The following is a 72,089-nucleotide window of genomic DNA, read 5'->3' as shown; positions in this document are numbered from 1 at the left end:
GATGTTGTTGGGGGGTGGGAGTCAGTTTAGTTTTTGACACCTGGTGTTTGTGGTTCCATATGATGCTGAAATGGATAGATCCAGTTGGCAGTTGTGTGTGTCTTCCTGGAGCTTAGGAGTGTTGCCTAGGCCCCTAAGATGATTTTGAGCAAAAGCTGTGGGGAGAAGTACCAAGGACAATATTTACCTCCCTCTAGATTTTGTCAGGGGGTAGAAAACCTTGGAAAGGAAACTTGATAGCTTGACTCAGGGTTTACCTGGAAGCAGATTGAGATGAGGGCCCTAGGAGTGCAAGTGGGCTCATCAGAGTCTCGGCTCCCTCCCCAGCCTCATATTATATTTAATAGAGTTTTAGACGAGTCCCTTACCTCTGGGTGCAAGAGGCACTGTCCAGTCTTTGCTGTCTATAAACCCAGCACAGTCTTTGACTGAGGTGATGTTTGAGATACTTTCTTAATATTGTACCAGGGCATGGATACTGATGAACATCACTGCGTCAGGAGCTTAGCTCAGCTGCAAGAAACTTGAATAGAACCCGTGGTCATTCCCTAGTTAACCCCTTCCAGGCAGACCCAGCCGAGATTCTGCCTGTGCCTGTGCCTGTGTCTGCGGCTGAGTCATGGGGCCTTTTGATGCTGAGAAAAGGTTTGATGTGGGAAGGGATCTGTACTCCAGCTCTGCTTCAAGCCAGGGCTTGGAATGTGACAGTGGTGTCTATTACAATCAGTTCATAACTTTTAATGGGAACACAAAAGCTGTATGCAGCAGCGTCCCCCTTCCTTTTCTGAGCTGCCAGGTTGAGGCTTTATAGGTAAGAGATCTGTAAACGTGTGTGTGTTTGTGTGTGTGTGTGTGAGAGAGAGAGAGTGTAGGAAGGAGGCAGGGTAGGGATGGGGGTGGGCATGGGAGAAGGGCAAGGGTTTATAAAGAAAATGAAAAGAATCAAAAGGATGAGAGAGAGACAGAGAAAGAGCTAGGAGACAGTAAATCCTATCTAAGCGCACAATGATAATTTACTTTAGGAAAGGGCAGCGGGCGTCAGCTGGTATCTAACATTGTCTCACTATGAAAGGAGTAACCTTTCTAGAGAGCAACGGATTCACCCAGGGAAGAGGAAGAAGAGGTATTGCTCCCTGCAGTGCCGGATAGAATGTGGCTTTTATTAAAATAAGAAAGGTCGAAGGAAGACAGGTGTTGAGAGCAGGCAGAGTTCTAGTGAAATCGTTCACGGTGCCCTGAAGCAGAGGCCTTACCTATTGGCTGCTGGCTCCTTCTGGAACCACCAGGAGTGGGAACAGGCTGCCCAGCACTCTAAGCCGCCTGCCCTCCCACTTTCAGCCTATTCAGGATGGAGAACCAGCCTACTACATGTTTAGTCAGAAATATGCAGGGCCAGCCCGGTGGCGCAGCAGTTAAGTTCGCATGTTCTGCTTCAGTGGCCTGGGGTTCGCTGGTTGGGATCCCGGGTGTGGACCTATGCACCGTTTGTTAAGCCATGCTGTGGCAGGTGTCCCACATATAAAGTAGAGGAAGATGGGCACGGATATTAGCTCAGGGCCAGTCGCCCTCAGAAAAAAGAGGAAGATTGATGGCAGATGTTAGCTCGGGCCTAATCTTCCTCAAAAAAAAAAAAAAAAAAAATATGCAGCACAAATTCTATGTGGTCTCTATGTGAGGGAGCTTAGGTAAATTACAAGTACTCAGCTTAGATAATGAATTTGCCTTGAGCGTGAATCCTCCTAGATATCGGTGTCTCTACAGAACTTGTTCATTTGGATACGTCCTGTGCACTGGTCTTATCAGTGGGCAGGGGACGTCAGTTCTCAGTATAGTGTGCTAAGGGGATTCAGCTCATGGTTCTCCTTTGTAAGCTGCTAAAATTCACTACTTGGATTTCCTTTCTAGACAAGAAAGGCTGTAGAGTGGGAGAGCAGCTCTCCAATTCCTTGCTGTTTCATGAAAACAAGCCAGGTCTGCTAAGGATTTTAGTGTTGCCTAATACAGGTTGAATTACGTTCCCCCAAATTCATATATTGAAGTTCAACCCCACAGTACTTGAGAATATGACCTTATTTGGAAATGGGGTCGTTGCAGATATCATTAGTTAAGACGCAGTCGTACTGGAGTAGGGCATTCCCTTAATAAAACGTAACCTTTTATAAAGTCCTTAATCAAAATGTTTGGAAACAGACACCCGGTAGGGAGAATGCCGGGTAATGGTGGCTGTTTAGAAGCCAAGGAGAGAGCCTAGACAACCCTTCCCTTGGTCCTCAGAAGGAACCAACCCTGCTGACCCCTTCTTTTTGGACTTCTAGCTTCCAGAATTGTGAGACAGTCCATTTCTGTTGAAGCCACCCAGTTTGTAGGACTTTGTTACGGTGGGCCCAGCGAACGAGTATGCTGATTGTGGTGGTAACTAATCAGAGATAACAAATGTGGATGTTGCAAAAGTAATTAAGTTTCTAGAATCTGAAAAAACCTCTACCGTCAACCTGGTGAGGTCCAGGTTGCTTTCTGAGTGTTTCTTGGCCTTTGCCTTCAATTAGAACTTTATCCAGAATAGTCTAGTGCATTCCATTTCAAATTACTCAGGGTCATTATAATTAATAAATAGAGTGTTTTATTTGTCCACGTTATTTATTTTCTCCACCCCTGCCATGTTTCCTTGAGCAGAGTTCAGGCTTTGGTTTTGGCCTTGTACCTTGGATTGACTAGTGGAGTGTGCGTGGGTGCAACATGTGCATGCCCAACAGAAGCTTTAATACCAAAGATTTGTATGATACCACTAATATTATTTGACTAGACTCTATTTCTACAATCTTAAAGTGGCCGGAATTAGAAATTAAAAAAGCTTTGGCTGATTTTTTTTATTAAAAAAGTGAAATCTCAGGCACACCAATAATTCCTTTAAAAACCTTTTAGTACTATCACAATGAAAATATCATTTTCTTGGAGGTGGCGACTGCGGGATGCCCTGGACTTAAATCTGAGCTCTACCTCATTAACTTGATATAGTGAGAATTAGTCAGAAAAAGGCTGATTGTCTTATGGCGAACTAAATGTGTACTCATTAATTAGCCTTAGAACATGATTATCTGGGACTGCTAAGGCTTAGCTCATCCTTACTCATGTTGACAATAGTTAACTATTTCTATGTACTATTACTAGATATAAAAATGCCGCCTATAAAGATAAGTAAAAAGTAAAAAATTTATTGCATAAAATTTAATAAAATTTTAATTTTTTGCCTGGCAGTTCACAGAAAAGAAGTGAAATTCAAAGACGTGGTTTGACTTAGGGGCTTATATACCATTTTTAACAAAGGAAAGTGGGTTTGGGCTTTAAGGGATGGTAAATCCAGGGGAAGTGGCTAGGAAATACATGGGGGAAGCTAATGGAAGACGGGGATTATTTTAGTGAGATTTGTTTATACTGACTCATCTTCATCTCCAGAGATAAAGAGTTGCTCTCCTCTTCATGGTTCAGGAGAGAGGGATACCTTCATGAGGGAAATACATGCTCTGCTTTTAGGCAGATAAAGAAGGAGAAAGAGCCCTTCTTGCATCCATTGATTCTCAATTGCCTTCAGCTCAAAATAAGCCTTACGCCAACGTGGCATATCTTGGGGTACCATATCCTGATCCTCTTCACAGTGTTTATCCATGACTCTATGACTGTTATTACTTCATGAACATTTATCTTCCACTTGGTCCCACAGGTACCTTAAGAAGAACTTCTCTTAAACTGAAGCCATCTTTTCTCCCACCTTTACCAGACAAAATTCTCTCCTCTTATAGTGTCTATTTGTGAATAGCATCATCATCCACCCTATATTAGCTAGGAATAGGACTGAATAACAGAAAACTCCAAATAACAGTGGGTTAAAATAGACATTGGGCTCTCACAGAAAAGAAATTCAGAGCTAGGCCAATCAAGGCTGGTATGGTGGCTTCCTAGCTGTCACATCCAGGCTACTTCTATCTTTCTGCCCCAACATTGTAGAACATGGTCTCTGTCATCAGGATCACCTCATGGTCCAAGACAGCTGCTAGAGATCCTGCAATTGTGTGGGATTCTAGGCAGCAGGAAGGAGGAAATGAGGAAAGTCAGCTAAAGCTGAATGTGATACTGAGATATATGAACATTAATGGAATATATTGCCACCCTGGATAAAACTGAAGCTCTGTTACCAAGCAAGAAGGGTAAAATGGTAATATGTAGCCAACCAGCTACTTCTGCAACCACTACTCATCTACACCCTTCCACTGCCAAAGCCAGGAGCCCGAGGTCATCCTTAGTTCCTCTTTCTGATTCTTCACACGCAATCCATCTTCATCTTTTGTAGATTCGTCTTTCTTCATTTTCACTTCCCTTAATTCATAATTTCCTCATTTTTAAGCTGCTGCTGATATTGATGATAACAATAATTAATATTTATTGAACTCTCACCAAGTATCACTATGCAAAATGCTTTATGTGCATTTTCTCATTTTATCCTTGCAACAACTCTATTTGATGGGTACTATCCTTATATCAATATGCCAGATTATAAAACAAAGGCTTAGGAGGTTAAGAAACTTGCTTAAAGACCCACAGTTAGCAAGTGGCAGAGCTCGAACCAATCCTAGGTCTTTCTCCCTCTCAGTTACTGCCTCCTACCCCGTCATCTAGAAAGCCCACTGTAGCATAGGCAGGAGTTGGCTTGGCCTGGGCCTCGGGGGCATCAGAGAATCCAATCCCTCGACCATATTCACTTTCAGGTCTGGCTCCCTCCAGGCCCTTTCCCACAGGGAGTGATCACTGAGTAGTCTCTCATAAGCAAGTCTGACTCTGCTTCTTCCCTGATTAACACCTTTAATGGTTTTCCATGTCTTTCAAAATAAATCAGTCCTTAGCTGTCACGTCATCTCAGCCCACCATCCCTTGATGGTTCCCTATAAATAGGCTATGCTTAAACTATACTGAATGTTGAATTTCCTGACAAGCAGTATCTTCTCTCTGGGCTTCAGCATACGCTATTCCCTCTGCCTGGACCACTTTCCCCATTCTCCCACCCACCCACTTCAACAGGACTCAATTCATACATCACCTCTTCCAAGAAATACTCCCTGACTTTCTCCTTCACTCAGTTTAGGCTAATTTCCCTCCCTCTGAGCCCTTTGGCAGCCTGTATAGACTTCTACACTAAGGGGCGGTAAGCACACTATTTTGTAATTGTCTATTTCTCTGTCTGCTCTCCCCAGTAGTCTCCAAGCTCCTTGAGGAAATGGGCCATGTCTTAATTGTCTTTGCATCTTTAGGACCTAACAGAGTGCCGAGCTTTTAGTAAATGTTTGTTGAATTACTGAATGCCTGTCCAGAATAAAGTAGATTCTAAGTAAATATCTATTTCTCTATGATTAAATCATATTTACACCAACATTTGTAAAATTTCAAAAAACGTAGTAAAGAATCGACACAACGTCTTTGTCATAAAGTAAATACAACACTAAGGTCTCTGGTGCACTTGAGTGGGAAGAGATGGTCTTACCTGGCATGGAAGGGGAATGGATCTTGAAGTTGGATGGAATTGTGTTTTAATTCTAGCTCTGACACTTAATAAGTCTTATAACCTTGGGAAAATTGTTTAACCTCTTTGAATTTTGGAATCCTTACCAGTAAAAATAGAGTTAATAATGGCCACCTTTCAGATTGTTGTAGAGAGTGAGTAAGATAAAATCTAACCTGAGAGGTCTGGTTTAATGCTTGCCACATAGAAGAACATCAACAAAGAATCCTATGCTTGATTCTTCCTCCCCACTCTCTCTCTTTCTGTCTCTTTGCTTGGTTCCACTTTTCTTGCCCCTTTTGCATCCCAGACAGACATCATGTTAATGAAATAAACAACTCTGGATATAAAGATAGGAGTTTGAATCTCAGCCCTGCTACTGACTGTGTTTGTTATTTTCAAAAATTGTATAAGCTGTTTTTATTGTATTCCTGGGGTTACATTTCTTTGTTCCACTCTCAGCCCCTACCACAGTGCTACGCACAGAGTTTATTCAGTAACGTGTATTCAGGAAATATAAGTTGGGTCCCTATGGTTTCTAGTTAAAGAGCTGCTGCTGGAAGAAGGATTCCATGATGGGGAGGGCGGATGAGTTCCGGGATGAGGCTGCAGCTGCTGACCTGGCCGATCAGGACTGGCTTGGAGCCATCTGCTTGGCCAGCACTTGATTGGTTGGACATAGAAAGGAATGAAAACCAATCAAGAAAGATGACCTTTCGTGGAATTAAGCAATTTGCAAGCAGCTGCAGAGATCCTGGGACCCCAGTAAGAGCAGGCAGATTTGCCTGGCTTTTATGTTGGACTCACATCAAACTCGTTAATGTCAATAAGAAAGAAATTGAGCTTGTCTTTGTTGTGAGCCTAATGAAGCCTTTGCTGGTTGCACTAAATTTCTCCCTTTGATTTCCGTCTCTTTCCCTTTTTCTGTTTCATTTTATTTAATGCCCTTCTGGGCAATGGCTCTTTCACTCTTTATTTTCAAACAAGGGAGGGGAGATAGAGAAGAGGAAGAAAAGTTTAAAAACCCTAAGAAAAACTTTAAAGGGAGTGTTTAGCTTTTCTCTATGGTGATGTGCTTAGGTGTTCCCAAATCCACATCTGGGAAAACTCTGCCCTAGACTGATGGGTGGTGAGGAGAAGGTGGGGTACCATTATGTGGCAGGTTAGCATTCACGCCAAGGGAGACCTGATTCCCTCCCTCTCCGCTGAACCACTTCCCAGTGTGAAATATCTCATTTGGAAAGATTGCTAAATGAGGCCTCTAACTCACTTCTAAGTGGTAAGCTAAGCTGTAGATAACACAAAACCCATCTCAAACTGACTTAAGCAAAAGGGAGCCTTTATTAGCTCATCTACCTGAAAATCCCAGGGAAAGCTGGCTTGAGGTAATGTCATCAGGTATCAGTTCCTCTCCATCTCTTGGCTCTATCATCAGCTTCATCTGCAGACTTCATGTGGTAGTTTTTATCCACTTCCACGGTGATGCTCAGATTATTTTCAACTCCTGATCTGTACCTGTTATCAATTTATTGCCTGCTTTGCGGAAACAAATATGCGCCCTTTTACTATTTTTCTGTTGTCCGCTGATACAGCGTTAGGCTTTGTCAGCAGAGGAAATTGAACACGTCCCAGGAGGAAGGGGTTTCTTGCCTGGCTCTGATGTGACCTTTCTTCAGGCTTCTGAGCACAGGCAGCTTCTCGGGTACAGGGCTTCTGCAGTCCAGAGTAGTCAGCTGCACCCAGAGGTCAACAGCTGTCCCCAGGACCACCTCCTGCTACGATCAAGTCCTTTCACAGCAGCGTGCTTACAGCTGCAACCTGCAGTGCTTCCAGCCTCTCCAGGGCCCTGCTCTGCAGTGCACAGCAGCCAGTAGCCCCCAGCAGCATTCGCTAGCACCCTCCTTCATGCAGTTTTGTAGTCTGAGTGTTTCTAGTGAGACACTTCCCCATGTACAGCTTTCCCCAGCACCCTAGATGGTGAATTTCTGACAAACTCTAGAGGATGGATTTCTAGCAAGTTGCACTGGCATGGCACCACAATGGCTTCTCTGTCATCCAGTGAGTCACAACCCTGCCGTCTCCAACAAGGTCTGGACCCTAACCCTGGAGGAGGGTAAGACTGTTCCTTGGGTACTCTGTCTCAGTGCTAGGGGCACGGCTACTCCTTATGTCTGCTACTCCTATATTCTTTAGAGTTCTCTTTCCTTCACACTAACCAATGCCACATTACTCCAATACCCTGTCATAACCAATCATTCGTTATATTCAGTTTTCCTGCTCAAGTTATTGTGTGGTTTCTTTCTCCTGATTGGACCCTGGTTGATATACAGTCATCCCTCCGTATCTGCTGGGGATCGGTGCCAAGACCCCTGTGGATACCAAAATCTGTGGATACTCAAGTCCTCATATAAAATGGAATAGTATTTACTTTTGACCCACACACATCCTTCTGTATGCTTTAAATCATCTCTAGATTACTCATAATACCTAATACAATGTAAATGCTATGTAAATAGTTGTTATATGATATTGTTTAGGGAATAATGACAAGAAAAAAAAGTCCGTATGTGTTCAGTATAGATGCAACCATATAGGCCTTTTGGTCCAAGGTTGGTTGAATTTTTGGATTTGGAAACTGCCCATATGGAGGGCTGACTGTACCACCTTCCCAAACGACAGTGCAAAAAACATCTTTATACATGTGCCCTTATGGACTTGAAGTTTTATTTGGGTATATATACCCAAAACTTGACTTGCTAGATCATAGGGTAAATATTTAACTTAACTAAATACTTCCTGACTGCTCTTTCAAATAACTACACGTGCCTATACCTCCACTAACAGGGCACATTGGTACTTGCGTCTCACCTGACCACCAACTTTTGACCACTCAGCTGACAAATTCTTGTCCAATGATGTCAGAGTGGTACTTTATTTTTCTGAATTCCATTTCTTTGATTACTAATGTCTCTTCAAACACTTATTGGGCCCTCAGAGTTTCCTCTTCTGTGAACTACCTTTTCATATCTTTTGCTCATTTCTTTTCTTTTTTTTTTTTTTGATTAGCCCTGAGCTAACATGTGCTGCCAATCCTCCTTTTTTTGCTGAGGAAGACTGGCCCTGAGCTAACATCCATGCCCATCTTCCTCTACTTTATATGTGGGATGCCTACCACAGCATGGGTTGCCAAGCGATGCCATGTCCGCACCCAGGATCCGAACCAGTGAACCCTGGGCTGCCGAAGCAGAATGTGCAAACTTAACCGCTGTGCCACCAGGCTGGCCCCTTTTTGCTCATTTCTTTTATTGGTGTTTATAATTTTTTTTGTTGAATTGTAGAAGTTGTTTGTGTATTCTAGAAAACATTCCCTTGTCAGTTTTAGACATTGCAAATATCTTCTCCCAATCTTCCTCCTGTCTGCAAACTTTGCCCCTGATGTACTTTATTGAAAATAAACCCTCTTTTTTGGCGTCATAAAAAGAAGTTTCATTTAAATGTTTTTCACTCTCCAAAACATTCTGCCACATATCTTCCTCTGACATACGTTTACTTTCATAGTTTGGTTTTATTTTATTTATTTTTAATTTTTTTTTTAAAGATTGGCACCTGAGCTAGCATCTGTTGCCAATCTTCTTTTTCTTCCTCTTCTTCTTCTCCCCAAAGCCCTCTGGTACATAGCTGTGTATTCTAGTTGTGAGTGCCTCTGGTTGTGCTATGTGGGACGCCACCTCAGCATGGCCTGATGAGCAGCGCCAAGTCTGTTTCCAGGATCCGAACCAGTGAAACCCTGGGTCGCTGAAGCAGAGTGTGCCAACTTAACTCCTCGGCCCTGGGCCTGGCCCCTGGCTTTAAATACTTAAAATACACTTTTGATTATGGTATTAGAAGTGATCCATATTTTTTCTTCTATTTATCAAGCCCAAAAAAATATATTTTAAAGGAAAGAAGAATGTGATCGTCAGCCTTTGTGAGGGACCAAAAAGCAGTGCATGGCAAAGTTTAAAGTAAAAATGAATCGTCAAGACTAATATACATAAAAGGAGACAATGTATCACAAAATCTATTCCATATCAGTATGGTAATTACTAGAATGCTGATTATGATTATGATAATTATTGGAATATTAGAATAAAGCATTAAGCCTGGAGACCTCATGGTGATTGTCTAACTGTGGCTTTGAATGGCATTATTCTGCTTAAAGAAATTTCATCTTTCCACTCATTACTCAGTTTTTGTGGATAATTGTTCGGTTTGGTTTGGTTGCCTTGAATTCATTCCTCTTTTTTTTTTTTTTTAAATGGCAGTAGTATACCAAATTTCCTTTTCTATTCTCAAGAATACAAACCTTCTCTATTTTCAGATCACATGGTTTGAGTGGGATTCACCCCATGTCAGGAGTAGAATATGTTACCAAAACTTGACATTTAGAGCCACAAAATTCCTTAGTCCAGTGATTGGTCAATGAGAACATATGACCTAGGTCTGGCCAATGGGCAAGCTTCATTCCCTTGCCACAGTGATTGGTTCAGCAATCTCAGATTGGTCCAGTCATAGTTAACCCCGGGAGGTATGCAGAACTATAAGAAAGAGACACTCTTTTCTTTTTCTGTTGCACTTAGACTTGGGTAGATGTTATCCTGCAGTTGCCAGAAACTACCACATGAAGCCTGCAGATGAAGCTGACTCTACAGCCAAGAGATGGAGAGAAACTAGTTTCTGATGACATTACCCAATGCCAGCTAGATGAGCTAATAAAGTCTCCCTTTAGCTTGAGTCAGTTTGAGATGGGTTTTGTGTTATCTACAGCTTAGCTTACCACTTAGAAGTAAGTTAAAAGCGTAACTTACCAATCTTTCCAGATGAGATATTTCACACTGGGAAGTGGTTCAGCAGAGAGGGAGGGAATCAGCTCTCCCTTGGTGTGAATGCTAACCTGCCACATAATGGTACCCCACCTTCTCCTCACCACCCATCAGTCTAGGGCAGAGTTTTCCCAGATGTGGATTTGGGAACACCTAAGCACATCACCATAGATAAACACTCAAAAGTAATTTTTTGGTTTTTAAACCAAATTACTATATGGTGTTTAGAAGCAAAAAACTATATACATATATGACTATATATATAAGGACTATATACGTAAAAAGGATGTGGATAAAGCGACATGGACAGAATTTAAACCAGGTGCTGAGTGAAGAAAGGAAGAAGCTCAATGAGATAGAATAAAATACTATCTCTGTAAACACACATAATGATGATATATCTTTTGCTAGATTACATTCAGACAGAAGGATATATATCAAGCACTTTAGAATATTTGCTTTGTGGGGGATGGAAATAAAAGTAAATATAAAGTAAAAAAGGAAGGCTTTTATAGATAATTATGATAGTGTGTGACAAACTGAAGAGTATGATTAAATTAACTCTTGGTACATGAGTCTGAAGTTCAAAAGAAAATTTACTTTTATCATTACAAATGTTCAGACAGTATCTGCTCAGTGGTCAACAAGTACCTCTTAATTTACCTAGTCTTTTGGGATGAGTGATATCTTTTCATTAGTTTGAGGACTAAAGGGAATATTACCAAAGCAGTAATATAGGCCATGATGAAAATAACAACAAAAATATAGAAATTAAAAAATATAAATACTTGAAGTTCTGTTTTAGAGACAAAACTTGTAGAATACAAAAGATTTGTTCAAAAAGGATTGCAGGATAAAAAGCCTAAAAAAAAAAAGATGTTATTGTTTTGAGTAACAAGGCATGTTGATTCACTTATATACAAATTAAGTAATAAAACAGTGAGGTCATAGAGATTGAGTAAATTGTCACAAGGTAGGTGGTTAAAATAAGGCTTCTGTGACAAAAATAGTTCACAACCTTAGTGATCTAACAGTTTATTATAGTAAATATTTTGACAAATGTAGTTTCCTATAACTACTCATAGTATCAGAATTAGAAGTCAACAGTCCTTGGGACCATTGAAACAAATCTTTCAATATTACAGGAAAGGTTTTTGCCATTCTTAGTAAACATTCTTAGACAGAAACTCAACTTTATGTTGACAAGATAGCGAATAAATCTACATTTAACTTAAATTTTGTGATATATGAATGTTCACTAAGCTTTTTTCAAATCTAACAAGATGGAATGTCTAGTTGAATACTTTGTCTTCTCAAAGCTCCCATTCAAGAGTCTTCCAGTTCTTTTCAAGGGTTTTCATTATACTGCTAATTAGGTTTTGTAGCCTTTGGCTTCTGTTACATTTTCCAGACAAGGCTGAATTAAAAAATATGGGGCACCCCTGAAGGAGAGATGTTATCAGTGGGCTGTGATTTTTCTGGCAGGTGCCATGAGTCAAACATGTACCATGACTGTGAGGGGTGATTCTTGGAATTTTACATTTTGGCCTGATGAGGACCAGGGAAATAGGTTACCAGACCAAGTCTAAGTGCTTTGAAGTCAAGGATTCCATTCCTTTTTCTTTGTGTTTCCCACATGAAATGCAGATGTATAATAAATGCCATATACATATTGAAATAGATTCTCCTGCTCTCATTGAACTCAGCAGCAAAACCAAAGAGAATGTGAAAAGCAAGTAGACAATGTTACAGATTATTGCCCAGATCCACACCTTGGGTTTTACATTTTTCTTGTTAATGTTGTTGTTGTCTGAAATATTTCTGTATGCGGAGCGATGCTTTCTTCTCGAGCACCAAAGACTCCATGGTTAAAGCTCAGAGCACACGATTTTATTTCAGCTGCGTAACCAATATAGGAATCCTATCCTTATCTATTCCAAATTGGTGAGCAAATGTTTACTTACCAGGGGAAAATATTAAGCGCTAATATGGCAATAATATCAATCTCTGAGCTCGGAAAAGCAATTCTGAAATTACACACTATGATATGATTTTGATAAGAGATATCATTTAATTGATTTCTGCCATGGTTGCAAGGACAAATTATCCGGCAAGGGATCCTTCTGCATAGTTTTCCTATTAAAGTTTGGGTTTCTTTTCTTACAGGGGTTGCTTCAACTGGATGGGATAAGTCTTTTAAAAAGGGCACATTGACACATAGGGACGACCTCCTGCTTTCAGCATGGAACTTCTGAGAAACAGTTATAGAACATTAACCCAAGATGATGAAGGCGCTCACCTGACGTTTCATGCCAAGAATGATGTGTTTCCCTGAAAGTCTGCCCACTTTGCTACCTGAGCCACTGTGTGGGTGTAAGGTGGCTATGGTGTCATGGAAAGAGCATGTGAATTCTGGACCAGTCACTGCTTCCCTTCTCTTGTGTGAAGAGTGTCTAGAGATACTTAGGATGTTTGTGTTTATAGGTGGCTGGCATTTTCTCTCCTTGGGGAAGTCTTTGCACGTGTAGAGGTGTAGGTGTGTGTATATATATATATGCATGGGTATACAGCATAAAGATATGTGTGTGTGTTTAGGAACCCCTAGACGTGGATAGATCAGCTGGCTGCTCCCTCTATACTACGATTTAAAGGCTGATGCTGAAAATTTCCCTCATCTGACCCGTCTAAATATTCCCCTTCTGGCTCTGTCAACATTCATGGTGCCTAAAATCCTGCCAGTTATCCATGCTTTTAATTAAGTTATGGGCTGACAGAAGCCTCTGTCAACATGCAAACATTGAGGGTAGTTAATATATTAAATAATTAGCCACAGTGACATGGCTCTCAGTTTATGTAATTTGCCAGAAATAATTAACCAGATCATTCAGGAGTAGAAAACTGGAATAGTAAGTTTTGTTGGGGTGATGGTGGGTGGTGGTCGAGGAGAAACCGAAAAAGGTCCCACATCTGGGAGGTCCCAGGCTTTGCAATATGCTTCACTGAATCTCTTGAAAGGGTAAATTGGACATCTAAAGCTCATCAAATGTTGTAGGTGTGGAAAGCAGAAGGAAAGGGAAAATACATCTCTAAAAGGTGAACAGAATGCTAAAGATCTACTTTACTTATGTCATAAATTGAAATCTGGCCCCATCTCTTTTTCACTTAATGGCTCTGAGGTCCTTTTGCATACATTTTGGGTGTAATAGAGGGTCTGACATGTCTATATTTAACTAAATACTTTTTGTGTCTGCATTTAAAAGAAAATAGTCTCCTAGTTAGTAAGCCTTGATATGTACATATATAAAACTTGAGAGGAGATGCGTGACGTGTGCATATTTATATTCCCAGAAGAAAGGGAGATCTGCTATGCACTTGTTATCTCTCTGGCTCCCTTGGACACAGGCTGTCCTGACATATGAAGCCATGAGGCTCATTATTACAAATTCTGACTCTACAGTGTTTCAACACTAAGTAATTCATCTTGAGTCAATGAAATGGAAGAAATCAGAAAGCCAAGTTGCTGTATAATGTGGCAAGTTAGTGAAACAATGTAAGTAAAGGAGTAAGTTAGCCAAACAGCACCATGAGTTTAGCTAGGTCGAAGAGTCACCTACTTCAGTAACCTGCTGAGTTTCCCAGAGAACAGAGCTATTTACCTAAACTGAGCAGCACTGATTTGTCATGCCATTGGATTTTTCTATTCTTTCCCTCCGAGGAAAGCGATTTCCCTTCCATACTGCAGGTGGCAGCATTGCCGGCCTCAATCCCTGCTCTGCCATGGTTGGCTGAGTGTGTGATGAATCTGCCAAGGCAGAAATGCTTGTTTGCATTACAGGAGACTGTAGCTCTTTAGAATTTCATTAAGAAAAGAAAGACCACTCTTATTGCTATTACAATCATTTTACATTTTCACTATGTCTCTAGAGCAGGCAAATATGGCAGCAGCGTTGTAAGCTTCTGTGTGGCTCTTTCAAAATCAGAGGTAAGAATTTTTTAAATTCCTGCCCACAGTCAAAATAGATCTACTACTTTTAATTATTTTTGCAAAAGAATATTAGTGGCTACATCTTAGTGAGATTACAGTGTGGAAATATTTATTCTGTTGTGCTATAGCCACATGGTTAGTTTTCAGCTGGAGAAGTTATTCTTTTATATATTTTGTTTTCCTGATTCTATCTATTGAATAACGTCTTGTTAAACAGTAATAATAGGTAAGTTCCTACCATGTTCTGAGTCTGGTGCAGAACATATAAATTCTTAGATTATGAGCTCCTTGAGAGTGGCCATTTTGTCTTAATTATGGTGTATTTCCAATACTGATTAATACATATAAAATAATGATATTTAATATTTATGATGTGCCAGCCACTGTTGCAAATGTTTTACATGTATCAACACATGTAATTCTCATCACAATGGTCTGAGGAATGTATTGTTATTATTATCCCCATTTTATAAATGAGGACATTGAGACGCAGAGAGAGTAAGTAACATCTAGAAAAGTTTCAAGGTATGGTAATCTTGGTTACTTTTTGGTCTCTGAATGGTTTTTTGATTTAGTATCCCTTAGAATGCTAAATGTGTGAGTTCCTTAAAAATTGAAGCAAAGCAAAATTTCACATATTTTAAAAAATGTATTTTGTCATTTATGCAAATATTGTGTGATTCCACTTAAATGAGGTATCTAGAGCAGTCGAATTTGTAGAAATAGAAAGTAGAATGGTGGTTGCCAGAGCGTAGGGGAAGGGAGAAATGAAGAGTTCTTGTCCAATGGATATAGAATTCTAGTTATGCAAGAGGAAAAATTTCTGAAGATCTGTTGCGTACCAATGTGAATATACTTAACGCTACTGAACTGCACACTCAAAAATGGTTAAGATGGTCAATTTTATATATTTTTTTACTACAATTAAAGATTTAAAAAAGACGCTTGTCCAAGAGAAACAAACAAATCATAATTTGTCATTATGTAATGAATTCAGTTTATAGTTAATTAAAGTTTCAGTTGAGGGTCTGAGCACATTAAAATCATATTTGTTGGACCAGCAAGCAGGGTCAGATGTTTGCTTGTGTTTTTTTATGTTCCTAACAATGAACTCAAAAAAGTATATGCATTTGATCGCCAAATGCTCTCGATAAAGGAGAGTTACTGATAAGCAAATATTTTTTTTATTGTGGTAAAAAACACATAACATTAAATTTACCATTTTAACCATTTTTAGGTGTACATTCAGTAGAGTTAAGTATATTTGCACTGTAGTGAAAGAAATATCTAGAACTTCTTCATCTTGCAATACTGAAACTCTATACCCACTAAACACTCATTCTACCTGCCTCTCCACACCAAACCTTGGGAAACTAGCTTTCTGTTTTCTGTTTCTATGATTTTGACTATTTTGGATACTTCAAATGAATAGAATCATACAATATTTGTCCTTTTGTGACTAGCTTATTTCGCTTAGCAAAATGTCCTTCAAGTTCATTCATATAGTAGAATGTGACAGGATTTCCTTCTTTTTTAAGGCTGCATAACATTTCATTGTATGTATAACCACATTTTCTATATCCATTCTTCTGTTGATTGACATTTGGATTGCTTCTACCTCTTGCCTATTGTGAATAATGCTGAGATGAAAATGGGTGTATAGATATCTCTTCAAAATCCTGCTTTGAATTCTTTTGTATACATACCCAGAAATGGCATTGCTGGATCATATGGTAATTCTGATTTTAATTTTTTGAGGAATCTCTATACAGTTTTCCATAATGACTGCACCATTTTACATTCCCACTAACTGTGTACAAGGGTTCCAATTTTTCCACATCCTCGTGAACGCATTATTTTCTGTTCTTTTGATAGTGACCATCCTAGTGGGTATGAGGTGATATCTCATTGTGGTTTTGATTTGTATTTCTCTTATGAGTAGTGATGTCGAGCATCTTTTCATCAGCTTTTGGCCATTCATATATCTTCTTTGGAGAATTGTCTATTCAAGTCCTTTTCCCATTTTTTAATTGGGTTATTTTTGTTGCTGTTGTTGACTTGTAGAAATTCCATATATATTCTGGATCTAAACCCCATGAGATATATAATTTGAGAATATTTTCTCCCATTCTGTATGTAGGTTGCATTTTCACTCTGTTGATTGTTTCCTTTGATGTGCAGAAGTTTTTAAGTTTGATGTAGTTCCATTTGTCTCTTTTAGCTTTTGTTGCCTATGTTTTTTGTGTCATATCTAAAAAATCATTGCTAAATCCAATGTTCCGAAGCTTGCTTCCATGTTTTATTCTAGTTTTACAGTTTTAAGTCATCTTATGTTTAGGTCTTTAATCCATTTTAAGTTAATTTTTGTGTATGATGTAAGGTAAGGTAACTTCATTCATTTGCATGTGGATATCCAGTTTTCTGAGCATCATTTGTTGAACACTCTGTCTTTTTTCCATTGTGTCATCTTGACACTTGTTGAAAAATCGCTTGACCATGTATATAAAGGTTTATTTTTAGGCTTTCTGTCTATTCCTTTGGTCTATGTGTTTGTCTTCCTGCCGGTACTACACTGTCTTAATTACTGTAGCTTTGTGGTATGTTTTGAAATCAGGAAGTGTGAGGCCTCCAACTTTGTTCTTTTTCAAGATTGTTTTGTCTACTTTGGGTCCCTTGAAATTCCTTATGAATTTTAGGATGGTTCTATTTCTGAAAAAAAATTCCTTTGGGATTTTGATAGCCATTGTAGTGAATCTGTAGATTGCTTTGGATAGTATGGACATTTAGTTAGCAGTTTTAAATGGAGAAGAAAAGTGCCAATACAGGCATGATGCGGTCATTTGTTAAGCACCCCTAGTTTGCAAAATTTCACGATAAATATGGAACAGTAGGAAGAGTCCCAAGACTTTGAAACAGAAGACTTTCATTTAAACCATTACTTTGCTCTGTGACCTCATGCAAGTCATTCTATAGCTCTGAGCCATAGTTCCCTCATCTTTAACGAGGATAATAATCCTTTGTGTCTCCTAGAATTGTTGAATGAATTGAGTGAGTTAATGGCAAGGGAGCACTTTGGAATATTAATGATTATAATTACAAAACTATGATCAATACTAGTAATGACTTACATTTATATGGCAAAAAAATTGTAAAGAAAGTCTATACTTTATGTCAAAGTAGACTATCTTAGCTTGTGAATCCCTAGAAGGCAAGGAGTTGTTCTTGTTTAGTTTTGTATGTGTCATGTAGAAACACAAACAAATTTATGGGCAAGCTTTTTGGTGGTGCTGACAAGGAGAGTGGAGATAGTCATGGATAATGTTCCTGAATAGCAAAGGACAGTTTTTACTTAGGAAATAAATATATGTGTAGCTTGACTCTTTTATGTAAGCCAACCCAAATGGATATCAGGGACAACTCCTTAATATAGGTGTGGATGTTTTAAAAAGTAGAATTTCTTTCTTTTTTCTTTCCTTATTGTTTTGTTCATCCTACCATCCAGACATATAGAATCTACCACTGCTAGCATTCTGGGACACCCTTCCTTCTTGTTTTTTTCAAGCATGTTTTTTGCATAGGTGAGCTCAAACTGTACATGTAATTTTGCATTCTACTTTTGATACTTAAAAATATATTGTAGACATTTTTCTACATCTTTAACTCTCCTTAAAATCATATTAATGACTGCATAATATTATATCATGTGGATTTATACTAATTGACTTAAGCAATTGCCTAATATTGGACTTTTAATATTATTCAATTTTTTTTTTTTAAAGATTTTATTTTTTCCTTTTTCTCCCCAAAGCCCCCCGGTACATAGTTGTATATTCTTCGATGTGGGTCCTTCTAGTTGTGGCATGTGGGACGCTGCCTCAGCGTGGTTTGATGAGCAGTGTCATGTCCGCGCCCAGGATTCGAACCAACGAAACACTGGGCCGCCTGCAGCGGAGCGCGCGAACTTAACCGCTCGGCCACGGGGCCAGCCCCAATATTATTCAATTTTTAGCTTTAATGCTAAGATTTTGTTGCTTCTACTCTGGAACTACTGATCTAGACCCAACTTTGTTTCTTTCTTAGGAGAAGGAGACAGACTCTCTGGGTCTAAGAACTACGGGCCCCAGGAGAATTTTCAGTCAACGTGGAAATGCCAAGGAGGATGAGGAGGTCTTTCCGAGATTCAACAGGGTCTTCATGAAATCTCTGAAATATCTGTATTGTGTTGGTCCCCCAAGTTTCTTTTGTGAAGATGGGAGCAACATGTGATATTCCCACTTCCTCTTTTTAAAACCATCACTGGGCTGTCATTTCAGCAACATCTTAACAAATGAAAATCCTCCTCTGAGTCAATAGTAATTATAGGAATTTATCACAATTGCCAATCAAGGTGTTCTGAAGAGACTCATCTTTCTTGTTAAATTAGCTTTCACTGCACGCAAACAGTGAGTTATCTTTAGGAAATCAATTGCAGGGAAATTACAGCTTTCATGGAGTGATATAACCTTGCCAACCGTCTTGTTATACATAATTCCTCTACCAAAAAATTCAGCTGGGCTCCTGTGACTTATTTTCGGGATTATATTTCAAAGCATGAAATGTGGAAAAGTCAACTTCTAGAGGCCCAGGATGGAGGTGGAGGCAATGACCTTGGGAACGTCCCAAGACACTTGTAGCCAATTAAACTGTCACCCCAGATGAGGTCAGTAGCCTGGGGCTTGTCATCGTAAAAGATTTTGATCCAATGGATTTGGAGGAAGCAGTCCATTACTGGGGGTAGATGTTACTGGCTATTCTTTACATCCTACAGTAGAAGAAACTTTGGTTCGAGGATACTTTGGGTAATTACTGAGCTCTATTAAAGAGGCAGTAACATAGCAGATTTTTCTGAAAATGATCAGTGGTGTGGAGTGATCAGGGATCATTTCCTGTAGCAGTTGGAGAAAAGCCATTTTAACATTTAATCTCTGCTACAGGTTCCCACATCAAATATACGGCTCATTGATGCTATAACAAGATGGTAATTAATATGCAATTAAGCCAGCATTACTAGGGAATTACCATGTGGTTTTTAAATTAACTTGACTTAGCAGTTTTTATATTTATTGGCTGTGCTCAGCGCATGTTTTCCTCCTGGAATGTTTGTGAATGCACTGCATGATGCCAGTAGTCATGAAAATCAGACAAAATGCTAGACTCTCACATTAGCATGACCCACCTAGGAATGGCATGTGTATAAAATAGATATGTTTTAGGAGGTTGTTAGTAGAAGGTAGAAGAACCTCTTGTAAGTTATATGTCAGTACCTTGTTAAACATCTCTTCCATATCTCATTTAATCCTTACTTCAACACTGTGGGGTCAGACTATTAGTGTTCCCATTTTACAGATCAGGAAACTGAAGCACTTGCCCAAGGTCATGAAGCTAGGAAATGACAGAGGCGGGATTTGATTCCAACCAGTGGACTCTTAAGTTTACGTTAAATGCCTCTGTCCTTACTATGTTCTCTAACAAGGGCCCCTGAAGGTTATACACTGTAAAATGGGAACACTAATAGTCTGACCCCATAGTGTTGAAGTAAGGATTAAATGAGTTATGGAAGAGATGTTTAACAAGGCACTGACATATGACTTATAAGAGTCATGCAGGAAAGTGAAGCCGGGTACTTGAAGGGTACTGTAGATATTCAATAAGAACACGATTGCCTTTTGCCCTTGTTCCCATCACAGACAGGGATGAATCTTGTCAATTTGCTGTTTTCTTGTTTAACTTGAGGGGTGACTCAGGTCTCCAGGATTTGTTTATTTTGCAGAAGAAAGAGAAGGCCTTGGGGGAGATTATGATCACCAGATGGCTGGCCCCCAGCAGCTTTTGCAGATTGCCCAGAGGCTTAATGGGAGTGACCCCTTTGTTTCTCCAAAGCTCCTCCTGCCAAGCCCCTTAGCTCTATAATCCCCCCCTGCTTTTTGCTCTTGTTAAGGCTGATTTGAGCAAACCCATGGCCTTCTCTTCTTGGCCAACTGCAATGGAGGTTTTCTCTATCTCCAAACACCGATGTCTCAGTGTTTGGCTTGTTGGACATCAGGGAACAACAATTTGAGATTAAGAGGTTCGGTATCAATAGCATCATACCTTCGTTATCAGAGTCGGTTGGAGAGTACCTTTTTGAGAATATCAGAGACAATTTCTCTGTATAGAGCTTGGTCTCTCTTTGGCATGTGGATACATGCAGGTTCTGGGGAGAGACACATTGCAAGGCTGCACTCTATTCCTGTTTGTGCAACAAACACCTGTGTGATTTTGGGTAAGTCACTAAACATTTCTAGCCTCAGTCACTTCATTTTCTTTTTAAAAGATAAAATTGCCTCAGATGAAGGCCAAGACACTTCCAGAAAGTGGATTTTTAATTCGGCAGAATTAATCATTTTAAACCCACTCCTGAACTATCATATAGTTTCAGGGCTCTGTAACATAGTTCTAAAATTGTGAATTCGAAGCTGGATACCCGAGGGGTACTTTAGATATTAAATCAATTTGCCGTTTTTGCTGTTTAACTTCACGGGTGACTGGGTCTCAGGCATTTGTGAGCTTGTTTTGCAGGAGAAAGAGTGTGGCTTTGGGGAGGTTGTGATCACCGGATGGCCAGCCCTCAGCAGCTGTTGAAGCCCAGAAGTCAGATTGCCACCCCTTTGTTTCTCTGAAGCCCCTGCTGCCAAGCCCCTTAGTTCCATAAAATCCCCCACTTTCTGTTCTTGGGGAAGCAGATCTGAGTGAACCCAGGCTCCCACCTACTTGTTTTGGCCAATTCAAATAAATCTTTCTCCATCTATCTTTTTTTTTTTTTTTTTGAGGAAGATTAGCCCTGAGCTAACTACTGCCAGTCCTCCTCTTTTTGCTGAGGAAGACTGGCCCTGAGCTAACATCCGTGCCCATCTTCCTCTACTTTATATGTGGGACGCCTACCACAGCATGGCGTGCCCAGCGGTGCCATGTCTGCACCTGGGATCAGAACCAACGAACCCTGGGCCTCGGAGAAGTGGAACGTGCGAACTTAACTGCTGTGCCACCGGGCTAGCCCCTCTTTCTCCAACTCTAAGCACGGATGTCTCAATGTTTGGCTTGCTGGGCATCAGGCACACGAATTTGAGATTAAGAGCTTCAGTATCAAATTCAGACAGAAAGCCTGGTTAGGATCCATGATGACATTATTCTCAAAGGGTCACTAAGGCTGGAGGAAGGTGCTAGGCAAGGAAGACAGGGCTCTGAGAGAGGGTAGCCAATGAAGTGAGGTCTGAAGGGACAGTCAGGGAGAAAGAAGTAGGGGCTGGCATTTGTCAGGGGTCAAACACAGTGGAAATTATACAGGAAAACTACTGAATATTTTGCAAAGAGAAGAACCACTGACTGTGGGATGGACCTAAGAGGAAAATCTGCTCTGCAAGTTAAATGAAGCCTAGGGTAGTTTGTCAGCATGTAAAGAATTTTTGTAAGAAAAGAAAAGAAAATGCTAGGCTTCTCTACTGGACAGTTACTGTTTTTAGGCAGATTTTTGTGCTCCTCAGATACGGGACACACAGACATATGCAGGATGGCTTTCTCTTTTTGCTCAGATTGGGCCACTGCTTGTGCATTTGGTGTTTTGTGTGAAATAGAGTCACCCTCATGGATGGACCTTGAGGGTATTTTGCTAAGTGAAATAAATCAGACAGAGAAAGACAAATACTGCATGATTTCACTCATATGTGGAAGATAAACAAACAAACACATGCATAGATATTGAGAACAGATTGGTGGTTACCAGAGGGGAAGGGATCCGGGGGAGGGTGAAAGGGTAAAGGGACATGTGTGTATGGTGACGGATGGAAACTAGACTTTTAGTGGTGAACATGATGCTGTCTGACAGGAGCCGAAATATAATGATGTACACCTGAAATTTACACAATGTTATAAACCAAAGTGACTTCAATAAAATAAATAAATAAAAAAAATTAAGAAAAAAAAAAAGAGTCACCACGCAGAGCAGGCACGGCCCCTTGGCAGTGTGGCTTGGGAGCAGACCATATGTTTGTGAGAAAGGTGTTCATTCCTCCAGGCATCCTTGTACTGGAGGTCAGCTCCCATCTCCTGCTTAGCCAGGCAGCCTTGTGCCTAAATAACCTTCACCTTGGGAATAGGGCCTCTGAAGCTGGAAGAATCAAAGGCCTGGGCTGATGGAGCCGTCCATGCAGCTACAGGGCTAAATTTTCTCTACCTGGGAGAGTGGCCTTCTCTGCACAGCAAAATTGAGATGTCTGCCTGCTTCTGTAGGCCACGGCTTCCGATGTATGTCAGGGGTGCTAATACTTGTTGGTTCTCCGGGTTGATAGACTGGAGAGATAGTGCGAGGGCATAAAATCAACCTGCCGTTCCTAGTTTCTCTCCTTGGTCTAGTTACGAGCTGAGCGGCCGAAATAGTTTACGGCCTGCTCCTGTCTGAAGAGGCTATTGGAGGAACCCAGCTCTGAGAAGTGATGCCCTTGCACTAATTCAGCCTGCATCTGAGCAAATCAAAACCAGAGTTGCAACATCTGGAGTCAGTACCTTTTCTTTCAGCATAGGAAGGGCGAGCGCCTTGGAAGCTACAGCCTTTGAATCAGGGCCCAAGGCCAAACACAGTGTGATGGCTCTTCCTGTGCCCTCACTGTCCCCTGGAGCCGCGGAGTCACAAATCTTTAGAAGGTGGCTCTTTACCCTGAAGGGGCCTTGGAGCATCCTCCAGTTGTTCTATGCAAGCTTCTGTCATTGCTCGAAGCAAAGGTTACCCTCTAGGTCCCCAGGGCTTAAAAGTACAGCGCCTCCGATTATCTTGGAAGCTGGTGGGGGCAGGGATTGTGGGTAAGGAGTCTGCTAAGAAACTCGGTGATAAATGCTTAAAAAGGAAGTATAATACTTTTTCTCTTGTCCTCATTTGTTATTGAAAAAGCAATGAAACAACATAAAATGAAACAAAAAAGAAAAGAAAGAATGAGACCCATAGCCCCCCCATCTCTGCTCGGCAACAATTTTCACTTTGGCACATTGACTTCCAGTTCTTGTACCTGTATACGCACACAGTTATAAATCAGAGTTGCAATTTATAATGTATTAGACAGAGGAAGCAGAATACTAAATGCTTTCTCATATTTCTTCCTACTATCTTCCTGTGTCTCAATTTTAATGGCTGGATAATACTTATTTATTAAAATAATAGCATACTTTAAAAATCTTACTCTTTAACCTTTATTCCTTCTCTGCCCTTACATCTTTCTTAACTTCATTTTGTGGCAACAGGAAGGAGTGTTTATCATGTTTAGACTTTAGAAAAATATCTCGAGTTCACCAGTACTGATAGAATGTAAACTTGAAAGTCTCGCCTGCCAAAATTATACTTTATGTCACTTGTTATCAGTGAATTTATATCAGAGAATCCTCCTCTAGTTTATAACACCATTTCAGACATGTTATCTCATGAGATCCTCACCACAAGTGTATGGTAGGTATTTTTTCACTTTCATAAATGAGGAAAAAAACCATGTAAAAGCAAGTGGCAACTCCCAAACTTAATGTCAGACTTCTGACTCATTGTCCAGTGAACTCCTGTTCACCCTTCAGAACTCAGTTCACACATCATGACCTATCAATAACTTTTTTTTTTTGAGGAAGATTTGCCCTGAGCTAACATCCGCTGTCAATCCTCTTCTTTTTGCTGAGGAAGACTGGCCCTGAGCTAACATCCATGCCTATCTTCCTCCACTTTATATGTAGGACGCCTACCACAGCATGGCTTGCCAAGCAGTGCCATGTCCACACCCGGGATCAGAACTGGCAAACCCCGGGCCACTGAAGCAGAATGTGAGAACTTAATTGCTCCACCACTGGGCCAGCCCCATTTTTTTTTTTAAAGATTTTATTTTTTTCCTTTTTCTCCTCAAAGCCCCCTGGTACATGGTTGTATATTCTCAGTTGTAGGTCCTTCTAGTTGTGGCATGTGGGATGCCGCCTCAGCATGGCCTGATGAACGGTGCCATGCACGCCCAGGATCCGAACCAGCAAAACCCTGGGCTGCCACAGCGGAGAGCACAAACTTAACCACTCGGCCACGGGGCCGACCCCTCAATAACTTTTGTTATCAATGTCCTCCTAAATTCCATTCTCGTGAATGAAAATTTTCCTTCATTGCTTTTTTAAAAAAATTATGTTAAAATACTCATAGCATAAAATCAACCATCTCAACCATTTTTAAGTCTACAGTTCACTGGCATTAAGAACATTCATGCTGTTGTGTAACCATCACTGATACCGGCTCAACACAATGTTGACATAAGGGAAGCCATAAGGTAGAAAAGAAACCATATTGTAACTTTAAATGACCTCTGATTACCCAGCCCAGACGTGTTCTGTAGATTTTGTGGCTCCTTCCAGCTGCTTTAAGATGATACCTTTTGTTCTTTTGAGTTCCTTAGGACGTGATGACCCCCGGGCAGACAGCCTATGCTGATAGCCATCATCAATGACAACTGAAAGATCAGGGTATAGGGCAACTGCTCCATTCTCTGATGCATATCCAATAAAACAAAGGACTATCGGGAACTGGGACCAGATGTCTGCCCTACCCAGAGACCAGCCACCTCCCCGACCTGGAGACTGGCCTGTATATAACTAGCCTGTCGTCTTTGTCCTGTGAGATGGTTCTTTCTGACATGAGTTGACCATCTTCCCTCTTGCTAGCAAGCTGGAATAAAGTTCTTTCTCTCCTACCATCTTGCCTCCTGAACTATCGGCATGTCTTGCGGCAGGCAGACGAGCCTACTTGGGCGGTAACATCACCACCATCCCTCTCCAGAGCTTGTTCATCATCCCAAATAGAAATTCTGTTCCTGTTAAATACTAAACTCCCCCTTTCCCCTTCCCTTCAGCCCCCAGGAACCTCCATTATTCTTTCTCTGGTTATGAATTTGCCTATCCTAGGTACCTCATATAAGTGGGATCATGCAATCTTTATCCTTTTGTGCTGGCTTATTTTACTTAACATAATGTCTTTAAGGTTTGCCCATCTTGTAGCATGTGTCAGAATTTCCTTCCTTTTTAAGGCTGAATTATATTCCAGTGTGCGTGTGTGTATCACATTTTGTTTATCCTTTTATCTGTTAGTAGAGACTTGGGTTATTTCTATCTCTTGGCGATTATGAATAATACTGCTACAAACACTGGTGTACAAGTATTGGTTTGATTCCCTACTCTCAACTTTTTTGAAAGTGGAATTGCTATATCCTGGAAGTAGAATTGTTGGATCATGTGATCAATCTATGTTTAAGTTTTTGAGGAACCACCAAACTGTTTTCCATAGTGGCTTCACCATTTTACATTCCCACCAGCAATGCCCAAGACTTCCAATATTGATACTGGCCCTGATATTGGTTTCCCTACATTAAATCCAGGATATATGGGGTTAAAACCAAAGCACTCATTCCCTGCTTACTCCCTGGCTTCCTGGCTCCAGAATCCACTATCCTCCATGGAGACAAACAGCCAAGGACAAGCACCTGGATTTGTTATCTCCTCCTCCTCCTTCCCACAAGGAGCTACAGGTTTGTGGAAAAGCTGCTAACCAGCAAGGTCACAGGCTCCCTCATCTCTGCAAGTAGTCTCAAGGCCAAAGACAGGCTGATGGAAAAGCTCTGACCAGCAAGGTCATATGCTCCCCCTCCCCTACCGAAAACCCCAAATAAAAACCCTTATGTTTAGCTTTTCATGGAGTTTGGGATTTCAGCGTTAGCTGCCCTTTCTCCTTGCTCAGTGCTGTGCAATAATAAAATTCCTATTTTCCTCCACTACACCTGGTGTCAGAGATTGGCTTGCTATGCAACGGGCAAGCAAACTCACTTCAGGTTCAATATCAATATGTCTTCACCCATAGATGTTTTTAATAATACCCTCCTAATGGGTGTGAAGTGGTACCTTTGTTACCTTTTAAACATCTATTAAACATACCTCTAGTGCCCACTCCACCCTGTGCACCATGTTGTGTGGTTTACATGCTTGAATCCTGTGATAGAGTGTGAAGTGCTTGAAGATAGGGATCATATATCCCCAGTCCCCAGCACAGTGCCTGGCAGAGCGTAGGCACTCAGGAAATGCTTGTTGAGTTGAATTCTGACTGCTCACTATCTCCTCATTTTGATTTGCCCACTGCCATTTCTTTTTTAAAAGTGCCCCTTCACTGTTTTGGCATACGAGAGAGAGGTGAAGATAAAAAGGGTTTTTGTCCCCTGAGGAGTCTGGATGGAATAATGAACTGTGCTGGGCATAATTTGGCCTTTCTCTTTTATCACAGCTACCAGGAGCCTCACAACTTAGCAGCACCTTCCCTGGTTTTTGTTTACTGAAATGCTTGAGAGCACCTCTTGTATGATAGACAATGGGTCAGTACTAAGGATATGAAATTGAACAAGACACTGCCTGTACTTGAGTAGTTCCTGGCTTATTGGAGGAAATGCACATAAACAGAGCCACAAAGCGGTGTGGAAATGGCATTGTATTCTACACTATGATAAGACCGAGGAAGAGGGAACTGACAGCGTGGGGAGCTGGGGTGGTCCACCAGAGGAGTTAATATTTGATGTGTCTCTTGAAGTATGAGTAGGGAGAGAAGGGAGGGGGCTGATCCCAGAAAGAAGTACCAGCTGGTGCAAAGTCAGAAAGAGAGAAGAGAATGAGCATCTTGGAGTAATAGGATATTGAGCAAGATTATGAGCCAAAGGGAACTCACTGAAGAATTTTAAATAGGAAAGTGAAGGATGGGTTGGAGGGGGCTGAGGTAGGAGGGAAGGAGACCAATTGCGAAGGTCTTGAAATACATATTCTTGGACAGAAGAGATGAAGACCTGAGCCACGCCACTGACAATGGGGATGAGAGGCAGGGGAGAGGTGCCACAGCTACTTCTAGGGCTGGAATGACAAGTTGTAGGTAGTTGCCAACTGGATACTTATAGAGGCTGAGAAAGAGGAAAGTGAAGTAGATGACTCCAAAGTTTCTGCATGGAGTGCTTCCTCTCTCTTCTTCTTCAATGTTTTAAGAGTATTTTATATGGAACACTGTGTGATGAGTCTTTTACCAGACCTTTGGGTGTGGCTCAAAATACCAAAAGTACAGGTAGCATTTATTTATTTACTTATTGTTCATTTTTAGAGGATATCTTTTGCCTGTTTTTGACCTGTCTTCATTGTCATATAATCATATATCAATATCAATTGTTCTGAGCCTATTTATTATGTGCAAAGTGCTTTACACTCATTCATCCTGCCCAAATTCCCACGAGGTAGTTATTATTATTCTCCTGTAGTGGAAAGATATGTTTGTTATGTCACAGACAGAGATGTTGAAGATGTCATATTCTTTTCTCCAAATCAAAGCAATCTGACTTTATGTACCCCTATTCCATTGGAGTGGCAGGATATTCAATCTGTCATTATGGGGATTATTTTACCACTCCCTTCCTTGGGACAGTGCAAAGGTCTTGAGGGTCTTACGTCAACAGAAGCTTTGGAGAAAGCCCTTTGGTTTCCTGTCCATGGGGATCACAGCTCATTTGCTCTTTGCTCAAGTCCATGTGGGATTTTAAAGGCATCTTTGTGAAGGTTGAGGACAAAGGTACTTAAGGTCCTGCCTCCTTTTGAAACTCTCCAGCCACCCGCTCTCGTGTAGTGCATTCTCTTAGGGATCCTGCCAGGTTAGGTTTTGGAAAATAAAAGCCAAGAAGAAAAACTGTCTTCAGTCATCATAAATCCCCTGAGGTGAGGGAGGCCTGGCTACCTTCTTAGAGTGGGGAAGCTTAAAATGCAACAATAACAAAAGAAGACAAAAAAGTAATTCAATAAAGCATCCTGCCATGCCCTTTTTAGAGTTGAGGATTAGTTACTCCGGTCATCTGTCAAAGTCACCAAGGTAGGCAGAATAATGACTCTCCAAAGATGTCCACATCCTAATCCCCGGGAGATGTGAATATGTTACTTTACACGGTACAGGGAATTTGCAGATGTGCTTAAAGGGAGAACGATTCTGGGTTATTTGAGTGGGCCCAATCTAGTTGCATGAGTCCTTAAAGTGGACGTGGGAAGCAGAGGGTAGGTCAGGTGAGAGAGAGGACTCAAATCCACATTGCTGGCTTTGAAGATGGGGAAAGGGAACCATGAGTTAAGAAATGTGGTGGCCTCTTGAAGCTGCGAACAGCCCTTAGCTACAGCCAGCGAGAAAACAGGGGTCTCACTCTTAAAACCACGAGGAACTGAGCTCTGCCAACAATTGGACTGAGCAAAGAAATGGGTCCTCCCCTAGAACCTTCTGGAAAGGAACACGGCCTTGCCAACACCTTGATTTTGACCCCGCGAATCTGTAGGTATGACCTGCAGAAATGTAAGATAATAAATTTATGTTGCTTACACTGCTACGTTTGTGATGATTTGTTTTGGCGGCAATGGCAAGCTAATATAGTCACAAAGCTAGTAAAAGCCAAGATTGTACCTGAGGTCATATTCTAAAACCATGTTCTCTCCATTATTTTATGTTTTATCATTTTAAAATGTTCCCAGGTCCAGCACTATTCTACCCAAAGTTAAATTAAAAAATAAAAGATGTGGATTTTTTTCCTTTAGAAATAATTTTATTGTTGTAAAAACAATATATCTTATTCAAAGAGAGTCAAACAATACATAAAAATACACAAAAGAAAGTAAAAGCTCCCAGAAATTCCATAACCTAAAAATCAGCTCTGACATCATTCTCACAAACATCCTTCTAGAAAATTTGCTTTGCATGTATGTATGATAAATATTTATATTTTTATATATGTTTCTGTAATTGCTTTTTTGACTGGACAATTTTTCATAGACATCTTTGTGTCAGTAAATATAGATCAGCACCATTATTTCAGGTGACTGAGCAATATTCTATTGTATGGATGTTTCATAATTTATTTAAGCAATTCTTATAAATGGACACTTATTTTTACAATATTTAGCTCTTACAAGCAATACTGTGATTAATGCCTTTTTATCTTACCTTACTCATTTAAATATCCCATAAAGGTAATTCTTGGGGGTGGAGATTTCCAGAGTATGCATAAATTACATTTTTATATATTTTGAACAAACTGCCTTCCAGAATGGTTTTATACCTTAAATTCTCAATACCACTGCATGAGTCAGTGTTTCCTAAACTTATTAACACTAAGTTGTGTTAACCTTCTTAATCTTTGTCTTCCTGATAAGCAAGTAAATAAATAAATCATTACTCTTTTGGTTTCGACTTTTTGGTTAGTATCACAATTAAATATTTTTATGTATGGCCAACGGGCACATGAAAAAATGTTCAATATCATTAACTATCAAGGAAATGCAAATCAAAACTACAATGAGATATCAACTCACTCCAGTCAGAATAGCTATAATTAACAAGACAGGAAACAACAAGTGTTGGAGAAGATGTGCCCTCATACACTGCCGGTGGGAGTGCAAACTGGTGCAGCCACTATGGAAAACAGTATTGAGATTCCTCAGAAAATTAAGAATAGATCTACCATATGATCTAGCTATTCCACTGCTGGGTATTTATCCAAAGAACTTGAAAACACTAATGCATAAAGATACATGCACCCCTATGTTCATCACAGCATTATTCGCAATAGCCAAGACTTGGAAGCAACCTAGTGCCCATCAAAGACAAATGGATAAAGAAGATGTGGTATATATGCACAATGGAATAATACTCGGCCATAAGAAATGATGAAATCCGGTCATTTGTGACAACATGGATGGACCTTGAAGGTATTATGCTAAGCGAAATAAGTCAGAGGGAGAAAGTCAAATACCATATGATCTTGCTTAAAGTAGAAGATAAAAACAACGACAAACAAACACATAGCAACAGAGATTGGATTGGTGCTTACCAGAGGGGAAGCGGGGGTGGGGGGGATGCAAAAGTGGTGATTAGGCACATGTGTGTGGCGATGGATATAATTAGTCTTTGGGTGGTGAACATGATGTAATCTACACAGAATTAGAAATATATTATGACGTACATCTGAAAGTTATATAATGTTATAATCCAATGTTACTGTAATAAAAAAATAATTAAAAAAATTTAAAAAAATTTATTGGTCATTTGTATTTCATCCTTTGCGGGATGGCTGTGAGAAATTGATATGCATAGTGTGAAAGTGTAGACTTTGAACAGGTAGACTTGGTTCTGAATCATTGTTTCATCATGTGCTAGTTGTGCGATCTTGAACAAGTTACTTAATCACTTGCACCTCAGTTTTTCTACCTGTCAAATGGATATAACGTTATTTACCTCCTAGAGTTTCTGAGAGAGTTAAAGGAGATGATTTAGATAAAGCTGTTAGCTATTCCTGGCATAGAGTAAGGTTTTCATAAATATTCCTTATTAACGAGATCTTTTGTTTATTCTTTTTGATTTGCAAGAGCTTATAAGCTCTTTAATTATTAAGGCTATTTATCCTTTGACATATATGTTACAAAATGTTTTGTGTGAGTATGTTTTAAGCTGATAGAAATGGAAAGGAAAAATATACCTATACAGCCACATACCTGGTGCGAGGCCACACCATCATCACCTTAGCTGTACCCCAAACCAAACTTGTTAATCTTGCTCAGCCCTACCTCACAGACCCTTTCATTAGCATGATGTTAGCAGCCCTCAATTTTCAGTCTCTAGCAGAGGAGGATCCCTGCCCTTGCTGGCCCCTCTTTTGGGTCTAGGACCACACAGGGGCTTTCTGGTTGACCTTTATAGCTCTAATTGGTGCGCATCCCCTCCAAGGCCTCCTTGCTATGCTGACTCCCCTTCTGCTTCCTCAGAGGTTCTCCTGAGCTTGCAGGGGCTGGCCCAGGTCAGGAGAGGGCCCAATGCCCTGCCTCCGTCCCTTACTGAGACTTTTCCTGAATTGTCAGTTTCCTTCCTCTTCACTGCATGACTCAAGGCCCAGCCCGACAGCTGCTGACAGAGAAGTGATTCGTTGATTCATGTTAACAACTATTAATAGGGCTCATTATTTCCTGGGAAACCGACAGGATGACGCTCCTCCTTGTCTTCTGTTTTCAGGGCACAATTGATTCCTCTTCACCACATTAAGTGGCAGCCGTTTAAATCATATTGATGTCTACAGTTCAAAGTGATGCCTCTGATGTCTTGCGTGTTAACAAATTAAATATGGAACCTGGAATCCTGAACATGCCATTTACCTGTTTTCAGGCACGCGGTGGAGCTCAGGGCCTGGAGTGAAGCTCTCGGGGTTTTTGTTTTGAGGCATTCGTGTGTGCATACAGCCTATTGTGTGGAGCTTCCATAGATCTGGGTCTTTGTGTCTGACTCCTGTCTGGGTATGCCTTTTTTCCTGGATTTCCCTCTTTTTCTTTATCACTAATTTCTATTATATACCTCCAGTGCCTCAATGGAATTAATCAAGAAAGGTCTGATAGTCTCTAGTCTCTTACAGAAGGATGCCGAATTTGTTTTATTGCTGGTGGGTTTTAATTCCATACTGAGTGGGTGCAATGGAAATTCAGGTGAGTGAGAATAGGAAATTAAAGTGGGCTTGAGAGGAGGAAACATAAGATTCAAGATTAGTTACCTCTAAAAAAACATAAAAAAAGATTGGGCTGAAATAAAATCACCCTGTAGATAGCCACACAGCCTGAAACAGTGTGACACTGGATTCTTGTGGTTTGCCTGTTGCTTCTTTCTTATCAAAAACAAACAAAACCATTGTCCTTTCATCTACTGTGGCCAGTATGCCTGCAAGAGGGGACACGAGTGATGGATGTTCTCTTCTGACATGGTATGTCCAGGCTTCCCGTTGGGGTCTGAGCTGTGTGTCCCGCTCAGGGAGGCTGCCGTGGATGCCAGTGGTACAGTACACTAGGTGTGAGCGTCTTTCTGTGTGTCTGCTGGAGGATGCTCCCTGCCTCCTTGGCCAGTGTATTTCTGTGTGGGTTCATTTCAGAATATTTGTGACTTTTCTGGGAGTTACTGATTTGCCATGCGCAGCCCAAAGCCACGGAGAGAGGAACAACTTTCCTAAGGACTGATATGTAAAGGCTTCACAAAGTGGACTGGACTCGAATAAAACCGCACGGAGAAAGCTTATGTGGTGATTGCTTCCCTCGCACCTCTTAAGTGAGTTGGCAGCCCTAGCTTCTGCGAGTGGCACACCTGATTGATTGATTTAACATTACAGCCTCCAAAAAAATGTGGAGGAGCTGTAATTGTTGCTGGAGGTGGCTGTCAGCTTCATGCTGAGTGAGTGACTGGTGCCTGCGAGACCCCTGGAGGGGCTCCTGCTGACTCAGAGGCAGAAGACTACCTTCTCCCTTCTCTGGCACTGCTGGTGCTTAGCAGACCCCTCGGGGACCAGATAGTTTAAGGACTCTGGAGGTTAACACACAGGCAACATGCACACGCACACACGTTATATCTATTGGGGTCTCACAGTGAACGGGCAGGGAGAATGAGATCGTTGTTAGCTGTCTATTTATTTGTTTATTTATTTTGAGGAAGATTAGCCCTGAGCTAACACCTGCTGCCAATCCTCCTCTTTTTGCTGAGGAAGACTGGCCCTGAGCTAGCATCCATGCCCATCTTCCTCTACTTTATATGTGGGACACCTATCACAGCATGGCTTACCAAGCAGTGCCATGTCTGCACCTGGGATCGGAAACAGCAAACCCCCGGGCCGCTGAAAAGGAATGTGCACACTTAACTGCTGCACCACCGGGTCGGCCCCAACTGCCTATTTATTTTTTAAATAAGAGTCACAGATTGAGTCCCTGCCTGCAAGGACAAGCAGCCAGGGCAGAAAGGGTGTGCCACACAAAAGGAGTAACGTGGGGGCAAGCATGAAGTGTGGTTAGCCCGTAGGATCCTATTTCCTCCTCTTGGGATGAGTGGGAATGGAATTGTCAAGGAAGCCACTTTGAGTTGTGCCTGTGGCTCTCCTATTTTCTCAGCAGGTGGCTACAGAGTAATATGAGTCCACGGCCACTGACCCTTACATTGCCTTAATCTGATGACCAATATTCCATTACTATGTCCCTTCGTTTAGGGTGTCAGCTACTGTAAAACGTTGATATCCCTAGGGCAGGGAGTATGTTCAGTTTTGCTGTTGTCGTTTACTCATTTACACCTTACTGCAAGTTGATTTATTAGGTCTTCTCCCATGAACATATTTTGAGGGGGCAAGCGAGTGGGGGTGGTGGGCACAAGAGGATTCTTTAGGAGAGAACTAGCGTTGTTCTCGAGGGGGATTGATGAGACAATTCACAATCTAATTGAATGTGACTCCTGGGAACTCTTGGCTGTCCTCTTAGCATCTCAGCAGAGGTGGAGTGGCCATGAGGTGGAGGAACATTCATATAGATACACTGATGCTTCCTTCAGTCTCTGTTTCTTTGGGTTTTTTGTTCCATTGCATCGGGGAAACTGAAGGCTTAGGAATGCTTCAGAGTGATTCCTGCTGAAAATGGCCTGAAGGCTAATGGCCTTGATAAATGATGTGCTCCATCTTATACTCAGGCCCAGCTACAGAGAAATGTGGGAGACGGGAGGTTTATGCTCTCAGCATCCCCTCTACGCCCATGCCCCTATTGCCACTTTCCTCCAAACTCCTGATCTTCCCCCAGACCTACTCCAGTGGCAGCCTTCCCTATCTCAGTTGATAGCAACTTCCTCCTTCTAGTAGCTCTGGGCCAAAGCCTTGTACATCACTCCTTCAACTGATCCTATGGTTCTACCCTCAGCATACAGACAGGACCTAAGCCTCTTCACACCTCAGTTGCTGTCACCCTGGTTCAACGACTGCCAGTGCTCACCTGACAAATTCAACTACAAGGGCCTTCTAGAAGCTCACTTGCTTCTACCTTTGTCCCTATAGACTTGAGTCTCTTCTTAGCACAACAGAGTGATCTGTCTAAAATGTAGTCTGGATCATGCCGCTCCTCTGTCTCACTCCCTGGCAATAGCTCCCTATGTCAAGAGTGAAACCAAAGTCCTTACAGTGACCCTCGAGGCCTACGTGATATGGCTCTTTCAACTGTCTCATCTCCTTTTGCCTATTCTTCTCCTTGGTCGCTCAGCTCCAGTGTCCTGGTCTTATTTCCAGGACAGCCCAGAATGTTCTCATCCTTGGCCTTTGCTCTAGCTGTCCTCTTCTTCTGGAGAATTCTTCTCCATTGAGATCTCCCCAGCAACCTCCCTCACCTCCTTCAACTCTTTACTCAAATGTCGCCTTCTCAATTAGCATTTCCTTGACCATCCTATTTAAAATGAGATCTCCCACTCTTTATTCCCCCACCGTGCTTAACCTTTTCTTGTTTCTATAGACTATATTACCTTTTATATACTATATAAACTTAATTATTATGCTTATTTATTTGCTTATTTTTTGTCTGTCTCTTTCGCCAGAACCTATGTTCTATGAGAACCTGTTTTGGTTAGCGATGTATTCCCAATATCTAGAATGATGGCTGGCATATCATAGATGCTCACTATATTTGTTGTTTACTTTTTGATTGATTTTCCCTCCTAGTTTGATGCTCCTGCCTTAAAAACTCTCCCTTGACTGCTCATTCTAACCTTCTAAACAAAATCTACCTTCCCGGGCAGTGCCTCAAGCTTGTAGATATTTTCAGATTTTCTACCAATCCCCTTTCTCAAAACTCATATATTCTGTGTTCTGTTCTCTTAGGATTTGCTTTTCAGTAGAAAATGTAACTCCTTAATTTATGCTAAGATGCTATTACTCAGTTTTTTCCCTTTGAGGTGTTTACAGTACAATATAAGTTGGTCCTAAACACCAAATGAGCTACTCCAAGGAGTCATTACTATCGGATTCTCAGGTTCTAGCAGGCCAGCGGGGCAGCTGTTTTTCAATGGTAGAGGAAGAAATTTATATCTCACATCAGGTAATAATACAGGTGGTGCTGTCTGGGCTAGCCCTGTCTGCTTCAGAACGGCAGTCCAGAATCCTAGTACCCAGTCTCTGAGCCAAATTCTACATATTATTTCTCCTATTATTATTAGCTAGAGAAACATTGGCTGTGTCTATAAATATTACTTCATTTTAACCATTGCAACATTTCTGCCTGGAAGATTTTATCATTCTCACTTCATAGATTGTGTCGCTGAGACATAGAGAAGCCAAGTAACCTGCACAAGTTTGCATGGCTGGCCTGCAACCAAGACCGTGATAGAGTTAGCGTCCTTATCTTTTGAGTCCAAGTTTAAAGCTTTTTAAAAAAAATTATTAAAGTTAATTTTTTAAAGCAGTTTTAGGTTTACAGCAAAATTGAGTGGAAAGTATAGAGAGTTCTCATATTTTCCCTGTCAACCTACGCCCACAGCCTCCCCCAACAACAGTGGTACATTTATCACAACTGATGAACCTGCAAAGGTACATCGTTATCACCCAAAGTCCATCGTTTACATTAGCTTTTACTCTTGGTAGTGTACATTCCACGGTTTTGGACAATTGTGTTAATGACATGCATCCATCATTATAGTATCATACAGAGTAGTCTCACTGCCCTAAAAATCCTCTGTGTGTGCTCTGCCTATCCATCCCTCTCTCTCCTCTCCCCTCTGAAAATCACTGGCCTTTTTACTGTCTCCGTAGTTTTACCCTTTCCAGAATACCATAGGTTGGAATCATACAGTACGTAGCCTTTTCATATTGGCTTCTTTCACTTAGTACTATGCATTTAATGCTCTTTTTAATATAGCAGATTCCTCTTGGGTTCAAAAAATTACCCTCTGTTGCCCAGGGTATAAATGCATTTAAATATGCCTGATTTTGTCATTGTAATGCATTTGTATAATAGGTATTTGTAAGATGCCTAATTATAGCTGATTGTGTACATGCAATATGATATCTTTTATGCTGACTTCCCTCCTCCCAACCCTCAACGTCTTATGAAGATGGACCCTCTCCTAAGCCCATAGCAAGCTGATGGCTTCCTTACAGCTAATGAGGTGTAAATGGTAAGATGAACAAGATGAGGAAGGAGAAGCCAGAAAGAAGGAGAACACAGACACAGAGACGTGGTGACCTCTGATTATCCAAAGCTGTTTATTGAACACATTTTTGTGCTAAGACCGCCTGCTATCTCCAGTCTGCACACTGTCTTCACTCCTCCTAATTAAAGCCAGCGGGCTAGGATGGAGGAAAAGCAATTTCAAGGCAAGGGGGTGGGGTAAGGATCAAGCAATAACTTTTTTTCTCTTTTTGTAGGGAGACTGAGCTTGTTCTAGGTGGAGCTGGCCTGAAGGACATGCCTGGGAAATTAAAATCCAATGCAGTCAAAGACATCATTTGGATTTACTGCATTCCATTTCACCATGGCCTCTGGACTATGGCTCAGCATGCTAGAAGAAAGGGAGCCACAAAAGTGGGAATGTTAGCTTTCATCAGGCCGATGTTCTCAATCTGCTTGACTCCGTCTTTGCCTTAATTATTATAGGTGGAAATAGCTATTCAAAAATGTTTGTCATTACTCTCCTTTCTTCATCTACTACACAGGTGGTCCCCAAAGTTTGGCAAACATTAGAATCCCTTGGAGGGCTTCTTAGAATGCAGATGACTGGGCCCCACTCCAGAGTTTCTGATTTGATAGAACTAGGGTATGGCCTAAGAATATGTATGTCTGCCAAGTTCCCAGATGATGCTGATGCTGGTGGTCTGGGGACCACACTTTGAGAAACACTGCTCTCAACCAGCTGTTCCCAAACTTTCTTATGTATAGAATGTCAAAGTCATGCATTCTTGTATTTTCCCCACTTGAATCATCCCACAACAGACAGAGCTGAAGTGTATTAGTGGGAGAGGTAATGTTTTCAGTTCAGGGCATTCTGAGCTAACATGATCCCATGGTCAGTGGGCAGTGATGCTTCTATCCATAAGACCTTGGGGGAGGTGGTGAAGTTCCTTTTATTTATTTATTTATTGAATTTCCTTTTAAATACTGTCAGGCAAGTAGGCAGATGGGGCTGAACTTCCTGTCTTTTCAGGAAGGCCACATGGTGTGGTGGAAAGAGCATGCGTGGCTTTAGAGTTAATCAAGCCATTCAATTCTTAGCTCTTCCTTCATAGTTGGTTAACTTTGACCATGTTATTTAACTTATTTGAGCTTCAATTTCTTATCTGTAAAATTTACTTCTTCAACAAATATTTATTAAGCACAGACTATCTTTCTAGCTTCTGGGGATACAGCGGGAAGAGCACACAGTCTGTGTCTCATGGAACTTAGATGTCAATGGGGGACAGACTACACACAAGTAAACCAGTCAATAGGCATTGTCACTTCAGCTAATGATATAAACAATAAAGAAAATAAAATGGGAGAAATACAGCTTTTCGATAGAATTGCTTTGTGGGTGAAATAAGATAACTGATGTAAAGGGCCTGGGACACAGAGAAAGTGTTGTGGCATTAATGGCTTTTCTCCTTTGCTCTGAAGTACTGGAGCAATAGGCAGTGGCCAGGTCTCAGGCAAGGCCTTTGTGGTGTCTATCAGATGCTTGGAGCTGATTCCTCACATGGGTGAGCTTCCATGTTGGTGGGCAGAGTACCACCTCTCTGTGCTTACTTAACACTCAGGGAAAGCAATCTCCAAGAACCTACAGTATACATAAATTTGGTCCTTTTCCATCCTGCTCCTAGTTCTACAAGCCAACTCATGCTACCCCAAACATGAACCCAGATGGAGTGCCTGGAGCCCCACTCCATCTTGCTTGGAGAGTGGAAGTGTTGAAAGATGCCGGAAGGAGGAAATCCGTGTCTTAGAACAAGTAGGGCAAATCAGAATTGGCAGGGGTTGGAGAAGAATGTTTAATATTGGACTGTTCTGCAAGATGAAACCTTACCTACTGTTTGGGCTCCACTAAAACTTCTCAGTTGGTGGGAATACTCAGCAGAGAGGCCCTTTGTTTCCTCTCCTTAGGGACTGTGAGATTGTATGTTCATCAGAGGGGGTTTCAGGTGACAGGGTTCAGGACATGCTGCCCCAAAATATGGCACCTTGGCATACTGAATATTTCAAGCTGAAGGAATTTGAGAAACAGTAGGTGTAGGAAGGATTTTCTGACCCTCCCTGAAGCAGGTTATGACTCTCAGGTAAGAGATGCCTTCCCTATACCCAAAGGAAAGGAGCATCCTTGTCTCTGAAGGTGGAAGGAAGCCAGGAGAAATCTGAACAGGACTTGCTGAGTTTCCTCCAGTTTACTACTTAGCTCACACCCCTCTTATCCTATCACATTTTTCCGTGACTCTCCACTCTCTATCAAATCTAGCATAAAACTGTTCAAGTTTAAACATTTCTTTAGATCTTCATTTCCTTATGAAAGCTCCTGTGTCACATGCAGCTTATATTAATATAAATAAATTTGTATGCTTTTCTCTTGCTAATCTGTCTTTTATTCTAGGAGCCCCAGCTGACAACTTAGAAGACGTAGGAGAACAGAATTTGCCACCCCAAAATGAGTCTCTTTGGCTTGAGGATTATTTTGAAGAACGAAAGCCTCAGGCAAAAATTTTGACCTTCACCCTAACTGCTTAAAAAATTTAAGATAGAAGGGCCTGTTATAGGAAGAAGCTATCACCGTAGATAACTCTAGTATAACATGAACTAGGTGTAGTAGACAGGAAGGAACCTAGCAAGGACTTTGATCTATGTCCTCTCTGTGTCCCATTGTTTGTAGATCACCCAACAAACATTTGTTTACCAAACATTAACTCTTCATCTTCTTGTAAATTGCCCTCTTTGCCTTTAAAGGCTCAGACCTCTGCCCCATTACCCTTAGTCCAGAATGACACGTATAGCTCATTTTGCCTACTGTCTTTGGAATTCTTCAGGCTTATGTGACTTCCCCATGCTCACATATTAAACTTTGTTTGATTTTCCCCTGTTCACCTGCCGTATGTCATTTTAATTATTTGATCAGCCATAAGAACCATGAGTGGAAAGGGGGGCATTCTCCCCTCCCCAACAAAGAGCAGAGGAAAAAGATATTTTTTTCTCACCCACATGGGGTTGTAAAAGTTGAGAAAGATTACTGGATGCCTCTTAGACACTATTTATCACTGGTTCTGAGGATCCAAATCCTTTAGACTTTGGGAAAATTACTTAACCTTTCTTTGTAATCCATGAAATGAAAATAATAATCATAATAATACCTATTTTCCGAGGCTGGAGTAGAAGAATGAGTAGTTCCTGGACTGAAACCTCTGCTCCAAGAGCACTTATTATTCAGCACCTTGGTCAGCGGCCCCTTCTCCCTGTCCCTTGACAGTTCCCTCCCTGCTCTGGTGAGAAGTGTCCCTCCCTGTCTGTGCTTGACATTTTAGGGAAGAAAGACATAAGATATGCTAATTTGCATTGAGGTTTGTAGCACAATAAGTCAAATGCTACCTTTGTCGTAGGTGCTGCATTTTAAAAGAAAGCATTCTGTGGAGAAGAAAAGCTTCATATCTAAGCTGGAATTTCAGGCTTCCATGGCAAAACTGACTTGAGGTGATGGTTGGCAGAACAGCTTTCTGATGTGGGTCAAAACTCCCTCAAAATCACTTATCTCGTTCTCATCCCTGGATGCCAGAAAGTGGATATTTGCAACATCTTTGCAATTGCCATGCTCATCCAGGGTGGGGCTTCTTCAACAGAGAAGGCAAGTAAACAAGACGTTCCCTGAGCCTTCACTGGTTCTGTTATCTTCTGCCCACAATCTGGCGGTGGTGGTTGTAGTGTGTTTGTGTGCATATATGTTTGTGTATAATTATATATATTATATATTATTCATAAATGTTTATATATATTAGCTATATATAATAGCTATATAGATAATAGCAGTATATATATAATAGTGATACGTATATATACAATTTGTTATTGTCATTATTTGTTTCCAAGATAAGTTGTGAAAAATGCTACAATGGTGGTAGAAATGACGGGCTCCAGGCCACAGGTAAGGTGATTGGCACTGGAAGGAAGGAAGGCTTCCCAAAGAAAACATCTGGGCTGTTCTTGAATGAAGAACAGAAGTCAGCAGGCAGGAGGGCATTTCGGGCAGTGGTAGGAGCCTGAGCAAATGCACTTATCAAGACGGCATGTAACCTGTGTGGTGGAGGGCAGCACTGGAGCATGTGTAGAGCTGCTGACCTCTGGCCCTGGATTCCTGTCCCCATCCCATACATTTCAGGGCCTTCCTAACCACAGAGCTGATAAGAATTCATTTGTCTTGAAGGACAAACTCAATGTCATTCTTTTAATGCTGCATTCTTCAAGTGTCTGGTCCCAAACAGCCAAGGGATGGTGAAGCTGTCTGTCTACACATGCCTTTTGGAGAGGCAAATGTAACCTTTTTGGTCCCTGGGTGGCTAACCTCTGTGATTGTTTTGCCTATTTGCTATAAATGACTATCTCTACCACTTGGTTAATTATGTGATTGCAGCACCCGGTGACAAGGAGAAAATTAAAAATCCATGCTGCATTTTCCATAACGCTTTATTGCTCTATGCAAAAGAGGGCAAATGCAATTTAGCTGAGTTGCAGTGCACAAGAGCTATCTCCTTCCCCTCATTTCAGCCCCTCCCTCATCTTCCCTGGAGAGGAGCTGTGTTAGCAGTTGACTAGAGCAGGGAAGAAAGCAGGTGTGGAAGAAAACATAAATTACCATTATCCCTGACAATTCTGGACAGTGCCACCCACAGAGAAGGAGCTCAGCCAGACATCTCCCCACCCCACCCAACTTCAATAAAGGCCAGTAAGTTGTGGGCTGTGGGTAAGTGCATTAGTGTAGAACACGGGTTCAGCCTGGGCTGCACATTTGATCTTTATTTCTTTATGTTCGCCTGTTGTGGTTGTACCTCTTTTGAAAAATCCAAGAGACACAGAGGGTGACACACTGCTAATGTGGAAAAACTACAGTTCATGAAGCCACAAGTTTGCCTGGTAACTGTGTCTCATACCTGGTGTCTGATGTTGGGCCAGTGCTGACGCTAAGTGTTAATTTCCTCACTTATAAAATGGAGAGTTTTAGGGTTGGCCCTGTGGTGTAGTGGTTAAGTTTGTACACTCTGCTTTGGAGGCCCAGGTTCAAGGGTTTGGATCTTGGATGAGGACCTACACACCACTCATCAAGCCACGCTGTGGTGGCATCCCACATACAAAATATTGGAAGATTGGCACAGATGTTAGCTCAGGACCAATCTCCCTCACCAAAAAAAAAAAAAAGGAGAGTTTTAAGATACTTTTTTCCCCCCTCACATTTCAACGTCTCTGAAATCAGGATGCCCTTGTAAGGGATGGTGTTTGAGAATGTGTCAAAGTTTAATTGATTTAACCTTTTCCTTTTTAATGTTCCATAAAATGATATTGGGTCTTAGAATTGGCATTTTAGGCTTGATAAAATAAAGCAATGTGCAGGCTGTTGCAGGGATCTAAAGAGGACGTACACGCAATCCACGTGGCTCTCTATAGTATTGCTAGACACTGAGGACATGAATTCTAATTCTGGCACCCTGTCTCACTTAGACAAGTTATTCAAACTTGACTGTCTCATCTGGAAAATGGAACAATCTCCAAAATCTCCTTAAGAATTATCGCAAGGCAGTCTAGGACTGAGGAACTAAATGAGGATTAGACGTCAATATTATCTGCACTGTGTCTACCTTCTTCAACAAATATTTGTGCATGCAAAGATTCATGGAGGATGCAAAGATGTAGAAAAACTGGTCACAGATGGACTTTATGGTTTATGGGTGGAGCTGGCATACATAGACACCATAATATTAATTATAATTAATATGTTAATTACAGTATTAATACATTAGTTATAATTAATATTAATAGAATAATATTAACATTAATAATATTAATGCATGGTGGAATGGGATACATATGGTATAAAAAAATTGAGGTATAAAAAAGCATCGTGAGTAGAAGAAGAGAGAATTTCAGCAGAGAATTTCAAGAACTATAATATTGGTTTTGCATTTTGAATTACGTCTAGGGTTTCAAAAATGCAGAAATGAAGGAAATGGACAATGAAACACATTACAAAAAGTAGGTTGTGCTAAAGAGGTCACTCATTATCTAGTTTGACTCTAGGGTTTAGGGGCAAGAGGGGCACTAAGGGGATATGATGGGAACTATATAAATGGCTCCACTGTCTGCATATTTACTCAAGCCAAGCACTTTGAAATCATCTCTATCTTTCATTCTTCTTTTTCCTCCTCCTCTCACATGTGACCCAAGAATACGTTTTGTTAATCTATATCCCCACATATCCTTACTCAGTTCATCTTTTTCCATCTTCCACTCTGATCCAAGCCACCATCATCCCTCAATCGAACTCTGCAAGAGCTTCCAACTGGGCTCCCTGCCTCATCTCTTGCTTCAGTTCAATTCCTTGTCTTCAGAGCAGTCAAACTGACCCATTTAAGATGAATGCCACATTAGTTTGCTTCCTTGCTTGAAATCCATGAATGGCTTCTCATCAGACATAGAGTAAAAATCCAAATTCTCACCTTGCCTACAGGGCATATGTGGTCCAGGCCTTGCTCTCACCCTCTCTCACTGCTTTCCACTATGTATCTGATGCTCTACCCTCCCTAGCTTTCTTCATGGTTCCACAGGGCCTTTGTCTTGGCTGGTTCCTTTGTTTGACACACTCACACCCTAGAGGGTCACATGGCTTGCCCCTTATTATTCAAGTCTCAGCTTTAATGTCACTTGCTCAAATGCCCTTCAAAATCCCCCACTCTAATGTAGCTCCCCTGTCCATCTCTACCGCTCTGTTTTCTTTATCGCCATTGCACTTATCTCCATTTGAAATTACTGTTTGCTTGCTTAATTTGTCTCCCTTGTACCATACTATATGAAATTAGAAATCTTGACTTTCTTGTTTTTCTCCATATCTACCATGCATAGAACAGTGCCTGACACTTAATAGATACTTATTGAATAAATAAGGAAGGCTGGAACAGCTGGTTTAGGCCAGGTTTTGGAGTGCTTGGTGCCATGCTAAGGAGTCTGGACCTCACTTGATAATCATGGAGCGATGCACTGCAAGTCTTTAAACAAGGGATTGCCACAATTAGAATTAAACTTTAGGAGTATTACACAGTGGCAGGATGAAAGATGAATTAGAAAGGAGGATAGAAGTAAGAAGACAGTTGGGAAACCAAACCTCAAGTACTAGACTAAGTACTTGACTCTTTCCAAAATATTTGATGGTTTTCTGGCTTCTCTCTTTAGCCTTGTGCATAAGAAATAATACTTGGATGCCCATAAAATAGTTTGAACATAAACCATTAGAGCATTTATCACTTTCAAATGTCCCTATTAGTTTCTCCTTTGTTCCCTCTTCCTTTTCCTGCATTGCTAGGCTGTGAGCTCTTGGAAGATGGGGACCAGGTCTTGTTCCTCTCTTAATCACAGAGTCTGGCACAGTGTAAGGCACATAGCAAGTGTTTCCTGCATGTTTGTAGAGTGAAGAAATGTGAGAAGTAAACACTTTCAAGTGTTTTCAGAGGGCTATTACCCCGAGTCATTTCAGGTTGGCCCATCGGCAAAAGCCTTTCTGTTGTAGAAACCAAGCCTTTAATGACCTGGGATGCTGAGGTAGAGATAAAAGAATGATGAGTGAAAATATGGTGCTCTTTCATTTTGATCTCTTCTCTTGACTTTGACCTATTATTAAAGAGAGTTTCAGGTCATAAATGAAGAAGAGATGTTTGGATCATTTCTAGGAGTCGTGAGAAGGTGTCTGTGGTCATAATTCAGTATGTTTTATTGTAGGGAATGAGAAATCCTGTTTTCATTTCATTTGTTGTTGCTAAGCTCTGAAGATTGCCAATTAGCCCTTGCCCTCACTGGATGCCTCGGTAAATTTTTAAAATTCGTGGTCCTTGCAAAAACAAAGCAAACAACCCTATTATTTTTCTGTACTTTGGTATCTTTATTATAGTACTTATTATAGTTTACCTTACATTACAGTTATTCATTGCTGCGTCTTTCTTCTCTGCTAGATTAGGAACTCTTTAAGACAGGTTCTATGCTCATTCATCTCTTAGCACAGTGTTGGGTACGTGGAAGGAGCTTAATTGGTGCAGGTTGTATAGAATCTGCAGTAATTGTGCATTAAGACACAGAGAAGGGAATGTTTAGCTTCTTCTCAGTTCCCATGGGAACTAGGAGTTAATACCAAGTTTTTCCATCTTCCTGTTTGAGCTGAAAATATTTGTACATTGCCTTCAGGTAATTCATAAAGATTATATCCATTGGGGCCGGCCTGGTGGCACAGCAGTTAAGTTCAAATGTTCCGCTTCAGAGGCCCAGGGTTCGCTGGTTTGGATCCCAGGTGCAGACATGGCACCACTTGGCAAACCATGCTGTGGTAGGCGTCCCACATATAAAGTAGAAGGAGATGGGCACGGATGTTAGCTCAGGGCCAGTCTTCTTCAGCAAAAGAAAAAAAAAAGAGGAGGATAGGCAGCAGATGTTAGTTCAGGGCTAATCTTCCTCGGGAGAGAAAAAAGATTATACCCAGCTATGTGTGTGTCTATCAATCAATCAATCATCTATCTATCTATCTAAGTCCAAGCATACAGTTATCTCTCCCTCAATAGATTGCTCTTCAGAAACTGGGCAATATCCTTGGAATAAAGGTTGCCTTTGAGAGACCTCCGCTGATATCTTTCTGAGATTTTTGCATTATTTTGCAGCTTCGGGGATTTGGGGCTGGAGGTGTTCCCTGAGGCATTGTCAGTGAGGACTTCTGTGGAGTTTTCCTAAGAGGGGACTATGTTTGGAGTAGAGAGAAGGATCAGAGCTTAAAGCAATTCTTCCTTGGAGAGTGGGTAGCTGCAGAGACTATCTGTGGCCTTGGGCTGAACTAGAGTAGTACAGATACATTTAGCCTTGACATAGGCACTCAGAACTCCCAGGAGGTATTGATTACGAATCCCCACTGTGATTGCTGGGGCTACCATCACTGGCACACTTATCCCCAAAGGTCTGAGCACATCAGTCAGGGAGGGCTTGGTCAGGTGTCCCCTGTTTCCTTTAACTCAGGAAGAAAGTAGCAAACTGGGGATGGAAAGGCCACCTTCCAAACAGCAGCTTGGTAGGGCCTGTGGAAATGTAGGCAGATGCTAGAGGCAAAAGGTGTTCTTGGCTGTCTGACTGTGATCATGCTGGAAATCCGGATTTGGTCTATACCTCCAGATGGACATCCAGGTTACTTTTTCCATGAGTACCAGTTTCTTCTTTGGATTTGATTTCAAGTTAATGCTTCACAGGGCTAATTAAAAAATCAGTGTTGATGCATGGATGGAACTGGGGAAGAGAAAGCTGGAACCTCAGGGAAACGCATCAGAGTGACGCCAGAAGACAGATGGTACACTTAAACGATTCACAAAGGTGGTCTCAGCAGTTGAAAGAAACTCCTCTGAGCCAGCCCCAAGCCAGGGATCTTCAAATGATAGCTTGGGAGGGAGATTTTCAAACAGTGGTCCATTGGGTGGCTGATAGTTATTGACATCCAGAGGAAGCCATGGCACTAGATCTAATTGGCCACAGAGTGGAGTATTCAACAGAATGGTACCTTTAAGAATGAACAAATTTCTGATCGTCTCAAGATAAATCAGTGTAAAAGATTTTTAAGTAAGTGGTCATATCAATGATGCAGAAAATGATTACTGTCAAATATTAATTAAATCAATTCTGGAGATGGAAGAGAGATGACTTCAGTCTGGGACGGACAGGCAGAACATCCACAATCCATGCCAGGTTCTGATTTCTTGATTTCGGGGTATTTGCTAATCTGGGTCACGGATGGGGAGGACATTAGCCATGAAGCTCTTACTACAGAGGTGAAAACCATCAATTTATTCTTCTTTCCAATGGAGCCTCCCTTAGAGATGACCTAGAGAGCAATATACGCAGATCTCCCTTGTCTGACTGGGATAGGTTAGGGACCGTTCTGGACGGTGGCAGTGGCATGGCCATACCACGCTATGGCTGCTGCTTCCTGGAAGAGGTAGAGGAACCCTCAGGGAGACTAACAGGCAGCCATGAAGCATTGCCCAGGGAGGTGGTTAGGAGACCACTGTTATGGGTTTAGCAGTGGACAACCTCAGCGTGGGTCCCGGCGCTGGCACTCACTACCTGTGTGACCTGGGCAAGTATTTCACGTCTTTGTGCTTTGGATCCTTACCTGTAAAGTGAGGATAATAAAGGTACCTCTTGCATAGGTTTTTTCAGGGAAAAAATAACAACATTAAGTATTATTCTAGAACAGGTATCCACAAACTATAGCCTGTGGGCCAAATCCAGCATGCCACCTATTTTTGTAAAGAGTTTTATTGGAACTCAGCCACACCCATTCGTTTTGGATTGTCTGTGGCTGCTTTCATGCTACAATGGCAGAGCAGAGGAGCTGTGACAGACATATATCCCACAAAGCCTGAAATACTTATTCTCTGGCCCTTTACAGAAAAAGTTTTCTGATCTCTGTTAGAGGCTTCCAGAAGCAAGCATAAAAGTCAGGAGGCACAAGGTCTTAAAAGAAATGAGAAAGGGAATTTGTGTCTTACGGTTGACAGATAAGAAGACTGCAGGGTGCATGTAGGGTGGTGGGGTATGACTCACAATGCCAATTCTTCCTGAACTCTCCTGTCAGTCATATTAAGTATGTGGCCCTGTTGTATTTTTTCCCACTGTGGCATGCATCTCGTGCACAGGCGCCAGGCTTTATGTTTATGGCTTTATGCCAGGCAAGTATGTTGACTACTCGAGGCCTTCCTTTTTATCCTCCGCCTTTCTACTCATCCTTCCCTGAAAATGGCACATGGTTGTATGTTGGTATCTTCCCAATCAGGGTGGATGCAGAAGAGAAGGAGAGAGAGGGTGGTATTTTCGTTTAATGTGAAGGCATTTTTGTTTATTGTGTTTGAGTTAACATGTTTCCAGAACCTCCCTCAGGCAGAAGGGAGTCTGCAGTCTCATAAAAAATCAGTTTACTTTCTGACTGATCACAGTTTTGGGCTCACTCAGGGGAAGGCTCAGAAAATGCTTTGAATCTGGAGCCTTGGGGGGCAGGACAAGGCTTTGTGGAGTGTAACTGGAAAAATTCATATAAACCAGCTTTAACCAAAACCTCCCTGTTCCCTGTCAGGGGCTGAAGCCTGAAGGTTGATACCTAACAAGCTCCTGGTATCAGCCTGAAGAGTCCTTAGGAAGGAGAACTGCGTTTGGATGGTATTGATGATACCCTGCTACCTGGGGGAGCTGTCTCCTAAAGCAGCAAACACATTTGAAGGGTTTGGGTCTTAAAATCAGAGGATGACAGGGCCAGTAAGGCTGTAGAGATCATCCAACCACCTCCTCTGTGTTGCAGAAATTGGATGAGACCTATCCAAAGCCATGCCATCAGTCACAAACCAGTGTTCCGACATTACAGAAGGTGGGATGAATGGTCTGTTCAGTGGGATCTCCAGGGAGCCTTGAAAGTTTTGTTAAGAGATTTGTGAGTGGTTTTCTCTACCTATATTTATTTATGTTAAGGTCAAATAGGTTAACTAAAATGTCAGGTTTTATTATTTTGGTTAGAAATATATTAACCTAGTGTGTTAATACTGGTTATTGCATGCAACCAGAAAGCTCTGATTGGCTTTATATACACATATATTATAAATGTAAAACCAGAGTTTATTATTCTATAAATATAGTATACATTTAGCATATTTATAATGAAGCTAGAGAAAAAATTCCATCCATACTTAATGCAATGGGTTTGATAGATGCAATTTTTCCTAAGTATAGCATCCGTAAGGGGATGCCTAATAAAAGGGATTCCAGATGGGGAAATAATTTGGAACCACCGATCTAGGCCAGGGGTCAACAAACTATGGCTGGCAAGCCAAATACGTCTTTGTGAGTAAAAATTTATTAGAACTCAGACATGCTCATTGTATTGTCTATGGCTGCTGTCTTCCTACGATGGCAGAATTGAGAAGCCACGCAGAGACCATATGGCTTGCAAAGCCTAAAACGTTTACTTCCTGGCCCGTTACAGAAAATCTTGCAGACCCCCTGATCTGGTCTACGCTCTCATTTCTCATTTCCTATGAGGCAACCATGCTGGGAGGTAGAGGGACCTGCCCTAGGTCCTACAGCCATACCTGGAAGAGTCAGAACTGAAGCCGTCTTTTAGTTTCCCATTTTGTGCTTCGGCACCCTGAACCACGTGGTACCTCACACACCTGTCTGAGCTCCTGCTTCTCCGGTTACCATCCATTTGTATTAAGAGAAAGCAGGTCCTCCTGAGAAGTAAGTTTTTGAAAAGCGAAAGGGCGAGAAAGGTCTGGAACATGGGGGACTCTTGGGTTCAAGGGAGGTCACCGTGGGAGCAGTTAGGCAGAGTCCACAGTAAGAGGGAATTCATAGTTAGGTGTAGGCAACTTTTTCCACTTGACGTTTTTGTCTTTTTGCTGTAGGAGGCTTAGGCACCTGTTGTTGAACCAGTATTTACAGACCATGTACTATGTGCCAGCCGCTGGTGTGTCTTTGCAAGTGTATATCATTGATCCTTATGACAAACATACCGGGCAGAGGGTATTTTTATTCTTTTTGAAAGATGATGAGACAGAGGCACAGAGATGTTAAGTAACATGCCCACAGTCACAAAGCTAGAACGTGGTAGAACTGGGGGTTGAGCCTATGCAGATAAACTCTAGAGCTAGCCTCGTCTAAATAGCTCTTTTTATATGATATTCTTGCTTCTTTTTTTGATGCTGGGCCTGTCACGGTGGGGAGAAGGACTTTTTTTTTCTCCTTTTGGAGAGAAAGTAGAATTTACATTTATATTAACTGTGATTTCCTTCTCTGTGAGTCAGCACGGAAAACCTTTTTGTGCCTTCTTAGAGGATGAGTCTGCTCATCCTTCAGACACCCCACAAAGAGGAAGCAACTAATAGTATTAATAATGCTTGTTTCCTGGTCTACAAGGCCCTTCATATAATTTACCCCGAGAGACCAGGATGCTCAAAGACAGAGAAAGAATAAGAAGATTAATTTCTAGGGAGGAAGTTCTGTAACTGAATCAAATTATAACTTGAAAATACTAAACAAATCCAAATGGAATTATCTTTGAAACTGTGTTTAAGGTGATTAGAAATAAAATTATCTTTTTAAAAATAGGAATTTATTTTTTTCAGACTATTTTTTAGTAAATCATTATAGATTCAGAGGAAGTTGGAAAAAAAAAAGACAGAAGGAAAATGTACAGGGAAGACACATTTTTCCCTAATGGTAACATCTTGCATAGCTATAGTACAATATCAAAACCAGCAAACTGACATTGGGACAATCCAGAAAGCTTATTCAAACATCACTAGTTTTACACACACTCATTCGTGTGCATATATGTGTATAATTCCATGCAATTTTGTCACATGTGTACATTTGTGTAACTGCTACTGCCATCAAGATGTGGAATTGTTCCATCACCGCTGGGCTCACTTGTGCTACCCCTTTATAGCCACACCCATGCGCCTACCAGCCCTCAGCCCTACCCCTGGCAGCCACTCCTCGGTTCTCTATCTCTATAATATTGTCATTTCAGGACTGTTATGTAAATACAATCATACAGTATTTAGCCTTTTGAGACTGATTTTTTTTCACTCAGCATAATGCCCTTGAGATCCATGCAAATTGTTATATGTATCAACAATGCATTCCTTTTTATTGCTGTATAGTGTTCCATGGTATGGATGTACCACTGTTTGTTTAACCATTCACTTATTGAAGGACATTTTGCATGTTTCTAGTTTTTGACTATTACAAATAAAGCTGCTATGAACATTTATGTACAGGTTTTTGGGTTTTTTTTTTTTGATATAAGTTTTCATTTCTCAGGGATAAATGGCTAGAAGTACAATGTTGAGTCATTCAGTAAGTACATGCTTAGTTTATAAGAAACTGCCAAACTATTTTCCATAGTGGCTGAATCATTTTTCACTCCCACCAGCAATATATGAGTGATCCAGTTTCACTGCATCTTCACCAACATTTGGTGTTATCACTATTTTTCATCTTAACAATTCAGATAGGTGTAGAGTGATATCTCATTGTGGTATTAATTTGCATTTCCCTAATGACTAATGATGTTGAACGTGTTGTCATGTGCTTATTTGCCATCTGTATATCCTTTTCAGTGAAATGTCTATTCATCTATTATGACCATTTTCTAATTCAATTATTTGTTTTTTATTATTGAGTTTTGAGAGTGCTTTGTATATTTTCCATATGAGGTCTTTGTTGAACATGTAGTGCGCAAACATTTTCTCCCTCTCTGTATGTAGCTTGTCTTGTCATCCTCCCCTTCACAGGTAGTTTTTTTTTTTTTTTTTTGCAGAGTAAGAGTTTTATTTTAATGAGGTTTAATTGGTACATTTTTCCTTTTATGGATTGTGGTTTTGGTGTCAAATGAAATGACCTCTCATGGGAGGGTGGGAGTTGATTGGGAGTAGTGGTGTAGAAAGAACATGGGAGTTAACCACAAAACACTCAAAGCATAAGTGGCCCTCTCATTCTCCCTGCACGAAGGGTGGTCTTATGCCTTCTTTTAGCATCAAGTCTTCAGGAGAGTGCAAGTTGAGCCCTCGGCATGCCATTGGGGTACACGAAAGGAGACAGAGGTGGGGAGTCAGCCGTGTGGGCACAGAATAAAACCCTCAAAAGCCAAGAGCCATCTCTGAGAATTAATGGACTACTTTCCTCCAGGCTATTCAAATAACCTAGCTCGTTTCATGTGAGATAAATTACAGGACCTTGTCACCCTGGCTCCCAAGGGAGGACACTTCTGTGATTCATCGTGCTTGCCCTGTGGGAGCCTGAGGCGGGGAGAGGGCCAGCCTTGCTGACTGATAACTTGTGCCCGCTCGCCTCACTGCAAGGCTGCTGTTCAAGGAGGAAGGCAGGGGAGGAATTTCAATGAAGCCACTGCCCACAAGACAGGCTGGGAGCATGCCCTGGCAGAGGGGCAGTTAATGACCTCTGTCAGGTTAAACCCAACATCACTCTTCAGCATTCTGAGGGGCCCGGCGTGACTCAAGCGAATGCCCCAAACAGCCTGTGTTTAGCTTTGTTGTGCCCAGCCTCTGTTACTGTTGGTGGTTGTATTGGTTGGAGCTATTGTGTTTGTGTGGAGGCTGGGGGGTGCTGTTTTGCAAGGGAGAATAGAACGCCAGGTGTAAGCTAAAAAAAACAACGTTTACCAGAAGTGGAGTCTAGGGCATGATCCTGTGGGGACAAAGGATTCTGCTAAGTGGCATGTCTGTCTGGTCCTTTGAACAATGGAGACTAATAGGAATTAACTGTAAAGCAGCATTCTCCCCACCCTCCCACCCCCTGCCACTGCCCCTTTAAACCTGTTCACAGCAGCTGGTTTTCCTGCCACTTGATAACAACTGAGGCATTCCCCTGACTGTTCCGGTCTCTCCTAGGCAGTAAAAAATCCAAAAATTGCTTTAAATAATAAACACAACCTAGTTCCAGGAAGTAGAATATCTACTGCCTTATAGTAACCAGTAAGTCAATTCTAACCTACAGGTGACTTCTACCACCTCCAGCCCTGGCCAGGTGCAAGAGGGAAGCCTACAGCAAAGAAAGAGGAATGTGGTTGGCTTCTCCTCCATTTCCTGCTTCTATCTGACTCCCTGTTATTTCTGACCCCTCCAAGTTAGAGATGAGAGGGAAGATGGAGGAACCAGGGGAGCAGAATAGTATTTAACAAACACTGTCGGAAGTTGGCTTCAAGCTCTTTAAGTTTGACAGATATCTAAAACAGCACCTGTCTCTCTTGTGCTACACTGGTGAGTTCTTTGGTGACTTCTCACCCCCCAGTTCCTAGGGGTCTTTTACCAGCTGTTCCTTATTGCAGCCAGAGGTATCTGTATTCTGGCTGGTCACTTACTCCTTCCACAGCTCTTGGGAGTTTGGCAGGAGCTTCAGCCAGCATCTCTCTAGTACAGTGGTTTTCAATGGAGGGCATTTGACAATGTCTGGAGACATTTTTGGTTGTCACAACTGGGAAGTGCTATTGACGTCTAGTAGGTAGTGACCAGGGATGCTACTAAGCATCCTGTGATGCATAGGACAGCCCCACACAACAAAGAATTATCTATCCCAAAATATCAAATTATCTGTCCCAAATTATCTATCCCAAAATAGTGCCAAGATTGAGCAACCTAATTCTAATACAAGGGAGAATCTCATACATTCTTTGCTCTAATAAATTCTGGGCTTGCAGGTGGGTATCATTGTAGTTCGTATCCTTGAGCTTACCTGTCGATGGCTAGCCAGCACACCTCTTGCCCGTATCTCCCAAACTGCAGTTCTCTGAGTGGTCCTGCTGAAATCCTCCTTCCTTGGCTTTGGGGGCGGGGCACATTGTACAACTCTTCTCAGAGAAATCTTCCTCCACTTATATTCCCTCGGTGTGGGTGATGGGTTTAGGAGATATCTAACTGATTGCTATAAAACTCATCAGCTATTTATTGCCACAATAATTCTGTGTAACAAACAACCACAAAACCTCATGGTGTACAACAATGTGCATACTTATTGTGTGTGTTCTTGGAGTGATCGACTAGGATTCTGCTGATCTGAGCTTTCTCACATGTCTGGAGGTCCACTGTCCCTTTGTTGATCTGGTATTGGCTTGGCTGGGGCGATTGCTCTGTGTGTCTTTCATCCTCCACAAGACTTGCTTGAGCACATTCTCATGGCAATGACAGGAGCAAATCCAATTACACATGCTTTTTAAGCCTCTATGTGATGCTTGTGTCCTAATATCCCAGTCAGCAAAGCAAGTCACATAGCCAGGTCCAGAAGTGTCTGGTCCTTTCACAAGAAAGGGTGAAAAATTTGGGTCACTTATGCAAGACAGCAATCCCACTTCCTTGGAAATTTCTACAAGATGTTCACTTAGGAATGTGGCATCTCTGAGCTTCAAGGCTCAGCTGGAACATAAACAAGAAAATTCTCATATTAGCACACCATAAACCTATATACGTATGTTTGGCTTACACATTGTTGTATACATAATTGGCAAGAAACTCATGATGTTGTCTTTAATGCAAAAAATAAAGAAAGTGAATGAATGAATGGAGGAGTGGATGAATGATATGAGGTCAGCTTGACAACCCGCATCTGAGAAGGCTTCTCAAAGCCACTTGTCACTCACATTCCCGAGAAACACAGGTTATAAGCCCCCACTCGATCTCACACCTTAAAATCACGAGACTTTAGGGAAATCAAAAGCAGGACCTCTTGAGAAAAAGACAAGAAGCTCTGAGGCATAGGACAGGCAATGTAAGGAGCCAGGTTCTCTTTGAATTTAAATAGGAGCTGAAGGTGAAAAACTCAGCAAAACAAACCTGGATTTTTCTCAGTCCTATCTTTCCTCTTTCTTTTTCCCTTTCTCTGTCATATAACAACAGCGGACCTTTGTGGGGAGCTTACTATGTATAAGGCACTGACATAAGAGTTTTACAAGCTTTATTTCCTCATGACAACTCAGAGCTGCAAATGCAATGATCATTTTGCTATTCAGGAATCTAGGGCTTAGGGAAAGGTTAAATAACTTGTTTAATGTCATGGAGCTCGTAACCAGCAAAACAAACAAAAGTTGAACTCAAGTCTGTCTGGCTTTTCATCACTACATTGTTCTGCCTCATACTTTGAGTTTGGATATGCTTTGTTTGGAAGAAAAATTTCAAGCCACAGTTTGTTCTTACCTGCTTCCCTAGATTTTGGTGGAAGAAATTGGTTGATCTATTTCAAACACTGCGAAAGCTTTACCCTTTCAAACATCAGCCCTTCACCTCCTACCTCTATCACCCAGAGACGTGTTTTCTTCGCCCCCTCTGGGCCACTTAATTACATTCCCTCTTCTTTAGGAAGAAAGCTGACATGTAATTATTTCCATGATTAACATTCTTGTGCAGCTAATTGTAATTACACCTTATAATCACAGTTATGATCGTCAATTACTCATTCCTGCCTCATTTGAATGTTTTTCCCTATCCTAGCTTCACAACTTCACAAAGTTGATGGAGCTAATGTGCCTGCTTCTACACACACACACACACACATGCTTCTACATCGTGCATGGTCATTATTTTCCTCTTCTCTGTTTGTTCTCACCTTTGTTCTTGCCCCACGTTTCATTGCAGTATTTCATTGGCCACTGCCGATTTGCCTCTCATTTCTGGCTTGGCTTGTTTTAATGGTCTCCTATCGACCCCACTGATGACAGCAGTTATTAGTCACATATACTCCCTGCCTTGGGGGGGAGGACACTGTGCCATGAAGGGCCACACAGTGGCTGTACTTGGAAACAGAGTGAACAGCCAGGGGCTGTGGGAGGCAGACTTTGTAGTATCAAGAGGTTTGTAGTATCAGTTCCTAGAAGGAAGTGATTGGCTTGTTTAAATAATTCTGTGGGCTGATGGGGAACTGAAACTTGCTACTCTGGCCTAAGCAGGAACTGTGCCTGGTTCCCAGATAAGGATAATTGTTTGGCTGGGGAGCCTTATCCACAGGAGGAGAGTGTGGAGTGGGATTTGTGGGCAGGCTATTCAAGAATGTCACCAGATCAAGGTGGCACAAAATATCAGGCCTTATTTTTGGCCTTGGACCGCACTGCTCTCACCTTGAAGTGGGACCAACCCTGCTGTCAAAGAAGAGGTCATGAGCACAGGCGCTGGTGGTGCCCTGTGCAGGTGTGAGCACTGGCTCCATCACTCAGCTCTTTGATCACAGGAAAGTGACTTAACATTCCTGTGCTTTGATTTCTCTTGCAAGAGGGGATAATTTGGCATCTACTTCATCAGGTTGTTGGGAATATTAACCCTGTTCTGCCTTGTCTACAAAGCTCTCAGCTTGGTGCCTAGCCCACTGGATTGTTCAAAACATTGATCTCACCTTCAAAATCTCTAGTTTTGATCTTTGAGTGAGTTCTCCAAGGTCTAGAGGGCCAATACACTTTCTCTATTTCTTTCCTTTCTAAGATGGTTGAGGACAATGATGCGGCCAAATACAGTTCTAGATTGCAGAACTCAAATTCTGGTGCCAGGTTCCACAGTCCTCCAGGAGGAAGAACCAAGAGCAGCCTAAGGGCCTAGTGCATCTCTCCTTCTCACCATCATCCCCTCTGAGTCTGGGGCCATTGAATTATTTAAATCATAAGCACTACACAGCATTCACTGTTCCTCAGATATGCTTTGTCCTGGGCTGCAGCCTGAACAAATTCAGGGGGCTTATTCTATAAGGAGGAGTTTCAAGACGTGTGGAGTTCAACAATGAGGCGGACCGGACGTTGTCCCTTTCTGCAGGCATAACCGCTTCAAGGATGCCTCTTCATCATCTGACTATCAAAAGCTCCAACTCCATTAATCTATTCTGTTCTTCGAGTCTCAGATGGTATCTTACCATGAAACTTTCCCTTATCTCAGTAAGACATGATATTGTCCTTTTCTAATAAGGTCTCTATTTATGGTCTGTTCCAATCTTGGGCACTTATCCATCATTATGGAGTCTTGAGATGCTGATTATGTTTTTATAAATGCAAACCTCATCTGTTCACCTGAGATGTGAGTCTGGCACATAGCGGGCACTTGATGCACTGTTGCTGACTAACCTTCCAAAAAACAATGTATGTGATCATCTCAGTAGGTCTGTGCCCCAGAGACCTGGCAGGATACTGAAGATGGTGTTGGGGGAGGAACAGAGCCCCAGGTTTCTGACAGGTGACAGGTCTGGCTCTTTTTATTGTCCCAGCTGTTGACGCTTTGCTTGGCTCTTGCCATCTGAAAGAGAGAAGCTGATTCTGGGCTTGATCATAATTTCTGAACTCAAATCTGAGTCACATAGGAAGGGTCCCTATTTCTAGAGAGCTTAGTAGTAAGATTGCTGTGAAATCGCCTTCTGGGAAAGCCGAGAGAAATAAAAGAAAGTGACATTCATTGAATGCCTTCCATAAGCATTGTGTGTTATTAACACCCTAAAAATAGCATCTCTGTTACAAATGTAGTTCTCAGATGTTGCAGGTTGGATTCTCCAGGAAGCAGGCTCTGAGATGAAGATTGGCACGTGGAAAATTTATTAGGGAGAGTTCCTGGGTTTAACACCTGTGGAGGACAGGAAGGAAGCAGGCACTGGGTAGAGGGAGAAGCTAGGCTGCCATGTGGTCCCAAGAAAGACCTCAGCAATCCATGTGAAGTTCTGGAGCTGGGATGCCCTTTCAGAGGAATCCCACCTTGGGAGAGAGACACGGGCCTTTATAACCTCATCGAGCAGTCACTGGATGTGTGCTGCCCCTGGGAAGGGATGAAACCTTGGGCAGAGTCAAGTAGCTCTCTTTTTTCAGGGACAATTCCCAAAGAGGATGACAACTGAGGGCTGTCTACAGGCAGCACCCACAGACACTGAAGAAATGAGTCATTCATTTCTGAGTGGGTGGTGAAGCTCCTCATCCACCACAATACATTTCTGAGCTCCTTTGGGCCCATGACCTCCATCTCTGAAAATTGCTCCTCACTCATAGCGGCAAGCCCCTGTGGCCATGTTTTACTGTGACACCATTCTGCTGACCTTAGATGAATGGACCAGGGGTAGATCCTAGATCCAAGTAGGGCTGATCAATTGTTCTTTTCCAAGGCCTGGCACACTGCACACCAGTTGGTTGGAGTGGTGGCAGTCATTTTATGCCACATGCATAGAGATGTTGAGAAAGGCAGTCTGCACAGCGTGGTGACTACAGCTGATAAAACTGTTTGTATATCTGAAAGTTGATAAGAGAGTAGACCTTAAGAGTTCTTATTACAAGGAAAAAGAATTTTTTAACTATGAGTAGCGATGGATGTTAGCTAGACTTATTGTGGTGATGATTTCACAATATATACAAACACTGAATCATTATATTGTATACCTGAAGCTAATATAATGGTATATGTCAATTAACTCTCAATAAGAAAATAAAATAAAAAAAGCAAAGAAGATAGAGAGAGAAACAGGTAAAGACCCTCAATCTTATCAGTAATAAGATAAATGGAAATTTGATTGAAATATTGTTTTTCACTTGTCAGAATGATACCTATTTAAGAGAATAACAATATTTGGGATGGGTAATGGTGCTGAGAAACTTAGTTAGAGGGTAAAATGGTTACAAAATTCTAGACAGCAGTTTTCTACCAAGTATCTAAAGTCTGAAGAGAGAACTTCCACTTCTAGAAATTCCATTAAAAAAATGCCACTCTATCAAGAGACACATGCATGGTAACTCATGACGCATGAGGCCAAAAGGAGGGGAAGTGATACACTGCCTGGGTTCCTGAGGACTTGGGATTTCCTGGTCCACTTTGCTTGTGAGGCCTGATGGCATTTCCTGTCTTTGTGTTCTGTAAAACAGCCTGGTGTTCTCTTATTTCACACTCCTTTTCTCAAATCAAAGACAGCTTCTGTTACTTTCAAAGAAAAGAGCATTGATTAAGACCACAGAGGATGACGTTGAGGTTCAGAGGAGTTCAGAGTGATATCCAAAATCACACAGCATATTAGTGACACAACAAGGATTCAAACTCAATTTTTTTTTTCCAATAAAGATGTGTTTTTCTATTATGTGGTGTTACAAATTTAAGATGAGCCAAAATAAAGTCAAAGTTGTGGGATTATTGCATTCATTTACATTTGTTGCATCTTTTAAGATTTTAAAGTACATGACATTTATCCTTTCACTAGATTTGATCAATACAAGAAACTTGGGTGTAGTTAGAGTAGATATTATAATCTCCATTTTTCAGATAAGGAAATTGAAGCCTGGACCACGGCCAAAGTCTGAGAGAGTGAGAGAGAGAGAGAGAGAGAGAGGGAGAGAGAGACAAAGAGAAAGGGGCTGAATTTTGGAGATGAGTCCAACTGAACCCAGAAGTCTCTTTCTTTGATGCCAACACATCCAGTTTTGGCCTCAATATTTTCTTCTCTGGGGGAGTGCAGTTGGCTCAAAAGTGGCAGAAGCCAAAAGGGTCTTCTGTGGAGTTGGGTGGAATTTTCTAGCTGAAGGACCACGAGATGCTGAGAACTGAGAGGAGAAAGAAAAGTCAGGATCTGAACCCTGTGGAAATCAGAGACAAACACCAAATCCCAGGATTGGAGGACATCTGGCTGATCTTGTAGATCCATGAATTTAAAGAAAAGACTGGAGCAAAAAATGAGGAGACTCCCAGGTCTGGACGGCTCACTGCCTGCTAAGGGCATCTGCAGTGCTCGTTAAGGTCAGCTCAAGGAACCAGAGCATCGTGTGACACGAAGTTTACCCAAGAACATCGCGTGACATGAAATTGGTTGCTTCTGTATACTTTTTCCCATTCAGCAGCAAATTCTTTTTTCAGAATCAGGCCAGGTATAAATAAGTAATAAACAAATAAGGAAGGAAGGAGTGCCTCAGGATAACATGAAGTCTCATAGAATCACTCTCACTTCTTTGACTCTGAGCTACTTTATCTTCAGAGTCTTGAAAAGAGATCTAATATAGACAAGGAATACTTTGAACTCAATAAGTTATAAGTTTTAAGATAGGCATAGAGGGGCCGACCTCGTCGCGCAGCGGTTAAGTTTGCACGTTCCGCTTCTCAGCGGTCTTGGATTCGCAGGTTTGGATCCTGGGTATGGACATGGCACCGCTTGGCAAAAAGCCATGCTGTGGTAAGCGTCCCACGTATAAAGTGGAGGAAGACGGGCAGGGATGTTAGCTCAGGGCCAGTCTTCCTCCGCAAAAAGAGGAGGATTGGCAGTGGATGTTAGCTCAGGGCTAATCTTCCTCAAAAAAGAAAAAAAAAAAAAGATAGGCATAGAAATGTAGTTTTCTTTCCAAAAATTTTCTACTAGTTTGGCTCCTTTGCTACCTATTCCAGATATACGTTTGGGAGTTAAGTGCCAGAGTTCTGTTGATAATATAACAGTTGGTGCTCGTGGATGCTCTTCGTCATTGGCTAACAAATTCCCTTTTGGAGATTCTGGTGAGCAGAGTAACCGTGGTTAACCGGCTAGACTGGATCATTTTATTCTAATAGTCTCATGTCCACTCTTTGTGCTTCAGGTTGATCTGATGATAGCAGCAGATGAGGGAGCAGTGGTGGTCTGAAAGTCAAATGAATTTTTCTGGGGTATATGACGCACAATTTTTGTGAGAAGGTCAATATGCGTCTTCAAGAGATAAGAGAGAGGTGGTAGTGTGTGTGCATGTTAGAGTGTGTGTATATGCACACGCATGTGCATGGGTTTATAGAAAAAGATGAAGAATATGTGGGTATGGGGGATATAGAATGGTAAAATGCCTACTTTAGTAAATTATTTCATTTTTTTCAACTAAACAAGGACAATTGAAAAAAATTACTTCTGCAGTCCTAGATTTCACTGAAACTTGGATTCAACTCGTGCTTCTCTTCACCTCACTTCCAACAGAGAGCCCTGGGGGCAGGGCTATGGCTGCAAAAGGATTCTATTACCTATTCTGAAGAAGTCAGAGTCTTTTTTAGATGAATAAATAAACAGCAGTCCTCCAACTCTGAGGTGACTGCTTTAGTAATAAAGCCTATAGGAAAATATTTGTTTTAGTGCTGATGTGAACAAAAAGTATTAACCTAGGCTCTTCATTTCATTGGGATGCTCCCCATCTATGTGGGTTCCTGCGGTGGCATTTGTGACCATGGAAGGCACTCAGTGTCCTGTGGCTCCTCCTGCACGCCTACTCAGCAATGGCTGTACAGACGTGGTCTTTCTTTTGCTCCCCCATCCCAGTGTCCTCACCAGGACAGGCTGCCTTCCCACCAGAAATATCTTCTTGTGCTTTACTGGGCTGGTTTAGTTGGATTGGAATTTATAAGTTAGAGTTGGAAGGCACGTTAAGGGCTTACTTTTACAAATGTGAAGATGCAGACCTAGAAAAGTGAAGCAATTTGGCTAGCAGAGCAGATACTGGCAGAGGGGAAATTAGAACCCAGGAGCATGACTCCAAAGTCTAGGGCAGTTTCCACCTTGGTAATTCTGTGGTATTTAGTGACTAATTGTTCAGACTCTTGTATTTACCAAATACCCATAAGCCATTCACAGAATTTGTCAACTCATACTTAATATTCTTCCCTATCCTATTCCAGGAGATTAAGAACAGAGACTCTCTTGATTTCATATGGGAACATTAAACACTTAAGAAATTTAAGTAGCAATGCTTAAGTCAACCTCTTGGATGGGTGGTTGACAAATAAGCATTTTGAGGAGATGCCCTTGTTTCGGTCCCTATTTTGGAATTCCAACACCTGACATGCATTGGGGTAGACTTAGGGATAACAGGCATCTACCAAATTTGCTCTTGCAGATGCCTACAAGTCTTCATCCAGTCGACAGGTTAGAAAGTGAGCTTGCTGAATATTCATTTACAGGCCAATGCTTCTTCACTGTGTTGGGTGTTTGGATATACGGAAAATAAAGCTTTTGCAAAAATGTTTAAAGGGAATTGCTGATGTAGAGGAGAACATTTTGAGAACTTACTTTATAATGTTCTGAGTGTGTGACAAAGTCAGAAATGGCTTCTTTGAAGTTGAAGACCTAGATTTTGATGGTCTAATCAAAGTCTCTGACTATCAGAATTTGGAAATGTGGGCATAGTTTTTCAAGAGATGTATGGAAAGATTCCTTCTTCTGCAGATTTTAGAAAGAGGATAGTCATCTTTGTTAGCTTAAGACCTGAATTTCCTGTATGAAGAAGGATAAACCAATAATTGTCACACTCTGTTCCAGTAACGTAACGCATTTTCTTGCCATGGTACTGATTGATGTGATGGACTCATTTACACTGACGTTTAAGATACTTTCAAACGTTCTATTTCCTTAAATAGATTTACTCACCGCATCTCTACGTGTGCCCATTTTTTCTCATTTCTGATTGTCCACCGTTTAAGCCAATTTCCAATTCACAATACAATCAGCCATCAAATTCCATTAGGCTTTCAATACAAAGAGACTATTTTAAATCTTGAAACTAAGTTGGACAAGGGACCTCTCCTGGTCTCCTCCATATCTTTTGGGAGACTGAATACTCTGACCAATCAGCCAATAGGCAACATGGTAGGAAGAAGACCTGATACCACAAATTCATTGCAAAAAAAAGAAGATTCTTCTATGAGGAGGGTGATACTAGCCAAAATTTCCTTTCTACCTGAGTGACTAAATTAAGTCACCTCAGTTAAAGAATCAAATTATTGAGCATGTCTATACTTTTTACTTTTGATGAAGATCTTTTGCAAAATTATAGAAGCATAGAAAAGAACAAAAATTCTTGCACCCAAATTCTACCACCCAGACGTTTTCAACAGTAACATTGTGTTCATCATTCTGTTCATATACCCTGTACATGTAGATAGAGAGAAAGGAATAATTTCGTAAAATAGAATCAGACCAATTTGTTGCTTTTTGCACAATGTATTAACCTTAGTTTTATATGAAGTTAACAGAAAAAAAAAGAAACAAGTGAATTTATAGGAATTGCTGAACTTAGGTAAATGTTTCCTCACCTCAACAGTTTTTAGTTTTTAAAAAGTCTTTTTAAGATTATGAGAAAAGACTATGAAACAATTAAGAAATCGAAACCCTTGTGTGTGTTTTATAACTCTATGCTTCCATTTTTGACAGTACTGAATGACTCTTCTCTACGAAGATGAAGAAATTAGTGCTCTGAACAGCAATCCACACCTCCCCTTTCCTCTCAACCTCCCAACTAGTATTTTTACTGTGTCAATGTTTATAACATTTACATTCTATTCTGTAACCATAATTTTCACAGTTATTTAGTTCAAGTCCTATTTTAAGAACTTTCAGATTCTAAAGATTGGAAGCCACTTCTCAATGACATTCTTTCCCTCACCCCATCTCAGATTTCGCTCTCCTGGAGCCCACCCCTGTCTAGCTCCCAGCTAGTTTCCCTGCTTCTTTTGCTTACTCTCCTGGTTTGGATATAGTGTTGCCTGGACCAAAAGGCATCTTCTTTCTTGGTTTATTGCATGTAGTTTAAAGAATATTTACTTAACTAAATTCCTGAGAATACCTTTTTTTATGAGATTAGATTCTTCAAAAATATTTTTGAGTTGTTGCCTTTGGTAAAATCTGAAGTTTGACAAGAATACAGGTACAGATTTAAAAAACCAGGGCACAATTGTTTGAGGCACTGAGACATTATTCTATTTAAAAAATCTTTTACTTTCTTTAAAATAAAATATACTTTTTATATATAATTTAGAAAATATAGACAAGCAAAGAGGAAATAATAACTCTCTGTTACAAGTCCACCACCAAAGATAAGAATTGTTAAAATCTTAGTAATTAGGTTATTTTATATTCTTACAATCTCTCTCTATTCACAAAAAAATCCCTATTTATCTTTAAAAATAGAGATATGATTATACCATGATATTGTTTGTAACCTGATTTTTTAAACTCAATGTTATTGGGAAATATTTTAATTGCGTTTTCATTTATTGTTTTAAATGTGTAGACTATTAAAACCAATTCAGAAAATGTCAGAGTTGGGATGGTCTGAAATAACATCAAGTAATTACATCAAGTAATACAATACTTTCATTTTAAATAGGTCTAAGAACTTTACCTATTTACTAAGTCTGTTAAACACACACTCATGCACACACTCTCGAAAGCATAAAGTAGGGAGGAGACATCAACAACCTGTTCAATTTTCTTATTTTTTTCCGAACACAAGAATTGAGACAGATAATGACTTGAATAACGGCGATGACTGTGATGGTTAATTTTATATGTCAACCTGACTGGGATCTGGGGAGCCCAGATTAAACATTATTTCTGGATGTGACTGTGAGGGTGTTTGGAATGAGATTAGCATTTGAATCAGTAAAGCAGATGGCCCACCCCAGTGTGAGTGGGCATCATCCAATCCATTGAAGGTCTGAACAGAACAAAAAGGTGAAGAAAGGAGAGTCACTCTCTCGGACTCACTGTGTGACCTGAGACATCAGTCTTCTGCCCTTAAGCTGGTATTTACACCATCAATGATCCTGGTTCTCAGGCCTTTGGACTCAGACTGGAATTTATGCCACTGGCTTTCCTAGTTCTCTAGCTTGCAGATGGCAGATCATGGGACAGCCTCCATAATCAAGTGAGCCAATTCCTATCTTTATCTGTCTTTATCTATCTATCTATCTATCTATCTATCTATCTATCTATCTATCTGTCTGTCTGTCTATCTGTCTATCTATCTATCTATCTATCTATCTATCTATCTATCCTATTGGTTCTGATTCTCTGGAGAATCCTGACTAACACAGTGTTAGAGGGATTTTTTAAACTCAAGTGCCTTTTTCATTAGAACACATTTTTTTCCCCTTGAATGAATGATTACTTACACATATCAAGGGAAACACTTCCTAATCTTCTAAAAGCTTTTTGATATCTCAAATGTACAGTGATAGCTAGGAAAAGCCTTCTATATCCTATCTGCCTCAGTGTCACCATTATTTAGTGAAAGCCTAAATCAGTGGTATAAGGACATGTTTTAATGTAAATTAATTTCACTGACCATTCAATCCCCCATAATAATAGTTATGAGTATCTTTAATTGGCGTACAGACAGCGCTTGAGGTTGAAGACTTCTTGGACTACCTCTGAGTTCCAGAGGTAGAAGGACTTCTACTGAGACGTCTGGAGCCATACAGAGAATCCAGGCACCTTTCTTCACTCAGGGCTAACTACCCAGATCAAATGAAGAGTCGAGAAAGAAGTGTGTGAATGGCTGTATTTGTTTCTAGGACAGCCATAATAAAGTGCCACAAACTAAGAGGCTTAAAACAACAGAAATTTATTCTCTCACAGGTCTGGAGGCTACAAGTCCAAAATCAAGGTGTCAGGAGGTCCATATTCCCTCTCAGACTCGGGGTAGAATCCTTCATTATTTCTTCCTAGCTTCTAAGGGTGGCAGTCAATCCTGATGTCCCTTGGCTTGCAGTTGCATAGCTCCAAACTCTGCCTCCTTCTTCACATGGTATTGTTTCTTGTATCTTCACACCATTTTCTTCTAAGGACATCAGCCATATTGGAATAGGGGCCCACACTATTCCAGTACAACCTCATCTAAACTAATTTATATCTGCAATGGCCCTGCTGTAACCATCATGAACTAATTTGTACTGGCCCTATTGTATCCTATTACATCAATAATGATGTATCAAAAGTTGTTTTGCAGGGGAATGAGCAAAAACTGCAAGCCATACAGCTGGAGCATGCTCAGAAGATGGAAACCTTGTCCTCAGATGACCTCACGTCACCTAGGTACCAAAAGTTCTCTAACGATGGAACTCAATGTGAAGAGAAGTTATGATTTGTAGCACATTGAACTTATAATACTTACACTCCCACCCTCCAACAGATTCCTCCAAGTTAACATTTTGTATAACCACTCCCATTCACAACTACTTAACAGTCTGTCCCCTCTTCAGCCTGAGGAGAGGGATTTGAGCCTTGCCTCCTGTCTCCTTGCTTGTGGACCTTGCAATGAAACTCTTTCCTCTCTCAAAAGCTGGTGCTGTAGTATTGGCTTCTTTGTGCATCGAACGAGCCTTTGCTCAGTAACACTATTTCCAAATAAGGCACATTCTGAGGTACTGGTAGAACTTCAGCATGTCTTTTTATGGGACACAATTCAACTCAGAACAATGGCCTCTAAAATACTAGGCTTGGATATAAAGATTTATAAAATAGTGGCAAATGTCACACAGCCAATACTATACTTTTCTTTCTTTTTCCAAATCTGCACTTTCTTGATGACAGTGAGGAAAAGGGCAGAGCAAATGATGTGTTATTTGGTTTTCTGAGAAATTCTGACCTTGGTAAGTTCTAGCTATCAGAGTTTTAAAAAAATAACCACCATGCCTATCATCAGTGTAGACTTTTACAGTATATCAGATGCCGCCACAAACATTGTCACGTTGATCCTGACAATGCTCCTGTGAGGTGGGTAGTGCAGGTGTTACCGTTTCTCCCATTTTACAAAAGTGGGGGCAGGGATTCAAGCAGGTTGCACAGCTAGTTAGTCATGGCATCCTAACACCAGATTACTTTTTCATACCACCCACAGTACTTCAGGAAGGAGGCCAGATCTCTCTTCTCTTCTGTGGTTCTCTTTGTTACATTTAGCAGGTATTAGCAGGTATTATTTCCTTAGGCTACATCAACCTGGGAGAGCCAAGGGGGAGCAATAGAGTAAGAAACCTAGCAGTCCTTGGGAATGGCTGATAAATTCTCTCCAGCTTTTTCAAGTGCCTGGGAACATCCTGATGCCTTTGGGGGTCCCATTCATTCAGCAGATTTAACAGAAAGCCTCTGCTGTTCTTCAAGTCTTTCTCTCCATGTGTAAGGAATTATATGCACACATTAATCTGTACAGACAAAAAGAGAATCTCATGAAGAAAGGGTGCTGATAAAGGCAAGTGAGATTTAGGTTTTTTCTTACCAGGAGAAGGACTCTGATCCTCACTCACATTTACCTATTTAAAAAATATATGTATGTATTTTAAAAGTAATATATGCAGATGGAACATAAATCAAAACAACATAAAAAGTGTTGAATGTTGAACAATCTCGATTCTACTCACGCCCCATTGCCTAGTTTCCACTCTCTGCAAATATGAACATATGTTTTTATCCTCCCACATTTTACACAAAAGATAGTATACTATATACAGTCTTCTGGACCTTACTTTTTTTCACTCAACAATGTATTTTGGAAGTCTTTCCATAAGAATGTGTAGAGAGCTTCTTCATTCTATGTTACTGCATAGTATTCTATTATATCATTGTACCATAAATTATTTAAATAGTCCCCCACTGAAGGACCGCTGGGTTGTTCCAACTTGTGGTTATTATAGACAATGTGGGGAAAAAACGTGTGCATACACCATTTAGTACATATGAACTATATCTAGGACAAATTCCCAGAAACGAGGTTGCTGGGTCAAAGGATAAATGCATTTGTTGTCTTGATAGTTGTTGCCAATGGCCCTCCACAGTGGTTGAGCAAATGTGTGCTCTCTCCAGCATGGGATCAAAGTATATATTTTCCCCAAACCTTTTCTAATACATTGTCAAAATTCTGGATTTTTTTTGCAACTTTCTTATGAAGAATGAAGTCAGCATATTTTCATTTGTTTAAGGGTTATTTGTATTTCCTTTCCTGTGAATTATTAAAGTCCTTTGCCATTTTCAACTGGACTGTCAGTTGCTTTGACATTAGGTGCTCATTATGGTATTTAATTATCTTAATTAAACAATGAGCACATGTTCAATGCAAGAAAAAAAAGAAAAGAAAAAGAAGGTCAAAATAAAGAAACCCAAAATATAAAAAGACCTTAGGTGATAACACCGAAAATTTGATGTATAATTTTTAGACCTATTTCTATGTGTGTGTATATATATGTACTTATTTTTATAATACAATATCATATTACACATATTGTTATGCAATCTACTTTTTAATTGACCATGAAAATCTTACTATGATGACCTAAAGGGTTCCAAACTGAGGAGGTGTGAGATGCTTGGAGCTTGAAGGATGAGGTAAGTCTGAGTCCACAGGAAATGGAAATGTTTCAGACACCCAGGAGATCAAGAACAACCACCAAGTTTGGAGAGTCAGAAGTAGGACCAATGACAGGGTCTTAGAGGAGAAGGAAGAATTCAAAGATGAGATTCTGGCGAGTACAGGTTAGACCAAGGAAGGGGGCGGGGAGACACTGCGTTAGATAGTTACCTTAGCATGTGGGTTGAGCAGCACTGGGTCCACTGCTGTGCAGACTCTCACCTGGGTGAGGGTAACCCAAAGGAAGAGGCAGGGATGAAATTGGCTTGGTCTGGGTCAAGTCTTCCAATTCTGCCTTAAATATTTAAAGAATAATTTCATCAGAACTCTATACTGCCACTTTTAAAGACAAGATAAAGACTCATTAAGTTACATATATTATCTGGGGATACATGAAATATGATTTTCTTAGTCCATCTCCTGGTGCCCTTCATCAGTGTAGACATAAAACATATTCTTCAAATTCACATGGTGACCTTTATTAATTTTCCCACTGGCCCTTGTGGTTCATCACAGGAGATTCTCTTCAGTCTTGGGCTTTTTGCTAATTCTCCTACCTGCTCTAAAGTGGTCTTTTCTGCACCACACATTGATTCTTTATTCCTAAGGTCTTTCAAAATATAGTCCCTGGACCAGTGGCATCAGCATCACCTGGGAACTTGTTAGAAATACAAATTCTTGAGCCCCACCCACCCAGACCTTCTGATTAAGAAACTGTGGGTGGAGATCTGCAATCTGTGTCTTAAAGCTTGCCAACTGATTATGATGTATAGTCAAATTTAATAACCACTGGTTTAGAATATAGTCCCTCAAAGTTTCTGTTAGGAGAAATGACAATAAAGTTTTTGATGGAAAAGGAGAGAGGGCCTTTGTGTTTTATCTTCTGGGATCCTGTGAGACATGGTATGCTTAATCTCATTTTATAGCTGAGGAAACTGAGGCCCAGAATGGTCTAGTAATTTTCTCAGTTTTCAAGTTTTGGAGGTGGAATTTCAATTGAAAGATGCTGCCTTTGGGGAGGTTGAGGGAAGAGAGAAGAGAGAGAGAGAGCGAATGTATGCGTGTATGTGTGTTTGTGTGTGTGTGTGTGTGTGTGTGTGTGTTGCAGCCATGGGAATGGGCGAGAGGAAGAGGATTTATGTATTAATAGTTAAGATCCTGGCCCCTAAGTCATACCATATAAAAAAATTAACTCCAAGCGAATTTAAAACTATAAAATTCTTAGAATAAAATATAGTTGTAAATCTTTGTAGCTTTGAATTAGGCAATGGGTTTTTAGATATGATACCAAAAGCACAAGCAACAAAAGAAAAAATAGATAAATTGGACTTGATAAAAATTAAAAACTTTTGTGCTGTAGTGATAATATCAGGAAAATGAAACATCAGCTCACAGAATGGGAGAAAATATTTGCAAATCATATTCCTGATGAGAAACGTCTCTCTAGACCATATAAAGAATTCTTACTACTCAACAATAAAAAACAAATAATTTAAAATTGGGCAGAGGATTTGAATAGGATTTCTCAATCCTATTCAAAGAAGACATGCAAATGACCAATAGGCACTTAAAAACTTACTCAACATCATTAGTCATTACAGAAATGCAAATCAAACTCACAATGAGATACCACTTCACACCCAGTAGGATGACTAAAATAAAGATGGCAGATAATAACAAGTGTTGATGAGGATAGGCAGAAATTGGAACCCTCATTCACTGCTGGTGAGAATGTAAAACGGTATAGTCACTATGGAAAAAGTTTGGCAGTTCTTCAAAATGTTAAAAGTAGAGTCACCATATGACTCAGCAATTCCACTCCTAGGTATATACCCAAGAGAAATGAAAAAACGCGTTCACACAAAAACTTTTACACAACTGTTGATAGCACCATATTCATAATAACAAAAAGCTAGAAACACCCAAACGTCCATCAAACGAATGGATAAATAATATGTGGTATATTCGTAAAACGGAATATTATTTGTCAATATAAAGGGATAAAGTACAAATATATGCTATAATGTGGATGAATCTTGAAAACATCGTTAAATGAAAGAAGCTTGACACAAAAAATCCACAAATCATGATTCCACTTATATGGAAATGGTTGGAATAGGTAAATCCAAAGGGACGGAAAGTAGATTAGTGGTTGCCAGAAGCTGGAGGGAGGGGGCAATGGAGAGTAACTGCTATGAGCGTGGGCTTTCTTTTTGGGGTGACGAAAGTGTTCTAAAATTAGATAGTCATGATGGAGGTACGACTCTGTGAATATACTAAAGAACACTGAATTGTGCACTTTTAAAGGATGAATTTTATGGTATGCCAATTATAGCTCAGTAAAGCTGTAACAAAAAATAGTTAAGATCTTGGAGTAGAAGAGGGCAAAGCAAGAGTAGTTCCTTTATCAGGCTCTGCCCCCCTCTCCAGAGAAATCACCCAGAACCCACTGGGAAGAAGGCAACTTGGAAACACTGGGCTATGTCACTAAATTCCATTACATTGCTGGCAGACCCCTGCCCTAAAAATACTCTGGGGACTTAGTACCAAAGTCAGAAAATTAATTCAAAACCCGAATTGGGAGAACTCCTCAGGAGGGAGCTCGTGTCACTGAGCCCCTTCTGACATGATAGAGAGACAGACTGAAGAACTGATTCAGATGGAATGATTAGGCAGAGATGCCATCCCAAAAAGAATCCAATTTCATTACTGCGGGCGTCTTTGCTTATTATACTGAGGAAAGGTGTGAGCCTCTGCCTTTCAGTGCAAATGAAGATGGACGTGGGGTATCTGCTGGAAGGTAACAGCGTTCCAGCTGGCTGTTGCAGCTTACGGAACCTGGAGTTAGACATAATCAGCAGAAAACACAGTCATCCACGCTCTCTGTTGCTTGTTCCAGGTCACCCTGAAGAGGCCACCAGCTGGTGTGTTGGGGATTGAGCTGATGAGATATTATTATCTGCCAGTCTTCATTTTCCAAAATAAAAAGAGATTCAAATGAGTGCAGGGATCCTTGTTTTTAGCTCTCAGCAAAAGTGTGCATGAGGGTTGGGAAACTGTTTACAGAGTTTAAAGGGTAGAGGACTGGAGAATGGAAGTGCTCCCAGGAGCTCTGCTTGTGCTAATAGGAAGGAAGCTGTCTAATACAGATCCCTTCCCAATATCCTGGTTTAGTGTTTCTCCTTCTATTCTGTCTGAATTTCCTTGCCAAATTTCTCTGACTTCACTTTTTCTTACTCTACTTTAATCACTACTGCTGGTTTTCTTTCTCAAAAGCAAATTTGAAGCCATTGCTCCCTTTTGGAAAAACCCATGGAAACTGTTTTGGACCAAAGGAGAAAGTACAAAGTCTTTAAGCAGGATTCAAGTTCCTCACCAGGCCACAGTATACTCATCCTCTTTCACTTTCCTGCCATACATCGTCAGTCCCTGATGCATTTAAAGAATTTAGGGAGCACTTCTATCTTCCTTCCTTCTCCTTGCGTCTTCTTATTCATCCTTGAAGGTTCAGCTCCAAAATATCCTCTCTAAGAAGGCTTTTCTGATTCCTCCAAACAGGATTAAATGCCCTTTCCATGGCGTTCCCACAACGCTACACCCCTTTTCCCAGCACAGCATACTTTGGATGGTTCAGTGTTTTCTTCACTAGGTAGAACACCCTAAGAACAGGCTCTTTCTTATTCAATTATGTATTTTCAGATCCAAGCAATGTCTTGCCCTTTGCAAGTTCCCTATCTATCTATCTATCTATCCATATTTAGATATCTAACATGTGTCTATAGATAGATAGGTCCATAATATCTCTATATATAATTTATTTTTTTTAAATGAAGGGGGTGGGCAGTGGGACCAGATATGTGAATAAAATATAGGCTAAGAGGAAATTCAGATTGGGGAAATGTTGTCCTGAATTGGAACTTGCATCTTTTATTTTTCCTTTGTAAATGAAGGGCACCAAAAATGAAGGCACCAAGAATGAAGGCAGTGAGACATGCCAGAATTGTCAGGGGCCTTTGTGATTTGAAAACGGTGCCCTTACCAGGAAATTAAACTAAGCTCATTATCTCATTAACTTTTGACTGGAGAGGGAATATTCAGCTGAAATTGTATTATCTTTCCAATATGACAAGTTGGTAACAACCTGGGATTTTGAAAGACATTTTGTTTTCTTAGCAAGAAATTCCACCAATACAAATGAGTATCCATGGAGAAAAACTCCATTTTAGAAAGATCCTTAAAGGCAAGAACCATGCATGTCTAAATTGCTTTGTGTGCATGATAAATCCCAATGGTTGATAAAGGTATCCTTACACTAAGATTAAATTTCACCATCAACATATTGGAGTAGTTAAAATTTTAAACTGCTATACAAGATAATTGTGCTTGACCAACCTTTTTCCTTCTCTCAAGAGATCCTTTGAAATGCAGATAACAATCCCAGCATGCTTATTAGCAGCCACCGTTTTTAATGTCCATCAACTTCTAATGGGATATTACAAATTCTCTGTTTGATCAGATTGTTTACATTACGACCTTGTTTTTCAAAGATGGGAGGAGATGCATTGAGATTCCTAAATTGCTTGGTGGTCAGACAAGCACTTACTTTACAGACTTGAGGGGATCTGTTCTTGGGAGAAATTATTTTATTTCTAAAGGCAGGAAGAATGTGATATAGTGAGAGGATCGATGGGCTTGAAGTCAGGAACACGGGTTTTAATTCCAATTCTTCCACAAGTTTGTTTAACTTTTGTCTCAATTCCTTTAACTAAAACATACGAAGAGGACATACACCATAAAGGGTTTTTTCTTTCTTTTTTTTGCAGGGGCTATTAAATGGGATCAAAAAGGGAGAGCAGTTAATGTCTTGCCTGGCTCACAAAGACCCCCAAGTGTTAG

This window comes from Equus przewalskii, chromosome 28, assembly GCF_037783145.1.
Source record: "Equus przewalskii isolate Varuska chromosome 28, EquPr2, whole genome shotgun sequence".
Taxonomy (NCBI): domain Eukaryota; kingdom Metazoa; phylum Chordata; class Mammalia; order Perissodactyla; family Equidae; genus Equus; species Equus przewalskii.
The sequence above is the reverse complement of the archived record's forward strand: the minus strand, read 5'-3'. Positions refer to the sequence as shown.